This window comes from Callospermophilus lateralis, chromosome 2 (genome assembly GCF_048772815.1).
Source record: "Callospermophilus lateralis isolate mCalLat2 chromosome 2, mCalLat2.hap1, whole genome shotgun sequence".
Lineage (NCBI taxonomy): Eukaryota > Metazoa > Chordata > Mammalia > Rodentia > Sciuridae > Callospermophilus > Callospermophilus lateralis.
Window position 1 is genome coordinate 195,208,451 of NC_135306.1, and position 72,089 is coordinate 195,280,539.

The 72,089-nt window shown below is 36.0% G+C and overlaps 2 protein-coding genes, 1 non-coding gene and 3 pseudogenes across 3 annotated transcripts; 3 read left to right on the top strand and 3 right to left on the bottom strand.

The window, feature by feature from the left end:
- The first annotated feature begins 14,459 nt into the window (after positions 1-14,459).
- Positions 14,460-15,358, top strand: LOC143391710 (olfactory receptor 4C11-like). Its single transcript, XM_076844468.1, is given in 2 exon segments — positions 14,460-15,015; positions 15,018-15,358. Coding segments are annotated over 2 exon segments (897 nt in total).
- A 4,252-nt stretch (positions 15,359-19,610) lies between these two features.
- Trnav-cac (transfer RNA valine (anticodon CAC)) lies at positions 19,611-19,682 on the top strand. The gene has a single exon. It is a non-coding gene; the product is annotated as a tRNA-Val (tRNA).
- A 7,484-nt stretch (positions 19,683-27,166) lies between these two features.
- Positions 27,167-28,063, top strand: LOC143391711 (olfactory receptor 4C11-like). The gene has a single exon (XM_076844469.2). The coding sequence runs from the start codon at positions 27,167-27,169 to the stop codon at positions 28,061-28,063; it is 897 nt and encodes a 298-aa protein (XP_076700584.2).
- Positions 28,064-29,382: 1,319 nt separating this feature from the next.
- LOC143391712 (large ribosomal subunit protein uL18 pseudogene) lies at positions 29,383-30,274 on the bottom strand (annotated as a pseudogene).
- Positions 30,275-46,626: 16,352 nt separating this feature from the next.
- Positions 46,627-48,098, bottom strand: LOC143391713 (olfactory receptor 4C16-like; annotated as a pseudogene).
- An 8,618-nt stretch (positions 48,099-56,716) lies between these two features.
- Positions 56,717-57,651, bottom strand: LOC143391714 (olfactory receptor 4C11-like; annotated as a pseudogene).
- Positions 57,652-72,089: the final 14,438 nt, after the last annotated feature.

The following is a 72,089-nucleotide window of genomic DNA, read 5'->3' on the forward strand; positions in this document are numbered from 1 at the left end:
TGACCCTGCAGAGGGAATAGAACCCAGAAGAATGAGCTATAAAAGCAGACTGTTGCCATATATAACTTATTAGAATAAAAAATAAGTAAGTAAGTAAGTAAATAAATAAATTAATTAAAAAAATACTACTTAAACTACTTAAAGGTTAATGATAAGCCTAAGGAAATTACCACACATTATTTGTGAATGTTAGTTTAAAATTATTATGTCTGTTACACATAACTGTATATTTAGATATGTGACAGCATGTACCCTTTAAAAATAAAATGCAAAATATGTTAAAAAGAAGGCAGATTTTCAAAAAAATATTTAATTACAATTTACTTGGTGATTTTTATTTCCCTGATTTCATATAGCAAAGTGCAAGTAATTCATTTTAGCAATAATCAATAAGAATATCATTAAAATTTATAAACACATTTACTGTTGTTACTATATCTATTAGACTCAGATTGTCAAGTGCCACATGCAGTGAAGTTATTGAGAATTAAATATTTTATTTTTTCCCTAGCTAAAAAAAAAATCACTGATAACATTCCAGAGAGTATTGTCAGCAAAATAATAATAATAATGATAATAAATTGTCTTTATTTTACTCTATTTAATCTTATAGGCCATCACTAAAGTATAAGAGTATATGATGTTACTTTATTCCTCATGGTAGACATGCAAAAAATACATGTGATTTCATTTATCACTCATTGAAAAAAAATGTCCATGAAAGATTAAACTGTGAATCTGCAATCTCTCCTGGACAATGTGGGTGCCCTGCAGCAGACCAAGAGTGTGACAAGGCTCAGAAATGACAGCATGCTTCTCCTTTGCCTTTCCCTTTCTTCACATCTGCAAATCTTAAAAGAAGGGGTAGCTTCTTCATGTCCTCTCCCTTCCAAGGTCCTCATATTTCAGTTTATTTGTCTCTAAGAATTAGCTCAAGAAATGTGGATTTGCTAGATTAGTTCCATTGCCTTATGAATCTGTAAAGCCAAGATTTGAAATGTAGCTGTAGGGTAAAGCACTATTCTGGCCAATGGATCAGTACCAATTCATGTTTGCTCCATCATATGCTCAAATTCAAACAAGTTTTTTTATTATTATTATTCTAATGCCTAACATTTTATTGTGGACTCCGTAGATTTATACAAGGAGAAAAATCCACTAATATTCAGCAGGGGGATAAACAAATACTGAAAGACATCTACCAAACTCTTTTCATTTCCACTAGTTTATTGAACACCATAATTCAAAATTCTTCCCCAAACAATTGTTGCTTTGGCTTTCCATTTTGTTTTCGATATTGATTAGCTTAGGCATGGTGAAGCTCATTCCAATGCTAAAAAGCTTTTAGGCCATCTAACTGTATGCTAATTATAATTTAACCTGTTAAGGTTTCTGTAGTTATTCGAAGAGTTTTCAGAAACACATTATGTTAATGTAAATGATGTGAATTTAGAAAAAAATGTCTCTGGATATGTGAAAGCAGACAATACATGTAGAACTCGATCCTAATTTTTAAAAATTTGCTCTAATTAATTATATATGATAGTATGTGCACTTTGACACAACATACATAAATGGAGTATAATTTCTCTTTCTTCTGGTTGTCTATGATGTAGAATCACACTAGTTGTATGGTCATATATGTCCATAGGGTATTAAAGCCTGATTCATTTTACTATTCTTTCTTCAAAGATCCTAATTTTAAAATCTTTTCAGAAATGACATTTTGTGGGATGATTAGGCAGATACATTCTTGACTTTGTCCAATGTCTTGCAGTGGATTTCCCTCTTAAACTATTCTTTGCCTACTATGTGCATCATTACTCACTCTGGCACTTTTGAGTGTTACCCTGATTCCCTTATTCACTTTCTTCTCTGTCCTTTTGTAAAAATGTAATTCTTTTCCCTTTGGCTCTGACTCCTCCCCTTATAGTGTAATCATTTAAATTTTTTTATCACTATCATTTTTCAAATATGCATATAAACTTTACATTCTCTTTAAGCCATGCTGAAGATTGCGTCCATTAGTACAGTCAAAACATAAGTACAGACTAGCATTTTTGTTGTTGTTTTTGTTTGCTTTGTTTTTCTCCTCTGTTTCTGATTTCTTGATTTTATATTGGCTCTACCTAGATGGTTGGAGCATTGGGCTTTGTGTGGCATGTGGGATGGTGTATTAGAGAATCATTTCATGGAATTTGTATACACAGATTCTCATCCTGGATCTCTGATGTTCCCTACAAAACTCTACCAATTCAGTTTAGCCTTAGCTGTGCTCCATGGTTTTAATGTATTGTAAAACAGTTTAAATAAAAATTGTTAAAGTAAAAATGAGAGCATGATGTCTTCAAGATTATATGATTTGACAAATATGTGCATGTTTTAATAGTGGAGGACATTAGCAAGTAAGTTACCTGCCTGGTGCAATCTGTGAAGGCTTTTCTGAGGAAAAGGTATTTATACTGGTACTGTGTCCACAGTAGAAATGGACAGTGGAGGTGAGAGCAGAGGAAGAATTAATGGTGTGAGACAGGGAGTAATCAGGGAATATATTCAGGAGGTGAATGGCACATACATGAGCTCAAGCTCAGGAGGACAAATGGAAAGGCAGATGGTGGTACAGGGAACTTTGAAAGTCATGGTGAGAATCTCAACCACTGCGTGTAAGAACTGTAAGAGCTATTTCATTATGTTTTTTTTTTTTTTTTTTTGGCGGGGGTGGGTACCAGGGATTGAAATCAGAGGCACTCCATCACTGAGCCACATCCATATCCCTTTTTGTATTTTATTTAGAGACAGGGTCTCACTGAGTTGCTTAGTGACTCGCTGTTGCTGAGATTAGCTTTGAACTCGTGATTCTCCTGCCTCAGCCTTTCTAGCCTTCCTAGCCACTGGGATTACAGATGTAAACCATTATGCCTGGCCTGAATCACCATATTTTTAAATGTGTGTGTGTGTGTGTGTGTGTGTGTGTGTGTGTAGGTGCTTATCCACTGAGCCCTATGTTCCGCCTTTTTTTTTTTTTTTTTTTTTTTGAGACAGGAACTTTCTAAGTTGCTTAAGGCCTCACTAAGTTACTGAGGCTAGCTTTGAATCTGTGATTCTCCTGCCTTAGCCTCCCAAGCCCTTGGGATTACAGGCATGCACCACTATGCCCAGTTTACTTTTATTTTTTAAATGACAGAAATGAAGCAAAACATTAAGAGAGGTTGGAAAAAGTAATGAGAATACATAATACCTGAAGTTTTTACCTGTTTAGAGAAATAAAATAACTATCTCAATAATGCTCTGTGAGGATCTACTGAAAGTATTCTAAGATTGGCAACTATCATATTGGAATTTGTGACATTTTAACCTGAATATCTAGTCTTTATGGTCTATTGATTTTCACAATAAAATAACATGGATATTTCAGCTGAGGGAAAATGTTTAGTTTTCATATACCCCACAGAGAATACTTGAAAGAAAACTCTTTTGAGTCTTTGATAAGAAATAAATTGGCATTTAGGGATCATGTTTGGGATGCTCTGCACACCAGACTTTATTTCATGAGGACCATCATAAGTCTACTTGTATTTTGCACTGAATTACTAAGTGCAGGAAACAGAAAGATGGAAATCTTCAGTGGGCCTCTTTCTTATGAAAGTGAATAAGCTCTTTGTTAAAGATAACCTTCAAGTCCAATTGTGTGTAATTCAAGTTGTCAAGGACAATAAAATTCAATTAAATAATTCAGACTGCTGTTTGTTCTCAGATGACTTAATCAAAACTTTATCATGTTTCTATGCCTCCAAATTTTAATGAAAACATAAAAATTTCATAACTTTGCTTTCATGGACTATAGTTAAGAGGACAACTTATTTCCAAGTTTTCCATCTATAACCTTGGAGTCTGCCTAACTAGGTTTTCTTGTTTATCTATCTGTCCAAGAAAGCATTTTTATTTTTTTCTTTCTTCTCATTTCAATCTTTTAAATGCCACGTACTTTTAATTAATTTTTAAATATTTACTAAAGTTATTTGAAGCTGTATTTCATAGCTTCTGAACATTGTGAAAAATTAGGATGATCCATGATACCAATATAACTTATGTCACTCATCAAAGGAATTTCATGTTTTATAACCCTTTGTTTGTTTGTTTTGGTACCAAGGCTGTGGCACCCAACCACTGAGCCACATCCCCAGCCGATCTTGTATTTATTTATAGAGACAGAGTCTCACTGGGTTGCTTAGTGCCTCACTGCTGGTGAAGCTGGCTATGAATTCACAATCCTCTTGCCTCAGCCTCTGCCATTGGATTACAGGCATGTTCCACCAAACTCAGCTTAAAACATGTAACTGTATCATTGTTAAGTAAATTGTTGAAATTGACATTTTTGAAAAATAAAAATTAACCCTAAGAAAGCCAGTCCTAATAATCATAATAAATGTGTTACTCCAATGTACATAATGCACAGTCACATCCTCTGTATGCTTTGCACATATTGAATTATCCAGCCTTCCTAGCATACCTTACAGGTAGTTTCTAGAATCATTTATGTTCTGTAGGTAAAGATCAAGGGCCTGGTTGAATGTCAGATCCTTATTGGGCAGTGGGATGTGGTTTGACAGGAGGCAGCTTCAGACTACATACTGATCACTGAGATAACACACTTCTCAATCTAAGTTTATTTGTGTATCTTAGCATCTAGTTGGAAACGTGATTATCTAAATTCAAGTTTGCATGGTTCTAAATTATCTGACCCCTCTCTGTCTGCTTGTTGCAGTGTGTGGCTACAAGGCTGTGGACACATTCAATAAAAATTACATTATGGCATGCAGTGATTAAAGACTAAGGAATTCAAGGAATAATATGGTCAGAATGTGTAGTTTTATCCTTTAATTAAAACATTCTAAAAGTTCAATTTGGCATGAACAAGAAAGGAGTTATTGTTCACATTTTTTTCCATACTCTGGTCATTGTGTTTATGTCTGTGATCATTATCAAGAAAGTATATGTGAGAGAGTCCCTGGAAGACAGTAATCTTCGAAGCCCAATAAATGATGGGATGTGTAAAGATTCTGACTGTGGAAATATAGAGGGAAGCATTCTTCTGGTGAGCAAACTCCTGGGGGTAGCAGGCATTCTGTTTCCCACCCTTAGAATGCCCTGCAGTTTCTTCTAGGAGGTAGTAAGATAAATAATACATGTACAGTGTCTAGCTGTTGTGGCAAGGCCCTGCATGAGGGGGATCTGAGCTAAAGTCTTATCAGCCTTGAACTTGTATGAGGCACATAACTCCTGGGAATAAAGGAACTATCTTGGTAGACAACAGCAATGTTGTCTAAACCTGTCCATATAACAGTAACTTTGTACAATCCACTTTCTTGAGAGCTACACAAAGCTCCTAACATTGCAAGTTCCAACTTAGTATGTAACTGAGGAATAAGCTGCATAATGTTGCTGTCTGTAGTCTGCCTAGTGATACAATGAACAATATGTAATAATGATGCCAGTGACCTAAAGTAATCTATTGATATAAATAAAGCTTGGCAGCTTGGCCTCTCTGCCATTCTGTCATCTTTTCTGCCTCTACATCTTTTCTCTGTGTCTCTTTTTATTTTCCTTATAGGGATGTCTTGAGTGTGATGAAAAATGGAGTATAAGAATGGTAGTATAGGAGCTTCAGAGGCATTATTTCAACATAAACAGGTTCTGCAGAGAAAAAGAAGAGATGATTTCTGGACATGATGGAGACATGCCAGCTCAGTAGGAAGAATCTTCACATTCTCTGATTCATACCTCCTGTTTGCTCACTGTTCTAAATCTTTATCCAAATTTTCAAGAATTTCAAAAATACACTTTTTAGTCCAATTATTTATTATTTTTCATACCCTGCTGATTATACAAGGATTATTCTTGTAAGAACATTTGGTTTGTCCTGTACATCACAAAAGAGGTCCTGATTTTACCAACAATCATTTTGTAATGAATTTATAGCCAACCACTTATTTCCCTCATAATGACAAAACATCTTTCCACAGAAATTGATTAGAAAGTTTTAAAATATGTGTGGATATATGCCTGTGTTTGAAATGTGGCATTGGTAATTAAAAAAAAGTCCTAAGAAGTAGGGAACTGAGCCTACCCAATCTCAGAACATAGTTTATTACTTACATTTTGCTATAAAAATAAGTCATAAAAAATTCTTAAACAAACAAGAAATTGTCCAAAAATTAAATGATTTGTCTCTGGGAACATTTTGAAATTTTTAAATTTAATCTTGAAGATGTAATTTTAAAATGATAAATAAATAGAAGAAAGACCAGTAGAACATAGAAAGGGGTTCAGGGGGAAAGGAAGAGCAGAAGGAAAGGGGCAGTACTGGAGTTGAAAATGAGCAAACTAGATTATATGCATTTATTATTAAGTCAAAATTAACTCCACTATTACATCTGATTACAATGCACTAACAAAAACATAAACAAGAAAAAAGAATGACAAAATTATCTAATTAATAAATTATATTTACCATGAACATAAAATGTGTGGGAAATAAGAGAATATTGGCTAAACTGTGGAAAGGCAGATTGCTACCGCACACTTCATTTCATTCACATTCTTTATAATTGTGACTCCCTCTGTCTCTGTTTCTTTTCTGAGTCAAACTAAAAAAAAAGTCACCTTATTTTTCACAACTATGTAAATGATATTTATTATACCATCTGCACCATTCTATCTTTGTGATCTTGTTTCCATATTATCCAATTCTATTCTTCTAACAGAAACAAAGACTAAAAGATTAAGCAAAGCAGGATAAAGACTAAAGAGGAAGTTGTAGTATCCTTTGAAGTCCAGATGTGTTGGTAGCACCTTATTACTGACTGGCATTTTTGAAATATCATCCTGACCAGGAATGTGACCCATGTCAGGTAGTTCTTCTGCATAGTTACTCACAGGTAGAATTCCAATTTATAAAGAATAACACTTGTTTCTTAATAGTATGAACTATTGACACTGTTGCTTCTGAGCCCTAAATTTTTTTTTTTCATAAGTCATTTTGATTCTTTTTTTTTTTCCTTTGGGGAGGAACAGAAATAAAAACAGTAGCAAATGGTTTGCTGTGGGTCCTCCTAAAAGATCCTCAGAAGCAGCTTCTGAGTTTTCCCTCAAGCATTGGTCTCCATGCTGTATTCCCTTACATCTCACAGATCTAAAGATATGTACATAGGGCTGTGACTTCCTCCCCTTTCTGAAGAAATAGTAACCAGAGGCACCAGAGAGTAAAACATCAATTTTAAAAAAGAATAACATTTTAATTTTATGTTTTTAATTTTCTTGACTTTGACTACCAAGTGAAAATTATTCTATTGGTATAATTATCAATAAACAGATAATTTAAATGTAGATAAACAAAGTCATTTTTATTGCTAAAGTTTAGTAATCTCAGGTTACCGTGTAACTTCTGAAAAAAGACCCTATGTACTGACATATTTCAGTTTCTCCTAATAATAGTTATGGCTTTAGATCTCCATGGTGTCTTCTATGTAGATGTGCTTAGGCATGATGACACTCATCTCAGTGATCTTGTTGGGCTACCACTAAGTTGGCTCCTTATAGTTACCAGAATTAGTCAAAGAATTTTCAGGAATACACTGCCAATATAAAAAGTGAAAATTTAAGAAAATGTTTCTGGATATTTGAAAGAAGAAGAGTGGGTTTCTACCTTTCAACAGGAAATGATTCAGGAAAGATGCTGTATTAACTCATAGGTAATATGAAAACATGATTTTGCTCATAATCTCACAGTTGTTCTCCGTTTCCTTAGAGGAAAAGGTGGGGTCTTGCCAGTGACCTCCTAGACTCTACAGTTTGGGTCACTGTGACCTCCGTGACTGCTTCTTTCTCACACCCTCCCTCCCTATGGGCTCTTTTTCTTTCAATGAACACACAGGGTCATCGCCTAGCTCACAGCCTTTGCACATATTTCTTGATTTGGACCCTTCTTCCATAGGTGTGTTGGCTTATTCTATTCTCATTCTCTCTGCATCTCACATTTGCTACATCTTAAAAAGCAGAACTCTGCACTGTGGCTTTCCTTAAGCCCCCTCGTCACCACCTCTCTGTTCTTTGAGAGCTGTATCACTCTCTCACCCTCCATATAATTTGTATACTAGTATTTTTGTTTGTCTCCTTTCATAACTATAAGCTATGAGGTGAAGGATTTTTTTCTCTTAGATTCACTGAGGCACCTCTGTTTTACTAAACATACATTGACTGTATGAATGGATGATATATCTTTACTTAGTAAAGTTTAAATCCATCTCTAATATTAACCTAATGAAATGTTTGCAAAGTGAATATAGACATTGCTGGCATTATCACGCAGATGTTGATACAAGCTACAGTTCACTCTCTGACACAGTTTAGAAGGGGATATTTCAAATAAATTCTACTTTTAGTTATTTCCTCTATGTTAAATTATTTTCTATAATATTTTTTCATTCTCTATTCATCACTTGAAAAAAAAAGTTTTTCTCAGTGATCTTTAGCTATTTCATATCTCAGTAAAATAATATATTGCTTCAAATTTCCATTTTATTGATTAGGTTTGATCTGAATAATTTCTTTTTTATTCATTGGAACACTAACTTTAGTAAGATATAACTTTAAGTGAACAAATTTTAAAGTAAGGTCCTAATTCACTCTGAGATTTTACATGAGATACACATGGATCAAAAGACAAAAGCATGCTGGGCATGGTGGCACACACCTGCAATCTCAGTGGCTTAGGAGTCTGAGGAAGGAGACCAAGTTCAAGGCCAGTCTCAGCAATTTAGTGAGGTGTTGTTTAAAAATAAAACTTGCAATAAAAAAAAATGGCTAGGGGTGTGGCTCAGAGGTAGAGATACACACCTGCATTTAATCCCTAGTACCAAATAATAATAATAATAATAATAATAATAATAATAATACAAAAGAGTACAAGCATCAGTTGTCATCTATTCTGAATTGCATAGTTTTCATGACTGAATGACCAGAGTTCACTGCCCTCAGACAAACCTTGGATGCCCTGGTTTGGCTTTATGTGGAGTCCTTAGGTACCTCAACCTTTCTATCCACAAGAAATATTTAAAGAGTCTTCACAGAATTCACTCAGAGATTGAAGGGACTTGGTGAGATCATTGACCCAGGCTCTTGCCTAATTGACTGGTTTTGTTTTGCAGACAAGAAATCTTATGCCATTAATATAGATATGTTATTAAAATAATAATAATTTTAAAAAATGCTTTAGACTCATAGTTGTGAGATTTAGATTCTAAGCATGTTTTGTTATTAATGGGTTTTGTCACCTTGAGTGAATCTTCTCTCATTTTTTCACCTCAATTCCTCATGTTGAAGAAGGATTAATAAGAACAAAATAATTTATTCTGCCTTTTTTTCTGAGTCAGAGATTACTAGTTTTATGTTATATCTTTAAGTCTTTATAAAATTGTATAGTAGAAAATGATAAAATTATAAATTTGTCTTCAGACTCCCATTAAACTGGTGCAGAAGCTGTGTTCTAAAAGCTTTAAGTTACACAACAAAAAAATATTCTCAAAATTCTTCCAGCCTGTTTGTAATTAAAAAAAAAAAAAAAAAAGTCCAGGTTGGCAGCATCCTTTTCCCTAAGACGTTTCTCTCAGACGCTTGCTGGTTGGTGCTCAGACACACGAGCTAAAGTGCGAAGTGTTTTGCAATCTGTCTCCTGCTTCTTTCTACCACCTTCACTCTGGATTTCTGGTATAAACCTCATCATAGGAATCTCAAAGGCAATGGCATAACAAGGTAGCAAATCCTTGTCTCCATCCAAATTAGGAAAGTAATTTCATAATGTCCCAACTTTAATAGTTTATGATTACATTCAAATTAAAAGACCTGGTTTTCTTCATTGTGTAGAAGATAATATGTCTTTAGAAATAAGAGGAAAATGCATAAGAAAAGTATTCAATAATTCTCATCACTTTTTTCTCTCTACACTGGCTTAAAATATAGATGGGATGAGAAATGGGGAAAATAAATATTATTGTTACCTGACCTTTACAAAAGATAAAATTTGAAATTGAAACTATTAATGTAGTTAATTAAATTTAGATAGTGGATGTGTTGGGGCCAGGTCTTATACCCACCAACATCTAACTGGCTTCAATGAATTTCATGTTTCCAAAAGAGACTAACTTAAGCCAATCATAAAAAGTTGAGCATTGTTTTCTCAGTTGCAATTCATATCAAGTTGAAAATGAAATACTTTTCTACAGTGCCTGCCTTCTACAGTCAACGAGGTAACTCACTGACATCCTTTGGGACTTGCTGGGAGTAGGGCTTTCTTAGAGCTCCTGAGGATAAAAGCCTTACACATATAAAACCTTTGTGGAATTACTATAAATTTCCAGTGTAATAAAAAGAAATGTGTTTACTTACACTTTTACCAAAGACAAACTGGTTAAAAAAAAAAATAGCTGGTTTCAGATGGTTTCTCAGAGCACAAGGGTAGTTTCTTTCATATTGTTTTCAAGAGACAAATTAAGAAACTTCCTCTAAGTTTTACAACTTTCTTCAATGCTCCAGTGTAGAAATTGTTGTTTTCATCTGACACAGTGCTTTGGGAGGAACCATGTGTAATATGTCCACATGTAGAGTCCCCTCTCCACATACTCTCTCCACATCCCATAACCTCTCTGATAGAAAGCTGTACCCAGGCTTCATGTGATTCAGCTTCCTGTAAATGAGAAGTGAAGTTCTTTGGAAAGCATCTGTTTGCTTAACAGAAAAAAAGGTAAGGATTTTAATCTATCTGAAATGCTCTCTTCACATTGCCTTCTCAAGACTGTCAGGAATACTGTGTCTTCTATGAAAGGTAGAACTTCTAGGGAGTATTTTCCCAAACAAGAGTGACGGTGTTCCAGGGTTCTTAAAAACTTTCCTAGCTTCAGCAGGAACATATACTATTTCCTCAGCAACTCTCTGCTCACAGAGGGTGGAATTATATAGCACCATAACATTGAGTCCAGCATGGCAGAACTTTTGATCTTGGGATCATTTCACTTGAAGAGTTAAATGTCAGTGGTATGGTTTCTGGAACAAAGTATGTAATAGGACTCCACTCTCCACACACTTGGAGTTTCAGGACATTGGTCATCCTTGTTGAAAATGGACCACACCTTACCTCCCTGGTTTGGGGTCAAATGGGTTGGAGAGAAAGAGGCTGAGCTTTACGGTGAAATTTTGGGTCACAAACCCCTTTTACCTCCCCTCTCCAGATCTCCTTTCTCTTACCTCACAACTCTGCAGCTGTCTGTTCACTATCAGTCTCCTGTCTCCTACTCTAATTTATTGAGTCTCTGCCCTTTTCCCTTTCACTATCATTCATTAGCTATCTAATTTGTATTTTGATATTTTTTTCATCATGAATTTGCAGAACTTGACTTTGGGATCAAGTCAGAAAACTTTTTAAAAATCAACTGGAATCTTCTAACAGCTCAACTTTTCTCTTTTTTGAGGATACAATGACATGAATGCTTGGGATTTGCTGTTTTATATGACAGGTAAGGTGGATGGGAAAGAGAATAGCTATTTAGTAGCAGCATTTCATTCTTGTTTTGCTTCAATAAAACTCTATGGGTTACAGGTCAAATTTCATACCCAGAAAATAACAAGGCTAATGGACATACTTTTCTTGCAAGAAAATGTTCATGTCAAAGGAAATAACATAAGTGAACCTCTGTTTAAGCTATAAGGTAATGAAACAAGGAAAATAGGTAATATGAGGTATTTTATTCACATCAACACAAAGTTAATAGTAATATCAACGCAAAGGGAATAGAGATAGGTGTATATTTCTAGACAAAAATAAAGAAGGGTCTTGGGTCTAGATATGATTTAAACTTGTTAAAATTTTAATGGGTAGAAATAAAATTTAAAATTAAAGAAGAGTAAATGGTATGCTCCACTACTGTAGTAATACCCCAAAGGTATTATCAGAGAGGAAGAATAGTTCAGGAGTTTTATGAAATAATTACTGGTTTCAATAAAAAACCTGAGGCAGTATTGATCTGAGCTTATGCACATAGCCTGTCAAGTGCTGCCTTCCAAATCTTTTTTTTTTTTTTTCCTCTTATTTAAAATAAACCAAAATAGCATGGCCTGGACAGCGTGGTTGTCTATCATTTCCCCAGGACTTTCTAACAGCCTTTGTGTTGAATGAGAACATAGATTTTTAAGACAAAGCTTTACCACTATTTCTAATGTTTGAAATTTTACTAACCAATTAACTCATTCTCTAAGGCTACTTAGACTTGGGGAAGGGATATTTGATAGAATTGAATAAAGCTGTGTGTAATTTTTATGTAATTATTTATCTTATCTGGAAGTGTGTAATCCCTCCATCATGAGGGCAAAGTGCTTGAGAACATCTTTCCATGCCCTATTATAGTGGCTGCAGATCTGAGGGGGTCTGGAGACAGATGTGATAGTTCTCTTTAATTCATTGATGGACTGACAATTAATCAGACACAGGTAGACTGTCTCAGAATTTATACTAAAATAAGTGCTAGGAATATTATGAGACAGAATAAAGATGATAACTCCCAAAGTGAGATAACTTGTTAAATCATAAAGGGGAAAATTCATAGATTCAATGGTATAACATTCAAAACAGGAAAGAGCTCAAAGCAAGATATCAAAAACAATTTTAAAAGACATACATAATTCAGACATATGAAATATAAGAAATGAAAATATACAAAAATATCATACTGTCCTCAGTAAACAAATACATGTTTATTATAATTTTTATTCTATTAGTCAACCAAATAAGATAATGCTTAATTTTAGAATTTTATTTTTAAAAAATGCTATTTTGCTACAGTTTTAGAAACTATAGTAAAAAATGACCCAATGTGTTCATAAAAGGGATATTTAGCCAATATATATATATATATATATATATATATATATATATATATATATATACACACAAACACACACACACACACACATACATATATACATATACACATATAGCTATAAAAAATCTAGGAGAATACATAAGGAATGGTATGTTACCTCTGGAGAGTGAGATGGAAAATTATGAATTTTGTAATTCAATGTAAACTTTGGATATTTTATTGTGAAAAATACTCCAATACCATGATGAAAATATTTCTAATAAATATTAATAGGAAAACATTAGACAATGATTATCAGTAGTTATAAAAATTTATACATTTTGTGCCTCAGAAGTTTGTAATATATATTGATGAAATTATTAAAAATAAAGTATATAAATAAGAAGAGATTTGGGCAAATGTTTATATATGAGAGTTAAAATATAAAAACAATGTTAAAATTAAATAGTAAAATTTATGTTGTGAAATTTCAAATGTTAATTTATAATCAAAAAAAGGGATAATTGTATTGTGAATACTCTGTGAAACTAGAAAATAAAGTATTATAGGATGATTTAAATTGTATAAATATGTGTGCATATAAAGGAGGATAGAACAAAATAATGGGGATTATTCATATAGTGAAATTTTGCAATATAATTTTAAATTATGATTTGGAAGAAACAAAATTGGTCAAATGCAAAAAAATTCTGATAATTATGTTAGGAAAAGTCATTTATAAGTAAAGTCCTTATTCAGGTTCTAGGCAGAGTGGCACATCAAATTTACAGTGTGAGACTCAATATCATATATCCAACATGTGTAGTGGATTGCTTTAAATATATAGTAACTTTCCTTAATAATTTCAACCTTAATGATTTATTCATATATCATATTCTCATATGTGTGCTGACTGAAAACGAAACTAAAATTAGGACTGGGGTAACACAAAAGTTGAAGAAATAATTTCATATGAAAACATAATTTGGTCAAGATATTGAAGAGGAAAAATGGGCAAAAACTGAGGTCCATATCAAAAAACATGTTTTCTCAAGAGGACATCTCCAATGTACACTTTGATATTATATATCGATAACAGTTTCAGTAATTGAGATGCATTCCCAATATTTACATATATATATCATATGCATTTGTGTACAAATATGTGTCCATTAAAATCTTTACTTTTTATAGAAATGAACATTTCAAGACATTAAGATGACACAAGTAAGGTGCTACTACATAGGCATTAGCTCTCAGACACTGGCAGAGAGCGCAATCACTTGCAGGTTTTCTTCTTTCCCCCCAAATATTCTTTGTCCCACCTAAGAAGAGCTTGCATCAATGCCTATGGTTAAAGTAAGGGATTCAATTAAAAAAAAAATTCCTACTCTTTTTAATACATGAAAAAATGGGAGAATATCACTGTATTATGTTGTTTGAAACGACAAAGTTCTCATTGAGTACAGTTCACATCTACTGCCAAATTATCATTTTATCAATTTTATTTGCAGATTTATCAGCTGTGTCCTTTCTCTACTCACTCTACCCATGGAGCTGAATCACAGTGTGAATGAGTTCATTCTATTTGGGTTAACACAGGATATTCTAAAGGAGAAAATAGTGTTTGTGGTCTTCTTGTTTCTCTATCTTGCAACTCTGTTGGCAAACTCACTCATTTTGATGACCATTCGGTTCAGCCGGACACTTGGGAGTCCCATGTACTTCTTCCTTTTCTACTTATCCTTGGCTGATTCCTGCTTTTCAACAAGCACAGCCCCCAGATTGATGATCAATGCTATATGTGGGAACAAAGTCACCTCTTACAATGAGTGCATGACACAGATCTTTGTTGTTCACTTTTTTGGCTTCATGGCAAACTTGGTTCTCATCCTCATGGCCTTTGATCGCTATGTGGCCATTTGTAAGCCCCTGCAATACACAATCATCATGAACCAACAGGTCTGTGGTGCATTGGTGATTCTGACCTGGGTTGGTTCTTGTATTCATTCTTCAGCACAGCTTTTCCTGGCTTTGAAGTTACCCTTTTGTGGCCCCAATGTGATTGATCACTATTTCTGTGATTTGCAACCTTTGTTGAAACTTGCCTATATGGCACTTAAGTCATCAATCTACTCATAGTGTTTAATAGTGGGGCCATATGCATGGTGAGTTTCCTAATCCTTCTTATCTCCTACACTTTCATTTTACACTCTCTGAGCAATAAGAGTGCTGAAGGAAGAAGGAAAGCCCTCTCTACGTGCATCTCCCACATCATTGTGATCATCTTATTTTTTGTTCCATGTATATTCACATACACTCGCCCTCCAATCCCATTTCCAATGGACAAGATGGTGGCTGTCTTTTATACAATTGGGACACCCTTTCTCAATCCTCTGATTTACACTCTGAGGAACGCAGAAGTCAAAAATGCCACCAGAAAGTTATGATTCAACTGATTCTGACTTGAGGCAGCAAAAAATGGAAGACTCTTTTCTAATTCTACGATAACTTATGTAAAATTGCAGCAATAGAGAAGAATAAAATCCTCATCCCAATGTTATTGTATAATTCTATTCCAGTAGGATTTTTGGCAAAATAGGCAGAATGAGCATGTATCCATTTTATTTTAGGACAATATTACTTAAAATGACAGACTACCAAGTATAGCCATATTTGAGGTGCACCAGCCCTCTGACTTTTGCTCTCTGAATTGATTCCCCTGCCCTTTTGAAGCTCTATAAGCCAGTTCTTGTTGTTTCTATAATTTTATTTCTTTAATGCACTATTGTAATTGGGATTTTTGTTTTTTATTTTCTTTCTGAACATCTATTTTTAACATTCATTTTTTGGGGGAAATCAGATCTGGTACTCTTAAATCTGTGTCATATATTATCTGGCTTAACAATCAATAACCAAAGTTACTCCAAGAAATGTATGTTCCCCAAGGATCATAGTATTGTGTAGTTAATATCTATTTGATACTTCATTATTTTTGTAATAAACTTTTAAAAATGGTCTTTTATTCCTCCCATGAAGATACATAGAGTGACAACTTGTTATATTCAAATAAGATTAAAACTGGTTATAAGGCACATTGAGTATTGAACCATGATTTCTATGTATTTATGGTGAATTTTTTATTACTAATCTTCATTGCCCATATTTTTTGGTTGACAAATTGAGAATCCTTTGTAAAATTTTGAGTCATAAAAACTACCACTATCACAAATTGAGTATAATTATAAAAAGATTTACAGTAAAGAAAAAGAGCTGGTGTCATTATTATTAATCCAAAGAGTAAAGATGTCCCCTTTAAAATACCACACAAAGTACATCGTGGGAACACAATTTGGATCAGTTCTGAGGTACAGTCCTAGTGCAAGAAAAATGTTTCCTTTTGGTCAGTCTGACTGGCAGACATGTCATTTCAGACTGAACATTTCAGACTGTTTACTGAAGCCCATATCCAATAATGCCTGTTGGTCAAATTCTGCTGGTATGAAGTCAGTTTCATATAGTATTTGTGTTTCCTATGGACATTCATCTAGAGAGAGAAGGATAGTTACCAATGGCCAGAATAAACATTTGGTGCATTAATTTACATATTTTGTAGTTTCTCATTCAATAAACATTTTGGTTCAGATACTTTCAACTGGGTTTAGACAAAAAGAATCAGTTCAATCAGGTCTGGACAATAAAAGGCCATTTTGGGGAGCCAGAATGAAAATAAGTGCTTTCCTATAAATCTGAGAACTGTCCCCTATACTGCAGCAGATGAACCTACACAGTACTCTTTTGGGATTCTTCCCATGAATCATGACATGCTTCCTCGTGAATATTCAAACTCCATTAATAGAAGTTTGGAAGATTTACATATTATTTGCTGGAAAACCTCAAAGTCCAAATTTTATAGACAGCAGGCAGCAATTTTCTGTATTATGACATTGACTGTCAGCAAACCGCTTGCCTTGCCAAGGTTTAGTTTTATGATATAAATAGAAGGGAAGCTTAGGAGTTGAAAACAGGAGAAAGAAGACATAGTAATTGAAATGACACAACAGAGGAGGTTTCCTGATACTTGGATAAGCTGCTTTTAGCACAAACATTTGTGGGAAGATTGGGAAGCTCCTCCTTCCTGGATTAATTAAGATTAGCTGAGATTCTTCTGAACCTGTGTTGAAGGCAACAACAGCTCAGAGAAGCATTTTCATCCCATATATTAAAGTTCCCACATTTAAAATGAGGGTTCTTCAGGCTTCATGCTCTATCTCTGTGTTGATGGCTCTCATCTGAATGTCACATTTCTGTGACATCTTCCTCCGTAGAATTATTAGTGCCTTCAGAGCTGCTGGCTAACTTTTCCTGCCTCACTCTTGCTCCATCTGCAGTCTTTCCCAGGAAATCTGTTCTTTCTGTTGCCAAAGCATTGAAGTAAAAAATAAATAGATGAAAGGAAGTTCTAGAAAATGTCTTAGAAAGAAATAGTTGACCTTCAATATATATCCAGGGTGTGGTATATTTTCTTACCAACTCTTCTACACCCTGATAAAAGTAAGCTCCCATCTGCTCTACCTAGATTTCTGCTAATTTCCATAAGGATTTTTAAATTCTGATTTTATGTTTTGAGTTGATTGAGTTGATAATTTCAAAATATATAAAAGCATGATTTAGGTCATCTGATGAATACCGCATACCCAGGTTTAATCGCATAATTTGAGTGCCTGAACGTGATCATTGTTAAAAGGTGTCAAACACTGTTACTTTGTGATTGGAGGGCAAATGATGAGCAGGGTTTACAAAAAAAAATTATATTAACTTAGCATTACTTAATTTAAATAATATGCGTTTTCTTAATTTTAAACAATTTAACTGTTGTAGTTATTTTTAATTTTTACATTTTTAAGAGTTATAAGCATATAGCACTTATAATTATTTTCATGTTTCCACATGTATTATTGCAATCATTTGTGTGAATCACTTAAGTTAGACCTGGGGTTTATAAGAAGTTCTTTTTTCCCTAGAATTCTACATGTTACTCAAAAGGAAGAAAATATGATCCCTACAAAATAAAAGTATATGCAATAGAAAAATAATTTGATTAATAAAAATGTGTACACAGATAGAAAAATATAAATGATAGGTAAGACTTATGTCTTCATGTGATGACCTGAGCTCTGGCCTAGTGTGTAGTGATTATCTATAGCCCCATAATCACTGGGTAGAAATAAGATCATCTTTATTAACTGTTCTTTTTAGTATGTATTGTTATATGTTATGTATGTAACAACACAAATATGTGTACATATTTATGAGATACAATGTGATAATTTATTTATGTATTATGTATACATTGGGTAGTGATCAAGTTTGTATAATTAGCATATTTATCACTTTTATCATTTCTCTGTGGTGAGTACATTCAAATTAAACTCTTCTAAGTATTTTGAAATACATGGTGTTTTATTGTTAATTATGTTTACCTGCTATGCCATAGAACACCAAAACTTATTCTTATCAAACAATAACATTTCCCAATGATCCACCTCTGCCTGTCTCCAGGCACTCCCCATTCTCTGGGAACCCCTATTCTCTCAATTTCTAGGGTTCTCTTTCCACCCATAAATATTTAGATGGTAATTTACTTTTCTGTTATTATTGCAAGAAATTTCCATTCTTCTCATGATTCTCCACCTTGATGGCTTCAATAAAGTAAGCTGCTAGGTAGTAAACTATTATTCAATGTATCACACAGCAGGGAACTAAGACCTGTCTCTGGGTCAATATCCACTGAGAAAATGGGGCCTTCATGTCAGTCTCCAGAGAGGAACCGAGTTCTGCAAACAGGCACACACAGGATTTGGAATAGACCTTGTCCAGCTGAATCTTAAGATGAGACCACAGCATTGTTTGAATCTTGGTTATATTGTTGTGAAAGACCCCTGACAGATCCAGATAAGTCGTGCTCAACTCCTGACCTATAGAAACTGAAAAAATAAATGTGAATTATTTTCAGCTGCTAAATTTGTGGTCATTTTTTGCACAATATTAAGTAACTAACACTGTGAGCATTTAGTCCTGTTCTCCAATTGAATTTTCCCTGGAAAGTATTAAATACGTGTTCTGTCTTTTAATGGTGGGCCCTTTTTATCTGGTTACAGTGAGCAAGAGCATGAGAGATTGTTCACAACTGGGCTATTTATTTATTTACTTACTTATTTGCCCATCCCTCCTGAATCCCCATTAATCCCCTTCCTCTACTCCACTGATACAACTAGGTATTTACTTAAAAGATCTGATTTTTGCCGTCCAATTCTGAAGACCAGAGTTACTTTACACTAGTGCAACAAGAATGAATCTCTGAATTCTGAAGATTAAGCAATGTCTTATATTGCCTTAACTTTTCTCTCCATATATCCTTTTTGAAGAGTTTTAAACTCTAACATTTTGAATTCTCATTGTTAATACAAATCCATGTTCTTAAGGGAAAAGTAATTTAAAAATGTCACAGAAGGAATGCCATCTCTGCATGAGAAAGACCATATCAGTAACCCAGGTACCCTCCCAGGAGTAGAGTTATTATATAAAGAGGAAAAAGCCCTCCTGTATATTTTTGAGATCCATAAATACTTAGAGTAAGGATAAACTTCTATCAAAGAGACATACAATGATATCATGCTTTAAAAAATAAGAAGTTGGGCTGGTGTTGTAGCTCAGTGGTAGAGCGCTTGCCTCACATGCATGAGGCCCTGGGTTCAATCCTCAGCACCACATAAACATAAATAAATAAAAATAAAGATAATGTGTCCATCTATAACTAAATTTTTTTTAAATAGGAAATTATTCTTTTTATGTAACAGTTCCATATAAATAATCCAACTTGGCAGAGCATTTCCTCTTCTTAACTTACAGATCCAGCTATCTCTCAGTCTGTTGCTTGACCACCTGTGAAGCTGTACCTTCATGTTCAAAATGTGATCATAGCTGGAACCACTAACATTTCCTGGGAGCTCATTAAAAATGCAGAATCCCAAGCTTCAGCCTTGAACTGATGAAGTATTTGAGTTTAACATGAAGTGTTTCAGGTATATGCTGCAGATTAAGAAGCACTGCCACAGAGCACTGCATTTGTGACACCATCTGTCCAGAAGGGGAGATAAATCCAAGAACACAAGTCTAACATTTTAGATTTCAGCCTGGAAGTTACATGTATCTCTTCTGCTTATGTCCAATTGACAAAACCTCAGCCACAGAGCTACCCCTATGTGTAAAGCAGGGCTGGTGAATGTAGACTCTCCTTTGGTGGCCATGAATGCTGCTACTCTACTGTTACTGCAAAGGGGAAAATTTTATTTTAGTGGACAGTCTTTCATAGGCACCTGGCACCAGGAGCATCCATAAACCTTTCTGTTCAAAAATCAAATTCAATTTGGTTGACTCATTATTTTTAAGTGTTATTCTAAGAAGCATTGAAAAAAATCCCATATTCATGGTTAACATTCTAGTGGATTATGCTTTTTGTAAAAGCCTAATAGCAAGTCCGCAAATTTTATGAGTTCCCAGGATTTGAAGAAATTATATTAATATTTCTCCAACAAGAGAGAAATGTTAATTAAACTATCATTTTTAGAAGGATATATTAAATTCATGTTTTAAGTCTCCTACAGAACTACAGATTCCTCCTTTTAAAATAATAGCTCTCATTTCTTAAGAGCCCCTTTCATTACAACTCCTAGATCTCAGGTCAGCAATGGACAGAATCCCCTGACTTTCCAATCTCCTTGTGAACATTTGCTTTCTTGCCTCCCTGGTTCTCCTGGCCTTCTGCCTCTCCTTAAGTGAGCGGTGTTTCCTCTCCACAGGTCTCATGCCAACATCTTAGAGGTGAGACTTTGTGAGTGCTTTTAATCACCACTTCTAGCTCACACCTCTTCTCTAGTTACTTTTTCATCTCACTCTGATTATCCCAAACTCCACTCTCCCTTAGAAAAGTCATCAAGTGCTTCTAGGGCCATTGCACCTTGAAGGTGCTGGTCTCTGCTCACCATCGCTCAACATGATCCTGCTATGTATCATGGTGATTTTAATATCATAGAGAAGATCCTTCCCACGTATTGGCTCCTAAGTTGACCAATTGATCATGTTCCTTTCAAGAATCTTGTCCTTTGACCTATCTCAGCTCCTTACTTTCAGAGTCATAACAAAGACCCTCAGCCATTCTCTGCTCCTTTGTACTAGTGCCTCTAACTGCATTCTTTAAGCTCATCCCAACACACAAGTCATTATTGCTGCCACTGCCAACTTTTTATGTTTCTGCCTGAGTGACCTTGAATGGTCGTTTTCTGCTCAGTTATTCCCCCTACAGATGTCTGCATAGTTTGCTTCCTTTTTTTGGTTGATCAAACAAATTTGTTTCCCTAATTATAAATATTTTATCTTAAATAAATGCAAATTCTCCAGGTGTGGTGGCACACACCTGAAATTCCAGTGGCTAGGGAGGCTGAGGCAGGAGGATTGTAAGTTTTAAACCAGCCTCAACAACAATGAGGCAATAAGCAACTCAGTGAGACCCTGTCTCTAAATAAAATACAAAAAAAGTTTGGGAATATGGCTCATGGTTAAGTGCTCCTGAGTTCAATCCCTGGTACCAAAAAAGAAAAAGAAAGAAAAAAAGAAAGAAAGAAATGCAAATTCATCCATTTTGTGTCTCCTGTATCTCCTATTTTATTATTTATTTCAATTATTTTGTTATGTATTTACATAACACATCACCATATATCATCATGTTACACAATTTATTTATTGTATTTATTATGTAGAAAATGGAATATAATTTATTAAAGAAGTAGGGATTTCTTTCTTTTTTTCTTTCTTTCTTTCTTTTTTAATTTTTATTATTAAATTCCCAGTCCCTAAAATATTGCCTGGCACACAGTAAATGATTGACAAGTACTTGTTAAATTGTTAATAATATATGAGTGAGCTTTTGCAATTGATAGAGAAATAATCTGTGGCCAAGTTGTGAACAACTGGAAAATCTACCCACAATGGGTAAATCACCTGTATGGGGTACTGGCAATCTGCTAAATAAAGCAGAACTGAAGGGAAAGGCTCTAGAGAGACAATGACTTTCAATAAAGTGAGTTTAATTTTGCAACAAAAAACAAGTGAGTTCTTTTACCCTTGGGAGCAGTTGCTGATTCTGGGCCTAAACAAAAGGTGAAGAATCTGGGATCTGCACTGGTGCAGGGCGACTTCCAGAGGAAAGGTATGGGACAGGGACTATAGGAGCTTGGGGAGGGAATTTGGAGAGAGTGAAATTTTCTTGCCTCCCATTGGGTCCAGGTTTTAGGGCAGTTGCTGTTTTCTGGTTCTGTCTCCCAAGAAGAGAAAAGTTCCAGGGAGATATTTTCTCCAATGATGAAAAGATCCAATATTTCCAGATGAAATAGTGTCTCAAGCTCAGTTGCAATTTAAAAAGGAGACACAATGAAGGGAGCAGTGGTGTATTAACCAATACTTGCGAACTACTTTATTTGCAGAGTCTGACATCAGGATAAGGATAGGTTTGTACACAAATCATATGCAGTCAGTTTGCATTGATACTAATGACACTAAGTGTCCTGATGAGAGGATACTAGTGTTGGCTATTTTATTTATCATCATCTCCCTTTATTAATGCATTCTTTTAGAGGGAGTGGGGTGCAAAATAGTGTGATGAGAGGAGGAGAGGGAAGCAAGACTCTTCAGTGAAATCCTAGGAGAAAATATTCTTTATCTTTACCATGCTTCTTTGCTTATCCTTGCATATAGGATTTCCCCTATTGCATCCTCTGAAAATTCTTTCTTTATTTATTGTTCACATTACCTTTCCCCCCTTTGGATTGACTCCTCATATCCTTTGCTTAACTTTCTATCTCTTCCTCACTATTATTTTTCAAATGCACGTTCAAAATGCTGATTTCTGAAGATTGAGTCCATTGGAAAGGACATATCCAGAGTATATGGGTGGTTTCCTTCATTTCCTGTGTATGGTTTTGGGGGTTTATTTTGGCTCCACCTGGGTGGTTGAAGTATGATACTTTGCAACGAAATGGCAATGCGGTATTAAGGACAGATTCCAAGGAGCACAAAGTCTTGGATTCTGGATCCGGATTTTCTCTGCCTGAAAATTTTCCTCAATTCTATCTCTAGCATAGACCAAAGTACACACAGCACAATGAGGCAACTCATCTTACAAGATATCAGATAAAATGAACAAAGGATACTGAGGTAAAAATACAAAAGTGTATATTTAGGAAATATACATCTCAATTAACACAGACACACACACACACACACACAGATGGGAATGGAGAATGGAGGTTAGAGCAGAGGAAATGTCATCTGACTGTAAGGTATGGAATATTCAGGGAATGAGGCTATTTAGGTTTACACATGAAGGTCAGAAAGTGTCAGGTGTGCCTGGATCTTGGATGAGCAGAACACTGGGAGGACAAGTGGACAGTAAGATGGGAGCACTGGGAAAGGGTATTGAAAGCCAAGGTGAGTATATCAACCATTACATTGGAAACTATAGTAATGCTTTTATTTGTATTTATCAATCATTGTATTTCTAAAGTACCCACTCTTTATTTCCAAGTAATAGAAAGGAAGCTAAAAGAGAAAGAGATGGGTGAAATGAAGAGAGGAAGGAATACCAAATTTGGGTCCTTCTTCCCGTTTAAAGACATAGAATAGGATCTCAATGAATTCCTGGAAGACCTGCTTAAAGGATTCTAGAATTGGCCATTGATAATATTGACATGAATGTAGTCTAGGACTAAAGTTCTAGAATATAATAATTCTTGCAATGGAAACTTACATATCTATGTTACCCAAAGCTTGATATTATTTTTATTCTACTAAATTATGTGAAACATTTTATTTAGAATTTAATGAGTGCTAAATATTGTGCAAAAGGAATTATGTTCTATGTTTTGGAAGCATAAAAATTGTTCTGTTAAAGCTGAAGAGGATGTTTAATGTTGTTATTCTTCACAGGCAATGGTTGAAAGTGGGCACCTCTGATCTGCCTCTAGAAAAGCAATCAAAAAGTCTTAAGACTCTGGCATGTTGTATTTGAAATGCCTTCCGGCTGTCTTTAGATTATGGGGACCATGATAAATAAACTTGTATTTTGCCCTGAGTTTCTAAATGCAGGGAATAGAAAACCAGATGTCTTCAGTGAACCTGTAACATCTTGAAGGAGGTAGAGACTTTAGGACAGATGAGCTCTATGTCCCAATTGTACAGACTTTAGCAATAACAACTAATGGTTGAATCCAGGTAAATTACTTGGAGTAATTTTTATTCTTAAGTGATGAATTCATCTTACAAAAATCTGATCTTACATATTTTATGCCTCCAAGTTTTATACTTTGCCAATGAAAAGATGTCCAAACATTACAATCTGGCTTTCAGGGTACTTTGCTGGGGGAAAAGTTACTTTTCCAAGCTTTTCTGTGATGTATTTGGAGTCAGACTAACTAGAAATTCTACATCGATCTATTTGCTATAGGAAGTATTTTCCTTCTCATTTCCATTAAAATGTGGCTTCATCCTAAATGTTCTCTCTCCTCTGATTTTTGTATCTTTGGATCCCAACTCTTTTTACAACTAAAGCCTTATTTTATTTTCTCTCTCTCATCCAAGGCCCTGTACATTAAAAAATATGAAGTACTTTTATTCATTTTATTTTTATATTTATTGAAGATATTTGGAACAGTCATTCCTACCTTCTGACCACAGCAAGAAAACAGTTATGATCCCTTATATAGGCATAATTTCAGACACTCAATAAAAGAACTTCATGGTTTTTTAAAATATTTATTTTTTAGTTATAGTTGAACACAATACCTTTATTTTATTTATTTTTATGTGGTGCTGAGGATAGAACCCAGGGCCTTGCAGGTGCTAGGTGAGTGCTCTACCGCTGAGCCACAACTCCAGCCCCAACAAATTCATGTTTTTAAACTGTTGTACAGCTGTATTGTGAGTAAATGAACAGTTGGGATTGCTTATGAACATTGGGCAATATATCCTGGAAAACCAGGAGTAATGGTCATAATGAGACTACTCCAATGGAACTTAGTCCATAGCACATCTCCGGTATGGTGGCAGAAGCTATCTAAGTAATGCTAAAAGGTAGATTATCATATTATGTATGTTTTAAATGTCTATATCAAGGGATTTTCTAAGTGTGTCACATCACTGTTGGGCAGTGGCTGGGGCTTCAAATTAGGCAGTGTGGATTCAGATCAAGCCAGGCCTCTGAACTAAAACACATCTAATTCTGGTTTTCAATGGTTTCATCTCAGAGAATCAGGTTGGGAATTTGATTTTTTCAATGAAAGTTACAGATCATGTTCTTCCATAATTTTAAATTCTATACTAATGAATCCATTCTATAGGAGTTAGTAATCTCTAAAGATGGTTTGTACTGTTTTAAAAATCAATTACATACAGTCACCCAAAATTAATGATCCTATCGATATTTGTCTTAAAGCTCAGATAAGTTGTTAAAAAAGTGACCATTTTTTTCTGATAATTTTTCAGTATTTGAAATAAAATAGAATTATGAAATCATAGTAGAAAATAAATATAATTTTTTAAATGTTTTTAAACACTGGAATAATTTAGATTGAAGAAATTGACAGATTGAATAAAAAGGAAGCAAAGTCACAGAAAGAATGAAATATGAATAAAAAGGAAGAAAAGTCACAGAAAAAAAGAAATATACATAGAAGAAAAGCCAAACCTTGTTTTTCATCTAAAAATATAGTGATGATTGGAGAGATTAACATGCATCCTACTTAGATTTGACCCCCCAAAAATGATGTATGATGAGAAGGGCAGTATTTTCAGGAAAAAATCTACAAAAAATGTAACCATGGTTGATAATATGTGAATATCATGGGATTCAATTTTATAAACATGATATAATTTATATATTAAAAGACAATTTTGGCATAATAATAAAGTAACATCATAACTTTTCTTTTGCAAATGCCTCAATTATTCTAGAAAAATTATCAAGACTGATATACTGGTCATACTTGTATATGAGAAAAAAATAGAGAGATAAACATACATACAACAATGTCTATAGTGCTTCAGGATTTACTTATAGGAAATAAGGGTGATTATTTCTAGAGATTAGAAAAGCAGACTCAAATAATCTAAAGAGCGGTCTTAATTTTTCTCTTACATTATGAATGTTACATCATGATCATGAATTATTCTATAACAACTATACAGTTAATAATGGCGCACAAAATATTGAAAATAATTTTGAATAGTTGTTAATAACATTGGTAACCTTTTAAATTTGAGTAATAATATTGCACTTGGGAAATAATTCTAAAGTTAATTGTAAAATCATTATGAGAGTAAAACTTGGAAATGGCATAAATAACTCAATGAGCAAATGATCAAATACATGTAAAGATTGATATGCTATCCCACTATTAAATTAGCAAATAATCTATGAAAAATAAATCGAGATGGGTTATTAAACAATTACAAGTCAAAATAATAATATAAAATGGCATGATATTATTTCAATCATATAAACTATACCTATAGAGTGAGAGATCACAGACACCAAAATGAGTGAACTAAACTGAGAGCATTCTTATCAAGTGGGATTTTCCAACAATATTAATGCCTTGTTGTATTGGAATAGTGTTGTTGATTTTTTTTTCAAATGTCACAATATAGAGGTAAAGTGCATTAATATACTATATATATATATATATGTGATTATGTGTGCAGATGTGTAGGCATAGCACTATTAAACTCTTCTGAAAGCTCAGAATTCATAGAGCAACTGCTTATAATTCATTTTGATGTACAAGAACTAGGTTTCAAAGAATTTAAGTAACTTACCCAAGGAAAGAATAAGTTCTGCAATTGTCAATCTAGGTAAGAATAAAATATTTGAAGGATATATAAACTTTTTTATTCCACAAAACCAAAAGCTTTGGTTCAATCCAGTGGGTTTCTGAGTCAACAGATAAATGTTAGAGAGATCTGGGCATCAGCTTACAAAAAGTCATAGGGGATTTTGTTTCACAGAAAGGCCATTGCAGATAGCACAATATTAAACAGAACTCAGAATTCAGAAGTAAGACCACAGTCTCCTCAAGATGTAATTTCTTTCATCTGTAGATTAAACATTTGTCAACTGCATGCTGCCCACAGCCACTGACAGGGTGATGCATAACGGCAGCGTGACTGAATTCATTCTATTTGGCCTGACACAAGACCCTGGAAAACAGAAGACAATATTTGGGATCTTCTTGATTCTTTACCTCATGACCCTGTTGGGGAACTTTCTCATTGTGGTGACCATTAAAACAAGCCAGACCCTTGGGAGTCCCATGTACTATTTCCTCTTCTACCTATCTTTTGCAGATGCTTGCTTCTCTACAACCACAGCCCCCCGACTGATTGTGGATGCCCTTTCTCAGAAGAAGACCATTTCCTACAATGAGTGCATGACTCAAGTTTTTGCAGCCCATTTCTTTGGCTGCATGGAGATATTTGTGCTCATCATCATGGCCTTTGATCGCTATGTGGCCATTTGTAAGCCCCTACGATACACAACCATCATGAGCCAGCGGGTCTGTCATGCATTAGTGATTCTGGCCTGGGTAGGATCTTGCATGCATTCTTCAGCACAGATTTCTCTGGCTTTGAGATTGCCCTTCTGTGGCCCCAATGTGATTGACCACTATTTCTGTGATATGCAACCTTTGTTGAAACTTGCCTGCATGGACACATATGTCATCAATCTGCTCATAGTGTTTAATAGTGGGGCCATATGCATGGTGAGTTTCTCCTATATTGTCATCCTGTACTCTCTGAGAAACCACAGTGCAGAAGGAAGGCGGAAAGCTCTTTCCACATGCACCTCCCACTTTATTGTTGTGGTCATATTTTTTGGTCCATGTATATTTATATACACTCGTCCACCAACCACATTTCCAGTGGACAAGATGGTGGCTGCATTTTATACAATTGGGACACCTTTACTGAATCCTTTGATCTATACACTAAGGAATGCAGAAGTGAAAAATGCCATGAAAAAGTTATGGTGTAGCAAAGTATGACTTAAATTGATAAATATTATGTGTATTATAATGCATACGTCCTCTCAGTTTAGTTTTTGTTGCATGGCCTGAAAAGATGATCTAGTGTTTCCTAACTTTGGATTTTAGTTTTATGGGGAATGTTTAACACCACTATTTTCCTTTGAAAATAATTCTATCTATACATAGAATGTATGCTAACCACTCCCCACTTCATAATTTCACAGACACTTGAGCTATCAGTACCTGAACTTATGAGTTTACTTACACTAGCACCAAGTAATACCTGGAATTGATACTGGTTAATAGAAGAAAATGTGATGTACTTTGTTATGTGCATGAGCTCCATCCACCGAACACAAAATGTCACAACACTGTACCAACAATTCCAAATATTTGTTTACAGAAGAGGTGGAGTAAGTATCAACATTCAAAGAGGATATCATCAAAGCTGTCAGAGCTATTCACAAGTGACACATTTGTTTACACTCACTTCAGATGTGTACTCACAATTCTCCTTATTTGGTGGCTTATGATTATTTTTAAAGCATTGGAATTTCGTCCTATGGAGTTTAAAGTGTAATTGGATCTTATGTAAGCAAGGCATAATGGAAATAAAAATTTGATTCTTGTCTCTTCTTGCTTTTTCAAACTCACTACAGTGGAGAGATTTTTTTTAATCTGTCTGAATGAAAACTCACAAAAATTTCTCCTTACTTTTTTCTTCTCACTGTTGTATAACACAGAACCCAATTTCCCCTCAATGTGAGGCAAAGCCAAAAAGTAAAATCCCCAGTGCATGACATTAACCAAACTGTCAAAAATTCCTCCCCTCTTCACCTTCAGCTGAAGTCAGGGAGCCTAAAACAGAAAAGGCAGACAGCACAGTCTGGGGACAAGGAAGAAAAATCCTACTTGACTTTGTATCTTAACAAACTGGCTCATTGTCTCTGAAACTGGCAGATATTGAAAGATTTATATTTTTCTTCCCTTTGGGACCTTTTCACAAGCTTCTTCAAGAATATCTCTGACTTTTCTAATTGTAGAATCCTTGATGTAGGAGGAAAATGTTCATTTCTTAGGATCATCAATGATGTCTTTTCTGCTCTTCAAACATCTAGTGGCTATCTTCAAAATGCTCTGCCCCTCCAAGTGACCCTACTGGAATGGTGACCTTACTGAAAGTCCTCATTACATCTCCCCTTAGCCATACCTTGGGAGATGTCCAAATTGCATTGTTTTTCTTCTTCTATTTTTTTTTTTTGGGGGGGGGGTGGGGGTTGTTGTTAAATAAGTGTATTATCTCTATCTGAAAAAATACAGGAAAAAAATTGTTTGGTTTAGCTCTCAGCAGCCTGTTCCTGAGCTCTGAGGAAGCTTGCCTTCTTTTGAGCTATGTACATAATTTTTCTTCTGGGCAAGGGACATTTTAGGACAGTTCCACTTCTTCTTTTAAACTTCTTTTGGGCTTCTTCTCATAGACTAGATTCTCTCATATAGCAGAATGAGCTTTCTTATACATCTCCTCCATCATGCTGGGGGTAACATTGTTCTTTATATATAGAGAGAATTTTTTTTCATTAGCATCTTCATCTTCTTCCATTAGATAACACATATAATCTGCAAAGTTCTGAACCATGATGCACTTCTGATGTACTTCAGTATTGAACTCCTACCTTTCAGAATCATAACCAGGGAATCATTTGGTACTATGAGGGATAGAAAGCCCCCATCCACATCTCCCTTCAGGGCACTAAAAACTTTATTGCCAGTTGTAGTTCTATCAAGGCCTGCATCCAAATAGCAGGTGAAGGCACCAAGTTGACCATTAATGTTTTCCACATTATATTCATCTCCAGTCACCTCCACTGACCTTCATAGATCTGGTCCATGCCAAACTTATTGAGAAGCCTGCAGCCAGCAGCAGGCCAGTTCAATATGCTGCAGCATAATTTGTTAGGCCAACTTACACACCATATTTCAGAAGTTCATGTGCATATGCTGCCTGGGCTATCAAATCCCCTTCTATATGGGCATAAACAATCTGGAAAATGATATCTCTGCTAGTTAAACAAATTATCCTTCTGTATTTTGTGTATTGTACTTATTTTTGTCCTGGATCAACAAGCATTTCAGAGCATGGCAATCAGTTTTGCCCTCTCTTCTTCTTCTAAATTTAACTTGGTATTTCTTAAAGTAGCCCTTATTCTTGACAACTTTAACAAGCCCCATCCTGCAAAACAGAGACTCAGGTCCACACTCCATACAGACCTCCAGCTTTCAATTCTTAAAAACTGATTTCTTTAATTTAAAAAAAAATTTGCAGAATAGTGCAAACATAAATCAACCAAAATTTGATTTATCTCATGTCACAACTCAAGCATAGACTTTGGTTCATAATGCGAAGTCATTTATTTGGAGAATAATTGTTCCTTGTAGATAATGTTCACAAGTATTGAAGGCAAACAATTGGTATGGTTTAATACCAATCAATATGTATGTACTCAGGCAATTAATATAATTAATCCAATTAATAATTGCCATTTTTTTCTGAAGGTAATTTTCTATGGTATAATTCTATTCAACAACTGAAGTCTATGCATTAAGGATTTCACCAAATATAAAGATAATTCTGAGCGGTTAGTTTTCACAGCCATTTAAACGTGAAGAACGTTTGAAGATTCTCAGGTCATCTGCAGTACAACCTAAGATCTTATGACACACATGATTCGTTCACATGAAGTAAACTTATTCAGAGAGTCCATGAACTCCATGATATTATTGACACATCTTGCTCCTAACTGTGGAAACAAGCTTCTTGGGATATAAATGGGGGAAGAGTCACCCAATTATGTAATCTTGATTAAATTTGTAGAATTAGAGTTTCTACTGTTTTCATACAAAGGTTTAAAGTAGAAGATTTAAGAACCTAGGAGCCTCATAAAGAAGTAACCTTTCTGGTTTACCAAGGGATTTACATTGTCTCTAATAAGGACAATCACTAAAGAGGTAGCCAAGTTGGGGGTTTACAGATCACTTCAGGATTCAAAAAATCCTGTTTGGTTATTCTCCTCCTTTCTTTCCTTTCTTCTCTCTTCCTTTTTTTTTTTAATTTTTAAATTTAAGCTTATCAACACAGTAGTACACTATGTGTCTCTCCCTGTCCAGGTCTCACCCAGTATAGATCTCTTCCTCTTCCTCCCCCTATAGCTAGCAGTTCAGTGAAAACGAATAGGGTTGGCTACTCTCTATACCTGTTCCACCTGCAGGCCATGTACAGCAGAATCTCAGGCACTACCTAGACCTGTTACAGAGGAAGGGCAAGTAGTCATCTCTGTACCCAGCCTACCTGGGTATGTTATGCTCGAATTCGGGACCCCCAAAGACCACCAGAGACCCAAGATCGATGTAAGCAGCAAACAGGTGTTTATTGCGAGCTAGCTCGGTCCTCACACACACAGCAACTGGTGATGCTGAGAGGCCCGGAGCCCAGGGTTTGCAGCATTTTTATACATTCTTTGGAGAGGGCAGGGACTTCACATACATCATAGCCTCTTTTAGCAAATCATCACAGACCGTGGGAAAATCAAATAACAACTCTAAAACATGATTAGCACATTCACTGGCGGGAACAAGTTGGGTAGGGGGGATTCATTTAAACTGATTGGTTTAAACCATGAGGATGTCGCAAGGGGAGTACGTGCCAAACTGCAGGGCTTCTAGTTTAGATACTGGTCACCACACCTAGGAGGAAGCCATCTGGAATTTCAGATATGTGGTTATCTTGGCCTATCTGCGGGTTTTCCAGCTTTTCAGAGAACTGTTTCCACAGAGCTTTTCTGTAGTTTTTTTTTTTCCTGACGTTAGGACTACAATAAGTCAGAGGTTAACTTTCAAAGCAAAATAAGATCCCAAGCAGAATGAAATTGCTTAGGTCTTTCAGGTACAGTCTCTAAGAATAGGTCCCCTCCACCATCCCTGACCCTGAGTTTCTATTCCTCCTCTACTCTGTTCTGTGTGATTATAGCAAGGAATCTTCACTACTTAAGTCAGGAGCTAGGAGCAGGTACTTTTAATGAGGATTTTATAATTAGAATTTGATTAGTGTTTTTAAAGATGTGGGTGCCCTGTGATGCCCTAGTGGTGGAGTAAACTTCAGTGTTCTTATGCAAAATGTACAAATATCATGCAGATGAAGTCAGTTGGTTCAAATGCCAGGAGAACACTAGTTAGTAAAGGAGAAGGAACCAGACTATTTTGACACCAACTAGTTAATTCCTTCCCTTGAGAGATGAAGACCTTGAGTTTCAGGGTGACATCCTTAAAGGGAGTTGGACTTATGTTCTCTCACTTGAACTATGTAATGTTGGAAGAGTTAATCACCTTTTTGAACTCTAGTCTACTTATGTGCCTATATGTACATCTGTGCCTCTGTGTAAACATAGCTAAAAGGCCTATTTAAGCTAGAGGCTGCTCAAAAAAATTCTATTTCTTTCCCCTATTCCATCTCATTTAATGATTTGAAAAGGTCACTGGATATTCTAGGTTATAGGACTAGCAAAGATTCTCTAGATCAGATTGCAAAGTTTAGACATTCTAAGGGTTTGTGGTGCTTCACCTCTTATCACTTTAGTGATGGGAATGAAAGTAAAAAATGTTTCTAAACCATAAAATAGACATGAGGGAGTCTGACAAAATAAAGCATTTCTCACCAACTATTAGAGTGTAACATAGATAATGAAGTCCTCCTATGAAGTATCTGTACCTCTCCTTAATCTCTTTTTGGCCTTTGCATTTGCTTAGTTTTTTCAAATAGATGACCTATTGGAAACATTGCTAGGGAGCCGGTGTACTTACTCTGTGCCAGGGGTGCAACACATTCCCCCAGCCATAGGTAATCTATCAGTAGCCTCAAGTACCTTTGAGTCATCCTGCCTTCCCTTCCAAACCTTGGCAAACACTCATTGCACTAAAGTCCTTAAGAGCCTCTCTTCTTTCTTTCCTTCCCTCCTTTCTTCATCAGTAATCTGGGTGAAGTACTAAGGAGTGAGCAAGAATCCCAAAAGCAAAACAGCAGGGCAAGAACAACTTTTGCATTTGAACAAGCTCTTCCATGTGTGGCTTTTGAACACAGAGGTCTGTCAATGTCAAGGGCATTGGTTGCAGATGGGAGCCAACCCATCTGGAGCTGGAGAGGAGATGAGGGACTAAACCTGGGGGGGTCTGAGCTCAATCTCCACTTCTAAGAATCCTGCTACTGCTTTCCACTAGCAGGAGATTCCTGTCCACTTTAGCCCTTTCTCCTCCTTGGTCAATAAAGCAGGAGGGATGCACCTCACCCCTGCTGTGAGGGACAGTTCTAATAGAAGGAGGCTGAGGAGGAGGCAGATGGGAATTCTGTTCTAGGACAGAAAGAACACTTCTTCAGAGCCAAGGCTGAGTCTAAAACCACAAACATTAAGCAGATTATGGATAGGAATCAAGGGACCAAAGGCTTTATTTTTACCCAAAGCATGGGAGTCACCAGGGAAGCCAGGTAGTTCCTTGTGTTATGATGAACTCTGTCCTCACAGCAGATCAATGCAGGAAATTCATCTCTTTATACAGAAAGCCTGTGTTCAGAGTTACATTGCCAATTTATGTGCTAGGCCCTATAGAAAACATATATAGATAAATGTAACCTGTGGCTTCGAAGAGCCAACAGCTTAGTAGGTCACTGGAAATATAGAAAAAAAACTTTGAAATGTTATTTTATATATAAATCTATATTAAATATATAGAGAAGAAGCAGTGTAGTGGGGGCAGGGGAAGCAAAGGAACAAAACCAGATTATTATAATGCAGTATCTTAAAGTCAAGGTTAGAGGTAGAAAAACAGCAGGATGACATGATCAATGGAGAGGATTAGATAATCTATCTAGATATCAGGGTAAGCTTGTTGGAGAAGATGTAGTCTAGGAGCCCTTAGAACAGTACCTGGCTTACAATGCTCTCTCAAATGTTTTTTGAATCAGCATGTTAGCTTTCCATTCCTATGACAAAATACCTGAGAAAATAAAAATTAGGAAAGATTTATTTGGCTCACAGTTTTAGAGGTTTCAGTCCATGGCCACTTGGCTCTGCTGCTTTGAGCCTGTGGCAGCACAGTACATTATGGTAGGAGAATGTGCTCATAGAAAAAAATAAAGAGAGGGACAATAAGGGGCCAAGGTCTCACTATCCCTTTCCAGGTTGATATCTCCAATGACCTAACCTCCTTTGACCATGCCCTTCTTTCTGAAGGTCTACCACCTCCCATAGTGCCACAGGCTGGTGACCAAGCCATTAAGACACAGACCTTCAGGAGACAATCAAGATTCAAATTCTAACAGCATATTCCAGCAACTCAGAGAGAAATATGAGTCAGTCCTTTAGGAGAGTGAGGGAATAAGTCGATTATGGGCCTAGAGTGTGTTGCTTGGGGAGCTTCTAGAGTTCACTCTGAGATCCAGGTCATGAATTTAAAGTGAGATCCCAAAGGACACTGGGAGAGCGAAGCACAAGTTGATAAAGCTTTCCCACAATCCATTATCGTTTTCTGAGGACAGGGGGAAATCTATGAAATCTTCTGTGATTAGGTTAAAAAAAAGCTGCATTAGTTGGAAGGAACAGTGACCAGGCCGCCGACTGTTTGCCTTTTATGCCACCCTGTGGGCAAATCGCATCATGGCAAACTGATCAAAGGATGGTAGAGCAAAAGAACCCATCAGGGAATGGGGCATGTGTCTATTCCTGTAACTATTCATGAAATCGAATTGTTCTCAAGGCCGATCTGTACCTGAACCTTCATCATCACATTGGAATAGCTTCAGTGTCTCTTAAAAACAGCTTTTCCTTTTTATTGCAGGTTGAGAGTCTTTGTCTCCTTGTTTTTCTCTGGGAGATCAGAACACTATTGGGCTTTGGTCAAGAGGTCTGCAGATGATCTATTTTTCACTATTTCCATGTGGATTTTAAAACATCTTAAATTTGGAGGTGATCTAGATATGGGGGGGGGCTGTTGCTGCTCTGGTAATAGACTTGAATATCATTTGTTCTTAGTTTTATCCAAAATATTTGTATTTAACTGTTTTTACAACTAGTAGAAATCTACTGAATCTTCTCTGTTATTCCAAATGTGGGTCCGGTCAGTTTTCATGGAGCAGATTGCTGGAGTCACTTACACTCTGGGACCCCAGCAGGCCCATTAGCTTCTGCTCTGTGAGGGACAGTTTCTAGTCTCAGAGAACAGAGTAGTTACCTAAGCCGATAGAGATCTGCCAAAGCAAATTTCTATAGTATGATGCTAATCTTTAAAACCAACTACCTTTTTTTTTTTCTGATGTTTCTTTTTGATAAATTTCTGATATTTCTCATATCCCATGAGGCCTTAAAATTTATAACAAAGTGAGTTTTCTAGCTTATTTATTATATTTACACATCCATTTACTGCTGGTTTCTTTTATTCCATCCAGTAGATTCTGTTTTTCTTCTGGAATGATTTTTCTTCTCACTAAAGGAACTTGTTGATATTTTTGTGGCAAAATCTGGCATTGATACATTCCTGGACCTTTGCATATGGCAAAGTCTTTTTACTTCACCTTTGTTTTGAAAGATAGTTTTGCTGTTAATTCTAGGTTGATGATTTTTAATACTTTTATAAAATATTTACTCAGGCTGGGGATGTGGCTCAAGTGGTAGCACTCTCACCTGGCATGCATGCCGCGCTGGGTTCGATCCTCAGCACCACATAAAAATAAAATAAAGATGTTGTGTCCACCGAAAACTAAAATAAATATTTTTAAAAAATATTTACTTTCCACATTTGAGATGTACAACAGGATGCTTTGTTAATCATTGTAAAATGGTTAGTATGATCAAGCAAATTTACATTCATAACTTTACATAATTACCCGTCCCCTTTTTTATCCAAAACACCTAAAATTTCTTCTCTTTACAAAATTCCTGAATATAATGAGATATTATGAAATCTGGTCCTCATGTCACAGTAGCTCTCTGGACTTGTTCTTCTTACATCTCTGCAGCTTTGTGTCCTTTCTCCTTCAGGACACAATTTGCTCCAGGCACAGTCTCACACCTGGTACATTTTATTCTCTATCTTTGAACATTCAACATTTTTTCCTCTTAATTTCCACACATGAGATCATGTAGTAGTAGTAGTAGTAGTTGTGTGTGTGTGTGTGTGTGTGTGAGAGAGAGAGAGAGAGAGAGAGAGAGAGAGAGAGAGAGAGAGAGAGATGTTATTCCACTGTATTCTCATGTATTTTTTTTTTTTTTAAGAAGTCTGCTTAATTCTTATCTTTCTTCCTTGGTACATATGTTGTCTTTATTTTTTAATGCTTTTCAAATTTTGTCTTTATCATCACGTTTGGCCAATTTATTTCACTATCTCTTTTAATGTAGTTCTCATTATTGGTCTTTTTTTTTTTTTTTTTTTTTTTTTTTGGCCTGGGATTTGTTAGATTCTTGGATACATAGATTGATAGTTGTCATCAAATTTGGGATAAAAAAATTAACCATTCTTTCTTTTTTTGTTTTTAGGTATGCAATATATGGAACTTTACTCTTCTATCATTCAACTTACCTTCTATATTGAATCTCTCCCATCCACCAAAACTTAAATCTTAGTTAATTTGGTGGCCCTTCTCTTTCTCCTAGATTATGTCAAAGTTTTTATTTATTGGTTCTTTTCAGTTACATAGGACAATATAATCCATTTTGAACATGAATACATCTGATTCTAGTTTAGACCTGTTCCTGTAGACGTAGATGATAGCAGGATTCACTGTGCTGTTTTCAAAAGTTCTTTATGGCTGAGAAATACTCCATTGTGTACATCTACCACCTTTCCTTTATCCATTCATCTGTTGAAGGACATCTAGGTTGGTTCCATAGTTTAGTAATTCTGAATTGAGCTGCTATAAACATGAGATTCCATCTCTAGTTAAAATGGCAATTATCAAGAATACAAGTAGCCGTTGTTTCTTTAAATATATTCTTTATCCCTTCTCTCATCCTATTCTTGAGAACTCCACTATTCATGTGTTAGAATATTCAAAGTTTTCCCACAGCCTTCTCTTCTAACCTCTTTGTTCTTCAGTTTAGAGGGTTCCTACTGCTGTCTTCATGGTCACCATTTTTTTTCTGCTGCAGTGATCAACCTTTGCAGTGTCTGATTGTCTCTCTGTGCTCCGGCTCGTTTTTCTTCTCAGCTGTATTTTTAATCATTAGTATTTCAACTTTAGTCCATTTTGCATTTTCTGTATCTCCACATACTATCCTCAGGGAAAATGCAAAATTTAACAGTTTTAACAACCCCTTTAATGTTCCTGTTTGCCAGTTCTGTAATCCTTATCACTGTTTGGTTTGCTTGGTTGATTTTTAGATTGTATATTTTTGCTTCTTTACCTACTTGTTAGTTTTTTTAGGATCTCAGGTATGATGAATATTGCCCTGTTTGCTTGCTGGGGATTTTTCATTCCTATAAGTGTTCTTAAGCTCTGTTAAGCAGTGCTAGAGCAGTATTTATTTTAGGACAACTATTTGTCCTGCAGCTAAGGCAGGCATGTCTCAGTGCTCTACTGCCGCAGCAAAATAACCAGGGGGTGATGAGCAACTTGTGCACATTGATACAGCAGGAGTGGGAGCCGTTTATTGTAGCACAGGAGGGGTATATATACATTCCACACAGCTTATCTTAATTAGCATAAACTAGATACAGCAGTCAGCCAATAAGGAATATCCACACTTAATGGCTCATTGGCATTACTTCACAAACCACTCCCTCTGGCAGAATGCCAGGCGCCATCTTGACTTGTTTACAGACCTTAACACTCTACCTGCTGCACTGTGAATTACAAGGTTTTCTATCCTGGTGGGTTGGAAACCCAGGCTGGTCCAGGTTCTTTGTGAGCTCCAGCATTGTTCCATTTCATGTCACTAATCCTGCCTTGTGTTCAAAGACATCAACACCCAACTCTCCACAAGTCAACTTATGCATTAAAATTTCTCCAGTAAAATGACCAAACATATGCTTTTTAGCTAGATAAAATTTGTCAAAATGAAAAATAAACTTGCAAAACATGATCAGGCAACTTTGGACAAAAAAAATGTGGACAGGTCTTTCTGTTATATTAAAAAAAGCTACAATGATTACCACGGGTATTAGCCCTCCGATAGACATAACAGTGAAACTGAACACAAATCACTAAAACAGAAAAAGTAGATATTGTATTTTGGAATAAATTTCAGATGATATCTCAAATTGCTGTAAGAATATATTATTCAAAAAGTTTGTTAGAATGGTGTATTGTTATCCAGGAAAATATTCTTCATACTATGGCAAATAAAAAATAGATACAAATATAAATGGAAAATATGTACAAATGTAGTAGAGGAGATCATAGCAAATTCAGTTTACAACCTTGCAGTAGAGAAGATTTTACTGATGACTTCTAGGAGTGAATATTTCATTACAGGAAAGGGAAAATTAAAGACTGAGGACAGATACAAAGAAAAAGAACATAGCAAAGTGAAAATTTCTTTAAATTGTGATGAAAGGAAGGATCTTAGCTTTATATTTTAGCACTTTATTTTCGTCATAGGAGTTTTTATAGGAAGACATGAAGGATCAAGTTAGTAGTCCTCATGTTTTCAGAGGAGCTCAGCCTCCTATGATGCAATGTGTTTAATAATTTCATTGTTCAGAGGTAACTTTTCCTCCTTGAAACTTTAGGATAGAATGTATCTTATTTTAGGATGGGTTGCAAAATTGAAGTGCAGAAGTGGTCATTTGTGCCAGCTGTTGGTCCCAGCAGGGATTCCAATAATTTTATTTAGTTTAAAAGGGAAAGAAAACTGTTTTTAAATATTTTTAATCAAGGGGAATAATAGTGACTAGAACAAGTAAAAAAATAATTATATAAGTTTTATTTGTAGCAGTTATAAAATCAACAAAATTGACCCTTAATAATGTTATTTTATCTATTTAATTCACTTGGGTTCGGAATCCTTCAAGCACAATTTGGAAGTTTCCATCATTGGGAAGTGATGAATTTTAAAAACAGAATATCCACTCTTTCACATAAAAATATCAGCAACAAGAAAATACTCAAAGTATATATGAAAAAATACATGGTGAATTGTATTTTTTTAGTAAATTCAACAAAATAAATAATATGACGACTCTGAAGACAAAGTGGTTTTGGTTTATGTCTAGATAACCAGTCAAATTTATTTCCTTTGACATCTTTGATGATGAAGGAGTGTCCATCCAAAGTCCTCTTCAGACTGACAGTGTATTTTACCATATGTCCCCACAACCTAACGAGGGACACTGATCCCATGTTCTCAGAGGGTAAGTGTCCACACAATGTGCTCCACAGACTGACTCCAGACACACTGTGTTGGGTCACCATATACCTTTGATTTATAGTTATCTCCCTATGTACTCAAGCACCTATCCCACCTGCTACCCAGCAAGAACAGAACTCTCTTGAAGACTTTTAGTTTCTCAATAGCTGAAAAGCCTAGATCAATTTATATTGCACATTCTCTGCTGCAAAATAATCCAAAGAGATAACTCTGAAAATGTTACTATGTAAGAACTGGTACTTCAAGCATCCACAAATCCCAGGAATGAAGAGCTTATTTTCTACCTTCCCAGTGACAGTGCATTTTTATGTTGATCTAGTGCATGGTTTGAGTTTGTCCCTCAAAGGTGCATCTGCTAGAAACTAGGTCCTCACTGTGGAGGTATTGGAAGGTGGTGAAGCCTTGAAGAGATAATGCCTGGAGCAAGGTAATTTGGTAATGATGATGCCACCATTACAAAGTATAATGTTGATCTTGAAGAGTGAGTTAGATCACGTGAGAATGAGTTACTAGGAAGAGAACAAGCCTGATACATAAATTGATATATTTTCTTGTTTCATTACATAATCTCTTCTGCATAGGCTTCTGCCATTGTGATGCCATCTATCATAAGGCCTTTACCAAAGGCCAAAGAAATAAAGCCACTCAATCTTGGACTTTTGACTTCCAAAAATAGGAGCTAAATAAACCTCTTTATGGTATAAAATACCCAGTATCAGGTATATTGTTATAACATCAAGTATCATATTTCTAACTTTTTTTTCTCCTCTTCCTCTTCCCTGTTCTATTCTGGAAACATTTCTTCAACATGTCATTAGAATAATTTTTCTAGATTCCTTCTGATGGTCAGCATTCTTTATATATGTTCAAACCAAGAAAAAAAATGAAATATTATTCCAATTAAAAAAAATCTGTAAACTTTAGGGGATTGGTGTGTGTATATGTGTGTGTGTGTGTGTGTGTGTGTGTGTGCGCGCGCGCACACACGCACACATATGAGTATATGTGCATGCTTTTTGTCTCTCTGTTTTGCATTACTTTGATGAAATACCTGAGATAATCAACTTAAAAGGAGAGTTTTATTTTGGTTTACAGTTTTGGAGGTTTCAGTCAATGTTTTCTTGGTTCTGTTGCTTTGGGCCTGTGGTGACATGGTAAGTCATGGTGGGAACATGTGCTGGAGGAGCACATGAGGCATTTTGTGGCATCTGGAAAAACAAAAGGAAAGAAAGAGAGAGAGGAATTCGCTTAAGTCCCAACACTCCATTGAAGGGTGCATCTCCATTGACCTAATTTATTTCCACAAGGCTCCTCCTCCAAAAGTTCCAACACCTCCCAATAATGCCACAGACTTGCCAGCAAATCTTAAAACCTGACTTTGAGGGAGTCACAAGCTCCAACTTGCAGCACACTCAGAGATACAACAGAACTATGAAGCCTTATTAAATAATCTTATTAGTTTATTACAGAAAGATAAAACAGGCTTCCATTCTGTAGCAATCAGTGTTAACTCAAAAAAAAAAAAAAAAGGTGAGGGGAGGAAGAAAAGATTGCACAATTTCTTTTTGTGTGTGAAACTATTAATATTTGTACCATCAGTTGTGGCTGTGGCTGTCCTATCCTGCCTGGTTTTGCATTGCAAGAAAGAGGTTCATGTTGTAACTATTCACATTATAAGACTGTCCCTTTGGTTAATGTTTTAGAACCAAAAGAAAATTGAAGCAGAGAAAATAAGACAAAAAGGGAAATATTCTCTGTTAGTTACATCTTGAATGTTCACCAGTATTTGAAAGTGAATATTGCCAATGAATCTTATGTACAGGACTAGTAGTAACAGTGATATTATGTACTTTGGATATGACGGTGACCTATATAGTTGTATTATTGCAGAGCAGCGATAACAATAATAACTCTCATGTAGGCGTTTATCTCTTTGGCCTGTCAAATATTAAGGTCAAAGTGATTCATTGGAAAAAAAAAAAAAAAAAAAAAAAACAGATGAACTTGAACTTCAGAGCATCCCTATTTAAAATCCTTCATCGAATACTTAAATTTGAGAAAAAATGTTTACTTGTTACAAAGGTGCTCTCTGAGGTCATGTATATAAACAATGGAAAAATGGGAGTTCATCCCCTTGAATCAAAGTGTGAAATATGATATATCAAGAACTATGTAATGTTTTGAACAACCTACAATAAAAATTAATTTAAAAAAAAAAAAAACAATGGAAAATCCCAAGGGACATGTAAGTCTTAAGTGAGGATAAAGGTGTGAGAAGATAAAAGTCATCTCAAGAGGACACTTTTGCAAAGACAGAGAATCGACATGAATTTATGGTCGGGGAGAATGGAAAGCAACGTCCTAGTGACAGTTCTTGAAGAGACCAGACACTGGAGGCAGAAACGTTGTGCTAGACATCACTGAGGTAATGACTTCAGAGAATCTTTTCCTGGGTTGAGGGAATTGGAGTCTGCTAGTAGGAGCCATTTTCAGTAGTTCAGTAGTCGGATTCAGCTCCAAAGCTTCTTGCCAAAAACTGTTGGCTGCTAGAAGTTATCACTGGGGAATTGATAAACAACAATGCCCATTAGTGTAGGAATGGTTCTGGCAGCAAATATTCTGAATAATTAGAGCATTGCATCAGCCTTGGAGACCAAGGGACTGTGTTGGAAGGAGCTATTGACCACAGCTTCCCATATCCCTCAGGGAATGCTCCTTTCCCTTCCCAGCTTCTCAAGCCAGCAGCCACAGCTGGAGTTTCAAGGGATCTGTAAGGAGGTCTGATCTAAAGAATGGATCATTGTCATGCCCTCAGAATAGCTCATATCCCTAAGAAATTACGCCCTAGAGAAACTCTTGGCATCTGCCTGCAAGCCTCTATATCTCAGCAAATTAATCATTTTGGTCTTTTAAATTATGAAACGGGATAAAGATAATCTTTGATTAGAAAACCACTTTGAATATTCACTTTAAGTCATTTCTTATGTGCAAAAATATCTGCATACAGGGTCCTCCATTAGAAGGTAGCAGGTAAGACTCAAGGTTCTGAAAGTTCATCTATTTTTTTTAGTTGTATAACAAATCAATAAAAGAATAAAGAAAATACATTGCCGGGGGGGTGACAAATAACTTGTGTACCTTGATACAGCAGGAGTGAGAGCCGTTTATTGTAGGACAACCGAGGTATTTATACATTTTACACAGCTTATCTTAATTAGCATAAACTAGATACAGCAGTCAACCAATAAGGAATCTCCACACTTAATGGCTCGCTTTTGTTACTTCATAAACCACTCCCTCTGGCATTTGGCCAGGCGCCATCCAGACTTGTTTACAGACTCTAACATTTCTCTGGCAAAATAACAGGTGCCAATCTGACTTGTTTACAGACCTTAACAGTAGTGTACTTTCTGACCTCATCTCTCCTATGGATCCAAGAAGAGCTGACTTTTAAAATTATTCATATATTTACCTTTGATTGGATACAAAGGGGACTCCCAGATGGTTTCAAGCTGAGCTAGATACCAGAACATTTTTGGCTATAAAATGGCACCTGCTCTTACTGTTGTTATTAGTTTTTTTTTTTTTTAAGTCTCTGAGATTATAATAAAATATTATTGTGACTGCTTAATAAATAAAATAATAAATAGAAATTAAGTACATTTTGTTTAAAATATATTGTAGGTAGAATTATTAAACTTTATTTTGAATTAAAGTAAAATTACTCAATATATAAGAACATTAAGAGGTGTAATTTTATTTATACTTATGATTTTTTATTTAATTTCCATATATTTTTCTACCCTGTGTGCTTTAAAATTTGCAAAGCATTCTTTACTTTTGGGATTTAAGGAGTCAATTATATTTCAACAGTTTTGAATGAAAAATATTACGTGATTACAAATTCTAGTGTTCTCCATTTATTCCTGGAGTTTAGAATTTCCATATAATGTGTTTTTTCTTGAGCACGATGTAGTTCTCTGGTCATGTGTCTCTGCTTTTGATTAGCAGGAAAGGTCATTGTTTAGCTGGTTTTGCAGGGTGTCTTCACTTAATACAGGATTCTGTATTGACACTGCTTTTCCTTACTTTCAATATTCTTTTCTTTTGCTCATCAGCTCCACAGTTTTTGATAGAAGTTAGCCATCATTATCATCCTTGTTCATTTGTATATAATGGTACAACATGACTTTTTGTCTCTAATTTTAACATTGGTCCTTTATACTTTTTTCAATGTGATGTACCGATGTATGACTTACTTTTATATTACTTCTTGGAGACCACTGATTCTTATAATCAAATGGAAATATTTCACATATTCCTCAAATACATTTTCTCCTTTTTAGGAGAAAATGATAAGGTTAGGTCATTTGCCATTGACCTACTACTTGTCACTCATCAAGTCACAGTTCATGTGTTAAAAAACATTTTGCTCTGCAATTTTAAAATATAATTTATTTCTGTGTATATTCTTTTGATGAATCTTTGACTGATCCTTTCTTCTGAATTTCCAAGTCTTGCTGGTTATACCTTTTGATTATTACTTATTTCAGATTTTTTTCTTCTTTCTAATATATGTATTTAAAGTATAAATTCCCTTCTTGGGACTGTGGTTGTAGCTCAGTGGTAGAGAGCTTGCCTAGAATGTGTGAAGCCTTGGGTTCAATCCCTAGGGTGTGTGTGTGTGTGTGTGTGTGTGCGCACACACACACACAAATCCTTCCTAATCCTACTTTAGCTCTGTTCAACAAGTTTTGATATGCTGCATTTTCATTTTCATTCACTGTATTCTTTTTTAATTTGAGTTTCTTTTTGATCTGAGGGGTATTTCTGAGTATCTTTAATACCCAGCCTTTGGAGACTCCCTACTATCATTCTGTCATTGATTTTTAGTTTATTTACACTTCAATTAGAAAGCATATTGTGTATGATTTTAAATTCTTTAAAACTGATCAACTAACATTATGTCTCACTACATAATCTATGTTGATTTGTATTTTGTAGACAGATGAAAATAATGTTATTCTGCTTGTTAAATTGAGTGTTCTATAGGTGACAAATAGTAAATGATGTTGCCTTCTGTACATTTGACGTTTTGACATTTTGCAGTTTCTATATAGGTTCATAAACATCAGGTTCTTATGTCACATTTTATTATTGCAGTTTTCAAGTACTTACAAAATTTATCCTCATCTACATTTATCACAATAAAATATCCATAAAAAGTTGTGTTTTTGAAGAGAAAAGCAAAATAGAAGGCAAACATAGTAAAGGCACTTTTTAGATATCTAAATTTGTACATACTTAAATATTCCTATGGAATATAAATTACTTTAATGCAAATTATTCATGATTCGTGTCAAGTATCAAATTAATGTTTGTGAATATTTAATACTTCTCAATACTTAAAATAATAGCACACAGAAATTATAGCATTGTGCATTTAATAATGGTACTAGTGTCATCTGTGTTGCACGATAGGGAAAATGTTGGGTGATTTGGGGACATAAATATGTTAATGAAAGATGTACTTATACTAAAATCTTATTAAAAATTCCCATAAAACACCTTAAAATTTTATATTGGAAAGTTAGTTTTTCTGTTGTAAGCACAACTTAAAAATATACTTTATTTCAGAGCAGTTTTGGGGTCACATGAAAGTTACATAGAAAGTACAAGAGAATCCCTTAATACTGTTCTCTGCCACTTTCAGTTCCTGTTGTGGCCTCTTGAATTGTTATAATTTTAAACCAGTATTCATAAATTTTTAATGAAATGTACAGATTATGTGATTGCTTATTCTTTGTAGAGTTTTATGATAATTGTGTTGTCATCTATCTACCATTATAGCACCATAAAGAAGAGTTTCACTTTTCTGAAAATGTTATGTGATCCACTTATTTCTCACTCTTCTTTTCTTCCTTAACACCTGGCAACCACTTACTGTTGTGTTATTGTCTTCATTTCTGCCATTTTCAGAAGGAAATTTCATAATTCATATACTTATAGTAAATAATTACTACAAAGCTTGAAATTCTCTTTTCTGGTATTTCATACTTTGTTAAAATACATTCATATTTTAAAGCTCATTAACATCAACTGGTTGTATATATATATTTTTATTTTGTAGTAATGAGGACTGAATCACGGGTGCTCTACCACTGAGCTACATTCATAGTCCTTTTTAAAAGTTTGAGACAGAGACTCGCTAAGTTGAGGAGGCTGGTCTTGAACTTGTAATCTTCCTGTTTCAGCCTCAGCCTCCTGCATCATTGGGATTACAGAGGTATGCCACTACATCTGACTCAACTGCTTATATTCCTAGCTTCTAGTCCATGTAAGAATATCATTTTTCATTTGAGTGGTCTGTGCCACTATCATAACAACTGTATACTATGAGCAAATTTCCACAACCGAAATAATTTAAAGAAACTTGATGTCAATCCCTCAAACTAGAAGGAATCAAATTAGTAACATAAAGTATATTTTAGAAAATAAATGATTTTATTAGCAAAAGAAAACAAAACAACAAAGTCTTTATAAGATCTAAGCAATCTTCCGGAAGGGTAAAATTCCTGCCCATATTCTGTCACTGTTCTGTAAGGTTCTATGTAAACATATGGTACCAGTGCAAAGTATATACCTTCAAGTATTGGTTTGGGAATTACCTAGATTATCTCTAATGTCCATGGTAAGAAGAAACTTTTACAATTTTTTTTGCATATGATACATTCTCCTGAGTCAGAAAGAAGAAATAACTTGAGGTACATAATCAGATAAAATTAAGTTTAAATTTTTTAATAAATAAGGCTATTTGGAAGAGTGAGAAACTGGCAGTTTGTGGATTTGAGCATGTGGAACAGTAATGAGACACAGAGCAAACCAAGCACTAATGTTAAAAAAGGCAAGAAAATACTAGATAAATTCCAAAGATATATAAGGGTAAAGCAGATAGAAACACAGAAGCAAACAATATTTAAGGCAGTAACTCTGACATCTCTGTTTGCACCTCATCCTGTCTCCTTTTCTGCATAGAGCCAATTCAAACAATACAGTGTACATGTACACGTCTTTTCCTAGGGACTATTCTATTAAATCTGTTATTAGAAGTTAAATATTCCTATTTACTTTTTTCTAGTTTAATCCAAATTAAAAAGGATTCAAAACCTCCATTCATCTTATGTCATCTGAGACCAATTTCTTGCTCCACAACTTCCTCATGGTATGTTTTACTTCTGCATTCCTCAGTGTGTAAATCAGAGGGTTGAGCAAAGGTGTTTCGATGGTGTAAAACACAGCTATCACCTTATCCACGGGGAAGGTGGTCGCAGGCCGTGTGTATATAAATATGCAAGGTCCAAAATACAAGATGACCATGATGATGTGGGAGATGCAGGTTGTTAAGGTCTGTAAACAAGTCAGATTGGCACCTGTTATTTTGCCAGAGAAATGTTAGAGTCTGTAAACAAGTCTGGATGGCGCCTGGCAATGCCAGAGGGAATGGTTTGTGAAGTAACAAAAGCGAGCCATTAATTGTGGAGAATCCTTATTGGTTGACTGCTGTATCTATTTTATGCTAATTAGATAAGCTGTGTAAAATGTATAAATATCGCTTAGATCCTACAATAAACGGCTTCCACTCCTGCTGTATCAACGTACACAAGTCATTCGTCACCCCAGCCGCAAAATAACCGGTGCCAATCTGACTTGTTTACAGACCTTAACAGCAGATGGACAGGGCCTTTCTCCTCCCTTCTGCACTGTGGTTTCTCAGTGAATGCAAGATGATAACATAGGAGAACATCAGCACAACAAAATTCACTGTACAAATGGCCCCACTGTTGGACACCGGGAGTAGGTTAGTCACATATGTGTCTGCAGAGGCGAGTTTCAACAAGGGTTCCAAATCACAGAAATAGTGGTCAATCACATTGGGACCACAGAAAGGCAAACTCAAGGCAAGAAAAATCTGAACTAAAGAATGCACACAGGACCCCACCCAGGCCACAGCCACCGAAACACTACAGATCTGGTGGCTCCTGATGATCATGTAGTGCAGGGGCTTACAGATGGCCACATAGCGGTCAATGGCCATGAGGATGAGAATTAAGACTTCCAGGCAGCCAAAGAAATGGAATGTAAAGACTTGGATTATGCACTCACTGAAATAAATAGTGGTTGGTCTTCTCTGAAAGGGCATCCACAAGTGTTCTAGGAGCTATGGATGTAGAGAAGCAGGTGTCAGATAAGGATAAATAGAAAAGGAAGAAGTACATTGGACTGCCAAGTGCCCGACTGGTCTTGATGGTGGTGATAATCAGCAAGTTACCCATCAATGTACCCAAATAGAAAAACAGAAATATGACAAAAACTATTTTCTGGGATGGGGATGTGGCTCAAGCGGTAGCGCGCTCGCCTGGCATGCATGCGGCCCAGGTTCGATCCTCAGCACCACATACAGACAAAGATGTTGTGACCGCCAAATACTAAAAAATAAATATTAAAATTCTCTCTCTCTCTCTCTCCCTCTCTCTCTCACTCTCTCTTTGAAAAACAAACAAACAAAAAAAACCTATTTTCTTCCTAAATAGATCCTGTGTCAATCCAAGTAGGATGAACTCAGTCACATTGTTGTTAAGCTGCATTATTTCATGAATGAGGAGAAGGGGTGAGTGTGAGATGGTTTATCTGCAAAAGAGAATGGATTTCATTTATTTTGTGTTCTGTTAAGTTATGGACTACTTTGAGAAAAATAGTTTATGGTATTGCTTGTGATTATGAGGTATTTAAAGCAAATACAACATTACATTCTAGTTACTTTCCAGATATGATATCTTAATGAGTCATCTCAACACTTGATTTCTCAATTTTAGTGAACAATTAGTAGGATATTATTTTTAAATAAAAATATGAATATGATACTTTCCTATAAAATTCTTCAAATACAACTTTCTTATCTCTGACATGATTCTGATTGATTTGCTCCTTAGATATTACTCCATGTTGTTATTTATGTCATTTTTTTCATATTAAAAAATCCTGAAAGCATATTTGTATGGTACTACACTTAAGTTTAGGAATCATTTGATTGCCTTCCATGAAAAAACCTAAAGTCACATACTACTCTCAAACTAATATAATTATCTATATGTGTAATAGATCACATATTTGCCAACCTTAGTTACAAAAAAAATGAGTGTGATTTATAGCTACATAATATGTGCCACTTCTCTGCATATTCCCCAATATACCAGCTTGAGGAGTAAGAACTACTTGAACTTATGAATGATTTTGTTCAACCTTCAAGAATCTTTATGACATTTACTGTTTGAAATATAAAAGAAACCATAATGAATTTTTTTTATGGTTCGCTATAGCTTAAAAATCCCAACTCTGTTTTTATTTCTCTCATTTCTAAAAAACAATCTTAGAGCCCTCAGAGTCCCAAAAGATATTTCTAACAAAAAGGTTGTGTTATCCTACTTGATAGTTAAGTGTTTTCATGGTTCAGATTTTTAACTAAATTTAGATATAAATTGTTTATTTGTGGTGGTTACTACCAGTTATTTGGTTAGGATCAGATCATGATCTTCACATCCCAAATCTCACATTCCTGGAGCAGACCACAGAAGCAGAAATGACAGGGGATGTGTCTTCAAAAAAGAGACACAGTAGTCAGTAACGGATTTCATTCAATTTCTTTCCATTCTTGTCATACTCACCTTTAAATGTTTACTCACCTTTAAATGGTACTTTAAGAGAAAGTTTTCACTCGTACATTATAGTTGTGCATGATAATGAAGTTCATTTTGATCCTATCATACATGCATAGGATGTAATTTGGTCTATTTCAGTCCTCAGTATATTTCCTTTCCTCCTCTCCTCCCTCCCCCACCCCTTCCTCCATTCTATTGATCTTCCTTCTATTTATTTACTATTTTTTTAAGTTAGTGCTTTCTACATATACAGAAAGGTGAAATTCACTGTGGCATATTCAAATATGTATGTACATTTCTTTTAACAAAGATTTATTTTTCTGAATTTAGAAAAATAATATTATCGTGAACTATCTATTCAAAAATGTTTAAAGAAATGTTCTGTAAAGACATAAGCTGAAATGCTGTGTATTTAAATAACATATAGAAGACACACTTAATCTATTGTATTCCCCATATCTCATTTATAGTACTGATAAATTACTTCGAAAGATATGAGTTGATCAAAACACATAGCATAATGGACAAAATGGAACCAAAATTTCACTTCTGTTTATTTTTTTCTCTCCCCTGATAAATTTTAATTTCAACAGACTTAAATACATCTTTCTCTAAATTAAAAACACAATTGGAAAGGTGTCTGATGTAGTGATTTTTAGATGAAACCAAAACCCTTTGTACTATATAATATTGGGTAAGGATCTTAACTACAAAGCGCCTGAATCCTGACACGGTAACAGTTACAATATGCTTATTTTCCCTTTTATCCATTCACAAAAGGATTCATCCCAAATATTGGCATTTGAAAAGTAAGTAGGCACTGGAAGCAAGATAATGTGAAAGTGCCTGTCACTCCATGATTTTAGCCACCTCTGTCAGTGTGTGAATATATGTGTGTGTGCATAAATATATAAAACTATTTTATATATTTAATATATATTTTTAAATATATAACATCATTCAAATTTAGTCTATCCATTTTCAGGAAGAGCTTATTTCTATTTTACATGTGTACATATATTTTAAGATAAATTATGTATCATAAATACACATGATTTATTTAACTTTTTAATAATTTTTGGTCCTCTTCAAAAATGTAATCAATAGTATCAGAATGACATTAAGTTTCTAGCAAAATCTGTGGCCTTGAAGCCCATTTCAATTATTTTATGTTCCACATAAACCACAGTACATCCAACATGTATTTCTTAATATCTTTGCAAACGTTTTTCTGTGACTCCAAGTACATTTCAAGGATTCTTTTTGAATCTTAAACACAGCTTATTTTGTAATCTATAATACTCTTCAATCAAAATAATAGGGAACATAGTTCTCAAATTGCCAAATATTTACTGAAGTGTGTTATCATTGTGTTAGGTTCTCTGCCTTGGAAGCATTCTGAAGGTTAATATGTACCTCTCCTGAGATGTTTATGATGCTACTTGGGAGGCTGAGACAAGAAAATTGCAAGTGCGAGGTCAGCTTGGGTAACTTTGGGGGACCCTATGTCAAGATTTTGTTTAAAAAAATGACTTGGGATGTAGTTCAGATGTAGAATGCTCCTGCCTTCAATCCCTAGTATAATAAAAAACAAGCATCAAAACAAAACAAACAAACAAAAAAATCATCTAAGAACCAATGTACTCACCTCAAATCCTCAGACAAAACCAGGCAAATTCAGAATGGAAAAATTTGTCAAAATGACATTAATAAACAGATAACCTGTTGGCATGGTGGATACCAGAATTGCTGAAAGCAAGGGATGCAGCCTTGTGTGGACAACAGAGGCAGGTGGAATACAGCACCAGGGGTCTCCTATGAATCAATGCTCCAGAGGGGAGACTGCAGTGAGGAGCTCTGCTGCTCCTTCAGGCCTCTCTCTAGAACTCCCCAACCTTCCCAGATTTAGTCCAATACATCTAGATAATCTCTACACCCACTTTATTTCTATTCAGAATTTCCCATTCTTTGTTGGAAAGCTGACATGTTCCCATGATGGTTTATCCCCTTAACCCAAATTTGAGAGTAAAATAATCTACCTTCCTTGAGCTCCTTACTTTATGTAATTGCATACCATGATTCCTGCTCACTGACCAAGAGATGCCCTGGAGAACAGCTTGGCATGTGGTCCAGAGCTCATCATAAAATTCAGGACCATTGCCCATGCATTGTGTATCTGGCTGTCCCAAATATAATCAAACCAATATACAGTTACTTCTCTTTCTAAGCATTATGAGACAGCAGGAGCATTGTGGGGAAGCAAGGATAGAATGAACAACCCATGGAACAAGTGTGGCCATGAGTAAATATTGAGAAAAAGGAAAGGCTCTTAATCCAAATTATTTTCAGGCACTCTCTCCCATGCTTGATCTATCTATCTATCTATTTATCTGTCTATCTATCTATCTATCTATCATCTATCTATCTATCTATCTATCTATCATCTTTCACTTTCATTATCCAGTGTAGAGCCTATAAAGCATCATCATGTTTACTCTGAACAATAATGATTTTACTTGTAAGTATCAGAAATATGTCAAGTACAAGCTACACTCTTATAATATCATTTACAAAACATGCAAGGAATACTAATCTTGTACTGTGATAAACCATATGTATTTAAGACTCTCACTCAGAGATGGAAAAGCAGGCATTCTTTAGTAGCTTGTTATAGTCATTATTTCCAATAGCCAGTTCTCTGAGTTCTGATCATGCATAATCTCTTCTTATTTTCTTGTACCCTCATAACTTCTGAGAATGTATTCTGCCTAGAAACTTAAACATTAACAGACTTTTTTGTTTTTCCATTGGAATGAATTGTGGTAAATCTTAATGACAGCATCTCTTTCCCCCACAGAATGATGGTTTTCACATGTGGTGCTCATAAATTATTGGTTGAGTTTAAAAAATAATTTTCTTCCAATAATTATTTTCATTAATTTTTCCTATATTAACATTAATCTAAAAGAAGCCACTTTGTGTTGTTCTGTTTTTAAAAATATCTTTCTTTCCATAGTACATGTCAATAGTATAGTCAATAGTATAGTATAGGAGACCTATAGAATTAAATTTGAAAGTTATATTGGATTAGTTAATTGTAATGTCTGTCTGTCCACAAAGATAATAATCTCTCACCTGTGAGAGGAATCTATGAGTTAATGTCAGGTATGCTCATCTGTTTTTGATAGTGCCCTTTTCCTAGAATGCTGGAAAGAAAAGCTCCTCTCTATATTTTGGGAGGGGTATTTTAAAATACAGTGATGTAAGTTATTAGTATGCAAGTGAGTATTATCCCCCAAGGCTTCTTTGCTATGCTACCCATCAGCATTTCAACTGCAATACACATTCAAGTTTTGGGCTTCTATTTTGACTACAAGAATAGCAAGCAGCCGGGCACGGTGACACATGTCTGTAATCCCAGCAACTCAGGAAGCTGAGATAGGAGGATTGAGAGTTCAATGCCAACCTCAGCAAAAGCAAGGCACTAAGAAACTCAATGACACCCTGTCTCTAAATAAAATACAAAATAGGTCTGGGGATGAGGCTCAGTGGCCAAGTTCCCCTGAGTTCAATCCATAGTACCCAATAAAGAATAGTAAACAAAACTTCCTTACAATAAGTCAGATAGAAACAAGGGTTTTGACATGGTAAGTACTTCAGGCTGAACAAAGGTACAGGATAAGAGAAAAATCACCAATGGATAATGAAGTAGAAAAAGGAGATGGGGAAGAAGGAGAAGGAGGAGGAGGAGGAGGAGGAGGAGGAAAACTGTGTCATTAGCAAAAAAGAAAGTGGATAATCAAGACAGGACTCTACTCCTATCCAATGCCCTATGTTGCCTCATCTTGCTCTACAAGACAAATTTTACATTTGCAAGTATAATCTAAGGTCTGTGTTGCATTCTGAAATCATAGGTTCCATGCTTTAGACTCCAGATATCCCCTACTACAAAACAACAAATTTATAAAAAGTATTCTAAGGATTAATTAATAAGTACCTTGAGCATGGACTGCAAAATAATTTTCAAATTAATTTCCACTTGTTTTGTTAACTCCTATGAGTAAAAAGACACCCCATGACAAAAGGGTTCAATTGTGTTGAAAAGATTTTATTTCACCGAAAACTTATTGACTACTTTTTTGTATGCTAGATTATGTTTTTGTCACTTTGTATAAGTTGTATTTTCAATTCACATAAGCATTCCATAAGGTATAGATCTACAATAGTTCATGAGAAAAACAAGAAGCTCATAGATGTTAAGCTGCTTGCTCAGCTTATATGCTTAGTAAATTCAGTAACAAGATTTGCACTAATGATAGTCTCATTCCATGGTTTTTAATATTTCCACATATTTGTCTTTTTTAATATTTTTAGTTGCATATGGAACACAATATCTTTATTTATTTTTATGTGGTGCTGAGGAGCAAACCCAGGGTCTCACACCTGCAAGATAAGCACTCTACCACTGAGCTACAGCCCCAGCCCCTCCACGTATTTTTCTATACTAGTTAAAGAATACAACAACAACAATAACAAATAAACAAACAACAACAAATAAAGAATCCTAGAAAGCTGTAGAACACATTTCTATTGGCTGAGTGATGTGGCCTCAGGTTGTGGAGCTTAAAATCAATAGTAAGTTATTGAGGTCATGTTGAAATTCAGGTATCCAGGGGGTATGCAAATAGAAAAGTTTCAGTTGACAGATGAAGACCAATGAAGATTTTTTTAAAGTTTGAATTCCCAGACAGGGCTGTAGAATTCGTTTTAGTAATAATTATTTCAAAATACTAATTTAAATTATGATATTGAGTGAGTTCATCTGAGAAACCATTTGAGATATTGGAAATGTTAATCATCTTTAAAATGTAAATTGACACCAATCTCCAGCCAAAGCTTAATTTTAGAGTAGCTATTCACACTTCAACATGACTGATCTAAAGAGAAATTATGAATTCTAATTGTCCTTGCATTTTAGGAACTTAATTTGTTTGAAAATTATCTTTGATAGGAGACATGGTTGAAAAATCCTATGTTGGGGTACTGGAGTGTGTGTGCTTGTGCATGTGTGTGTGTGTGTGTGTGTATGTGTGTGTGTGTGTGTGTGTGTGTGTGTGTGTGTGAGCAAGTGTCTTGGTATTATGCAGGGAGAAGATTAAACAAATCTATGATGGACACATATTCCCATGATCTATTGAATATGAGACCCTCATTGTGCCGGGTGTGTCAATTGTGGGACACCAATGTGAGCACTGGGCTTTATTATGCTTCAGGAAAAAAACAAACAAAAATGGACACACAAACAGAATAAGAAGAAGCTACATAGGGAAAGAAAAAAAATAGAAGATGTTTTTGAATATCAAAAGCAGTAGTAGTCAAATTAAAGCTGAGAAAACAAGCTAGGCATGGTGGCATACGCCCATAGGACATGGTCATCTGAAGGTTGAAATGAAATAACTACCATGACCAGGTAGTTATTTGTTGCTTGGGCAACAAAGACCCTGTCTTGAGAAACAAACAGCATACTACAGTGACATAGCCACATCAATGTTTTTAGCATCTCAACACACAATAGCTAAACAAGGGAATCAACCTAGGTGCCCTTCAACAGATGAATGGATAAAAAAAATGTGGTATGTACCCAATGGAATACTACTCTTTCTTAAAGAAGAATAAAATGATGGCCTTCGCTGATAAATGGATGGAGCTGGAGAATGTCATGATAAGCGAAATAAGCCAATTCCAAAAAACCAAAACCTGAATGTTTTCTCTGATATGTGCATTCATAAAAAGGGGGCAGGGCCTAGGGAATAATAGAGTTATTCTAGATTAGGCAGAAGGGAGTCGGGGGCAATATAAGGTTAGAAAGGATAGTGGAATGAATCGACATTATTACCTTATGTGCATATATGATTACATGACCAGTGTGATTCTACATCACGTACAACCAGATGATTGATAAGTTTTACTCTATTTATGAACAATGTGTCAAAGTGCATTCTACTGTCAAGTATAACTAATTAGAACAAATAAAAACAAACACGCCAAAACTGTGAAAGTGAAGAAAAAAAAATTTTTTTTGTAAAGTTCTGTGACACCATATCCATCCAAATCACAATTTTGAAGTGACTACCCATTCTTAAACATGATTGACCTAAAGAGAAAGTATGAATTATAATTATCTTTGCATTTTAGGAAGTGAATGGGTTAAAAATTATCTCTGACAGAAGACATGGTCTGAATTGGCCATATTTTCCCATTTAATAAAGCTGAGGCTGGGTGCATTATGATACATCAAAACTAAGGAGTATTGACTTATGATACAGCCCAGGGCTTGCGAAACTACCATGGAACTGTTAATTTGCTCCTCGTACTTGGGCATGACAGTTCCATTAACAATTGTAAGTTATGAATAATATATACAAACCCTTTTTAGACAGCACAAACAAACTGGTGGTGCATGCTTATAATCCCAGCATCTTGAGAGTTCCAGGAAAGAAGATTGCTAGTTTACAGACAGCCTCAGAAAATTAGAAAGGCCCTAAGCAACTTAGTGAGACCCTGTCTTTAAATAATACAGATTAACTTTAAATAATACAGATCATACCATTTTTGTTTTCAAACTGGATTATACATCTTTTCTTTTCAGTCTCTAAAACTATGTTGTATCTTCAGTATAGTTAAAACAAACAAAAAACTTTCAGTTTAGTTTGCAACATATATTGTTATAGCTTCCTATTTTTTTGAGTCACACAGTTTTGTTATTATAACTTCAATGTTCTAATTGTACCAGAATATTTCAAGATTTTTCACTATCACATTTAGGAATCTCATATAGTGTTTTATCTTAATAGCCAAAGGAAACAATAAATAATAACAAATTTAGAATGTAATAAGTAAAGCATCTGATTAAAAAAGAATGTAACTTTTCAAACAGAAACTAGTCATGAGATGGAATGTGAAGTCTTGATACACTGAATCCATTCCTTTGCCAGAAAATGTTCATGAAGAAGCCCAGTACTTTGTTGGAAATCTGTTATATAGAAGAAACTAAATACAAAGCATCGCACATTATTGTAGATGCTCACAAGTTTGAACAGGTTTGAATTTTATAAATGTCTTCCTTCTTACCAAACTTGTATGCAGACAGTGTCATGAGATGTAGCTCACAAGCACCGAGGCTAGAACTGAGCTCTCAGAAACACTATGAGCCAGAATTAATATTTTGGGTAAGCTTCTGTCTATGAGTCAAGACAACAACTCATAAGTAAGGAAATCAAATGTAATGATATTACAATTCAAAGGGGTAGTCAGGATGGTAGAAAACAAAAGTCTCTAAAAATTCTATTGCAACAAGATTATTTGAATACTCTAGCTCTGACACACAAATAAACAGGAACTAATATGGTATATTAACTTAAAAGATTAAGAACCTTAAAACTTATGCAATAAGAGTAAGATACTTCCACAATATTCAGACATGATTGCATTCAATATTTGTACTTATCACCAACATAACTGAATAAGTATGAGATGTGGCCCTCAGTTCATCCCATATTTTCTGATGCAGTTTTAACATGCCACCAGCTTTCTTATGGCACTTTTCACCTCTGCATTCCTCATTGTGTAGATGAGTGAGTTGAGGAAGGGTGTGACAATGGTGTAAAAAACTGACACCATTTTGTCCATGGTGAACATCATTGGGGGGCGTGTATATATGAATATACAGGGACCAAAGGACAAGATAACAACCATGATGTGAGACGTGCAAGTGGACAGTGCTTTTTTCCTTCCTTCTGCACTGTGGTTTCTCAATGAATGCAAGATAACAATGTATGAGATCATCAAAATCACGAAACTGCTGGAACAAATTGCCCCACTGTTAGACACCACCAGTAGATTGGTCATATATGTGTCCATGCAGGCGAGTTTTAACAAGGGCTGCAGATCACAGCAGTAATAGTCAATCAAGTTGGGTCCACAGAAGGGCAATCTCAAGGCCAGGATAATCTGAGCAATGGAATGTACAAAGGACCCTATCCAGGCAAGGACAATCAAGATGTGACAGACCTGCCTCCTCATGATCCTTGGGAAATGCTAAGGCTTACAAATGGCCACATAGTGATCAGCAGCCATGAGGATGAGGACAAAGATCTCCATGCAGCCAAACAAATGCAGTGCAAAGACCTGTGTCATGCACTCATTGTAGGATATGACTTTCTTTGCAGACAGAGCATCCACAATTAATCTAGGAGCTATGGAAGTGGAAAAGCAGGAATCAACAAAGGACAGATAAAATAAGAAGAAGTACATGGGGCTTCCAAGTATCCGGCTGCACTTGATAGGCACAATAATGAGCATATTCCCCACTACAGGTCCCCATATAGAAAATTAAGAAGATTAAAAACACCATTTTCTGACTCAGAGGATCCTGTGTCAATCCTAGTAATACAAACTCAGTCACATTGTTCTTTTGCTGCATCATCTCAATTGATGTGTGGGTGTCATGGATTGGAAACCCTCAATCTGCATAGGAGAAAAGAAGAAAACATAAAATAAATACTAAACATGTACTTTGAATGTAAATTATCAAACTTGAAACTTTCCAAGGGATTATCATTTATGATTTTATTTTTTTCTGAATAAAATTGAATTTCTGAAATTTATTTAATCCATTTACTAATTATATGTGAAAATAAGGAAATAACAAACTAATAAAAAGCAATGGCTTCCTCAAGAAAAGTAAATATGACTCTATGGATTTGGTATCAGAAGATAAATATCCAAATTAATGTGTTTCATTGGTTTTCAGTAAGGACTTATCAATATCAGGATGGTTCATTGCAAAACTACAGAAAACTTAGACAGTTTCCTTCAGTAACCTTTCACATTATTTGAATCTAGAGATGCCATTAAAATATATAGTGTTTTAAGCATTCCAGTGATTTTTTAAAAATATTTAATATTACTTAACCCATTATATTCCTTTGTCCTTTATGTAGGACACAATTCAAGGCCGAAAAAACAGCAGGCAAGCAATGATTGAGGATGTTTGCTCGCAATGTTTGACTTGCTTTCCTGAAAAGTGTCAAAGTCATTGAAAACAAAGACAGTGTCAATTTGTCCCTGTCAATTTGTACTGTCAAAACCATAATAACTAAATCACTGTGTCATCCTGGACAGGATTCTGGGGAAAAAAGGGCAGGATGTAAAAATAAGGATATCTGAATAAAATATGGATCTCAGTTAATAATCATGTACTAATATTTATTCATTTGTTTTGAAAAAATGCAATCAATAAATTAGTAAAAGACCTAAACAGATACTTCTCAACAGAAGAAATACAAATGGAAAATAAATACATGAAAAAATGTTCAATATCTTTAGCAAGCAGGAAAAAGCAAATCAAAACTCTTTTGAGATATCATCTCATTCCAGTCCAAATGAAATTATCAAGAATACAAATAATAATAGATGCTGACAAGGGTGTAGGGGAAAATGTACATTCACACAGTGAATTTGACTGCAAATTAGTACAGTCACTTTGGAAAGCAGAATGGAGATTTCTTTACAGACTAGAAGTGGAATCACCATCCATCTAGCTTTCCCACTCTTTGGTATTTATTTAAAAGAACTAAATCAGCATATTGTAGGGAAATAGGCATGAAAATGTGTATGGAAGTGCAATTCACAATAGCCAAGTTATAGAACCAGCCCAGGCGTCCATTAGAAGATGAATAGATAAGGAAAATATGGTACATATATACAGTGAAGTTTTACTCAGCCCTAAAGAAGAATGAAATTATGTTATTGAGTGGCAAATGGATGGAAATGCAGAAGTTCATGCTAAGTTAAATAAACCATATCAAGAGTTAAAGTTAAGGGTTGACTTTCTCTCTAATGTAAAAGCTAAGGCAAAATAAGGGGGAAAGTGGGGGAAAGAAATGTGAAAATAGAAGGGAGATCAAAGGAAGGAGAGATTGAATCTCAGATAATTACCATGCCTCATCCTAATAGGCTATTGCTACTCTGCTGCTTTCAAGTTTTTGACACCATAGATGAGTTTTGCCTCTCCTAGAAACTTATATAAATGAAACCATAAGTAATGCACTCTTTTATACATGGGTTCTTTCACTCAGGAAAAAATTTTGCTATTCATTGCAGGTATTGTGCAGATCAGTGCTTCTCTCCTTTTTCTTGCTGAGGTGTATTTCATTATATATATATATATATATATATATATATATATATATATATATATATATATATGAGAGTCTTCATTTTTTTCTATTGATAGACATTGGAGTCTCTTCTTGTTCTTGCCTATTATTCACAAACCTGTCTAAATTGTACACTACAGTCATAAACATACTGTATGTCTTGTATAAAGAGCTGGGAATTGTATTGTTGGGATGCATTTTAAGTGCATATTTACTTACTTGATGAGCAGTCAGAACTTTATTGGAAGTTGTGCACAGTGGTGCATGTCTATAATCCCGGAGGCTCAGGAAGCTGAGATAGGAGGATTGTGAGTTGAAAGTCAGCCTCAGGAACTTAGTGAGGCCCTAAGCATCTCAGTGAAACCCTATCTCTAAATACAATATAAAAAAGGGCTGGGAATGTGGCACAGTGTTTGAGAGCCACTGCGTTCAATCCCCAGTACAAAAAATAAAACAAAACAAAAAAACCCAGAACTTTATTCAATATATCATTTTACATTATCATCAACCATGGAAACCATATTTACAAGTGGAATTTTTCTCACCATATGCAGTGATTTTCACCTGGCCCTTGCTATCCCATTCTCTCTTCTAGATTATTGCAGCATCCTCCTGATTACTATCTCAGATTCTGCTCTTGATATTCAGTAAGACAGAGGAATCCTTTAAAATCACAAGCCACAAATTCACAAATGACTTTCTCTGCATATTTCTGACCTCACTTGTCATCATTCTCTTTCTTTTTCACAAAGGACTTCTTGATTTTCTTCCCACAGAGTAAGTGTATCCCATGTGCACTTGCTGTTTCATCTGATTAAAACTGAATGTATACAGTTTGTTATTGTGGGTCAAGTTTTCCCAACCTAGGGACTATGGATATTTAGGGTCAGTTCAGAAGTTTGTTTATGTAAGGAGCTTTCTCATACGTCCGATACTGTTGAGCTTTCAACCAAGCCATCTTAGATGTATGACACACATTGAGGTGGACCAGAAGAAACACAGACACAATTCACATTCATGTGACTTCTCAACTAGAAACTAATCCCATTCCAGGAGGATGTGTACCATTCTCACCCCAGTGAGGGTGACACACAATTTCAGTAGCACTTCTCTGGAACAGAGAAGCAGTGTTCCAAATGTTTAATAGACCATGCATTTACAGACTTTAATATGCAATATATTGACTCTAATTTACATTAAGCTACACTGTTCAGTATGACTATGAATACATGTTATGAATCTCTATGAATCCCAAGTAAAGGGATTAATGTTCTATTCATTCATCACATTTTAGATGAGGAGAGGAAGGAGAAGAAGAAGGAGGAGAAGAAGGAGGAGAAGGGGACAAAGAAGAAGAAGGAGGAGAAGAAGGAGGAGAAAGGAGAGGGTAAAGGAGGAGGAGGAGAAGGAGGAGGAAAATGAGTAGACAAAGGAGAAGAAGAATGAGGACAAGGATGAGAAGGAAGAAAATAATTCTTCCATGTTAATCCAGCACATGTATTTCCTTTTGGTTACAGACCACCATTTGGAGTTTTTTATACTCCCACTATGACTTGAATATCAAGGCATTTACTCAGTAATGAATGTACTCTCCTATTTTGATTGGTAATATCCATGAACAGAAGGTGTTTCAAAACTATGTTGTTTAATCTCTTCAGTTGAGAATCAGTGAGCAAACTGTCCATGCTACTCAGTGGTCATTAGATATAACTTCTTGCATGTAGGTAGCATGTTGTTGCAGCCCTTGACCTTCACCCCTTAGCTTTCTATTTCACATGTATACCCACAGCATCACACATCTATATACTGTGTCCATCATTTTAATTTTTTTTCTAATTTCCTGTATCCCAACAGTACTTTGAAAGAGTAAATTGTGTAAATCTTAATGAAAAATATAAAAGAAAGAGGCAGAAAAGTGAAGGAAAAAATTGTCCTGGGTATCCTTGAACTTGTGATCCTCCTGCCTCAGCCTCCTAAGTAGCTATTATAATAGTTCAGCAACACCATGCCTAAGTGTTTGCACTTTCTTACATTCCTTTCTAAACATGTCCTTTGAATCCCAATGAAGAATCTGTATTTAGTTGAAGTTGTGGTTATCTCTGTAATACCTGGTTTTGTATTGGATTTTCTTCTATCTCTACCTCATTTACATTTCCTTCGTACCTTTTTGCCTGTAATTGCATTACTTTATAAAGTATTGGCACATAAATGTTGCTCCAGGCTTTGTTTTCTAGGAAATACAGTTTAAAATATGAATCATTCAAGATGAAAATATTCTTGCAAAAATTAGGAGGACTATTTTAACAGTGGATTAAGCTTTAAAATAGCAAAATTATCCTCCACTAGGAGGTTTTAGGTTAAACTTCCTATTTAAATCTACAAATGTAAACAAAGTACACATATTTGTAGTAGTATCAATAGTTGATTCCATCTTGATTCTGTAGATAGTATGATAGATTCACTTATTTTGGATGCAAAATAATTGTTTATTTCAATACTGGGTGATTTTTTTCTTTCTGCCAGGATAATTGCATAAACAAGGGTTTTGTCTTTGACTGTGCAATATATACTTTACATAAAGACAAATTTCACTTAATTTAGTTTTCTATGTTCATTCTAGAAGGATGCAGACTGCCTTTATCCCTTAAAGAATGCTTTCAGACCCTCAGTAGAGGTCACTGAGTCCTAGCCTGAAAGACAGTCAAAGAGTTTATATGGTCAAGGGCAAACGGAGATATTTAACACATTGAAAGTCCTGGGAGGAAGAATGACCAGCAAGCACAGACAGATAAACTTAAAGGAGATAAGCCAGATTTCCTTACTTGATGGCAAAGTATGAAAGGCACCAATCCAGAAAAAAACAGGCCTGAGAAAAGATAATCACAGCACAGCAAGCAGTGACCAGAGCATTACACCTCTGCCTGCTCATGATGCTGGTGTAGTGCAAGGGTTTGCAGATGGCCACATAGCGGTCATAGGCCATCACCGTGAGGATGAAGACCTCAATGTACCCAAAGAAGTGCATGGTAAAGAGCTGGGCCATGCAGTTGTTATATGAAATGATGTTCCTTTCTGCCAGCAAGTCAGTGATTAGCTTGGGAGTCACTGTAGAGGTATAGCAAAGGTCTGAGAGAGCAAGATAATTAAGGAAGAAATACATGGGTTGGTCCCTCAGCTGACTGCATGTGATTGAAATCATTATTAGTATATTTCCCATCCAAATAGCCATGTAACAAAATATGAATAATAGAAAGCACAAGTTTTTAATTTTCTTGTTCTGGGAAAGTCCCAACAATATAAATTCTGTGACATTATTGATATTTTCCATGGTCCAATGCAGTTCAGGTTCAATAGTTTTAGCTGAAAAAAAAAGATAAGTCAAAATGGGAAATATTGACTTAGTACAATATGAATTTTAGTACTCATTTATTTAACTCTATCCCTTATTATAAAGTAATTAATTCATCTGGCTAGGCAAGCTATATAATTTACCATCCCATTCAGGTTGTATTTTGTACTGAAAGGAAATGATTTTAATGTTTATATTTGCTCAAGGCATAAACAAAGATGTTCAGTCTCTTTCCACATGCTATTCAAAGGTCAGCTCATGAGGACATATGTCCTGTCTTAAAGCTTGCTTACTCACTATTTCAGAACAGTGCAGTCAGTGAGGGGCATTGTGCAACCTAAGGTGGAATCCCATCTTTATTTAAGATTTTAATATTTTTACTGTAAATTTTATTCTTTAAATATCATATTAAAATAGTGTATCTTGCTTATTAAATTGTTTGCACCCAAGTGAGTATTGCATTTGCCTCCTCTGAGCCCTGGTCTTAGGCTAGAAAATATTTACATTTATCAACAGTATGGTAAGGACTGAAAATATGACACAATTTGAGGTCCAAGTAGCTATGACACTTCTTTTGACTTACACAGATAGATTTAAAAAGTAGTACTCATTAAATACTTAGAAATATGTGCTGCCTTCTACAGGCAGGAAAAATAATAATATAAAGTCATAGCATACACAGGACTTCAATCATTATTTAAGGTACATAAGTGATTACCTGAATTGATAAATTATTTTAGTTTTATTTTATAAATATGAATAGATTATTTATTTTAGAAATGATGATTTTGTAAATATTGCATCCCCTGGAACATTTTTTAAGATATCACATTTATTTTAGAATTCTAAAATCAGAAAGAAATCTTTTAAAAAATAGCTTCAGTTCAGATTATTGAGACATTCATTTCCCATTTCTTTGGCAATATGCTTTTATAGTTCTAAGTATAACTAGGGTCCTTTCTTTCCATGGGTTTATGACAGCTTTAATATTTTTTCATATAACTTTGAAGCATAACATCATTCATGTATGGATAAGAATGACAAAATATATGCTAAGAAAAATTTTATTACTTAATAAGCAGGATGATTTGAAAATCTCTCTCCTTCTCTCTCTCTCTCTCTCTCTCTCTCTCTCTCTCTCTCTCTCTCTCTCAACTGGATTCTGCACCCACACAACAGGAAAATAATAAAATGACTCACTGTTTTCCCTGTTTCTCCTATGTTAGTGTTGAAAACAAACTGTGCTATATGAATTCATATGCTTTGGAATCCAGTTCTTTTCTAGACCCTAGACAGTCCTATTTCTTAAAAGATAAGAATTGCATAATTTTTCCAGAACTCTATAAGTTCCATTAATGTTTGATAATCATATGTCCAGAATATAATTGAAGGATGCATCAGGTAACAGACTGCTTTTCCCATGCCTTTTTTGCACAAACAGGTAATTTAAGTCATCTGTTAGGGGTTGTGCATCAGAATCCTCCTGCTCTCAGTTCTTTCTCGTTCTATTAATAAGGCATCATAGAACAGCTCTCAGGACATTCTACTCAAGTGTCACCGAGACATTCCATCTCTATTAAAATAGCCCTCTGCCCACTTATAATTCATTCAACATTCCATGCTTTTGAAACTATAAAAAATGGGTTCCATTCTTTATATTCATAATCAAAAGACATCATTTTCTCCTCCACCTCCAGGAAGTTTTACTGGGCTCTTCAAACTATGCAGATCTTTATGTCCTTAATCCTGCTTAAAATACTCCATTTATATCATTATTGACATTTAATTTTAAGTAGCAGGTTGGTAGTCCTTGTTTAATTCTTTCAAGGATGTTCTTCAGACAGGTGACCAGAGGGCCTTTTGGTATTTAGTCCTTGATGATTTGGAATCCTAGGCAGTGTATTTTGAATTTTGGACTCAGAGGAGAGACCAGGTAAGAGATTTTGCCATTTGATCTATAGCATGAAATTTCCTGACACTCATCTCCTCCTTTTTGACATGAACATTTCTACTATGACTCTCCCATGACTGCGTAGACTAGATTACCTGGTGCTTACTAGGTTATAGACACTAAATTTTTCTTTTAATTTACTTTTCCTTATATTATTATGCAATGATTAGACAACCAGTATACAATGGAGACAGGAATCAACAAAAATACACTCAAATTTAAAAGACAAAAATGAAGGCAATTACCATTCATATCAAAGGGATTATTATTTAGATCTTGCACATATTTAGAAAAGAAAAATAATAATAATTAATAGTTTAGTTGGTGTTGACTATGTTCAACATAGAGTTTTAACCATTTCATATGTATTGGGTCAATGATTCCAACAAATACCCAGTGATGGTTTTACTATCTCTATTTTATAAGAAAGGAAGCAAGTATTAGGTACACCTTGGGTAAATACTGATATGAAGGGTTATTTTTTAACATATTTTAATTTTTCTTTCTGTCTGGATATCAGGTGCAAACTGTTCTATTACTTCTTTCTTTCAACCAAATTTTCTTATTCAAAAAGTCAAGGTCAAACTGACATTTTCCCCAAAGCACAGGGGTTTTAAGGAAAGTAAAAAAATCAGCTGAATTAATTATATTTCTTTTCTTTTTATATTTATTTTCTTTTCTCACTTATTATTTATTTTATCATCATCTGTACACATCTAATTTGCTTCACATTGATGTCTAGGATTCCCTGATATTTTGATGTAATACAATATAATATTTTACACAATATACTTACAGTATATTCATCACAAGTAATAAAGCCAGCAGGAAAACAAAAACAAATTTTCACTCCATTGCATTCTCTTAACTTGTTTTTCAACTAAATTGCTTTTTCTTTATGTGTTTTCTGCATAAAGTTGAAGTTACTTAGTTATCTGTCAATTCCTTTTTCTTCTCTTTAAGAAACCCTATATGGGACATTGGATACTATTGTGTTTTTCCTTCATGTTCCCAAACCACAAGAAATAAGGGCCACGTAATTTGTACATGTGCTGAGGAAATATGACAACTGTTATTTAATGCATTTGACTTAAATATTGGATGGTGTATAAAATGTTTGTAAATGCTTAAAGAGAAAATGTACATATAGCATACTTATAAATAAAAGTGCAATTATACATCATATGTGTATGGACTTTTAATTTTCTCTCTCCATAGTAGCATTTATCTCCTATCATCTGATTTTAGTTTTACTTACCAGGTGATTAATCAGCCCACATGAGGAGTCCTGGTTATAGGACTTTCCAGTTTTCCTTCAAGAGAAAATATTCTCTGACTTTTTAAACAAAAGGAAACAAAATCATCCTTAGCATTTATACTTAAAAAATACTATGTTTCTTTTCTAAATTTGCAAATCCATTGTGATTTCAGGAGTAGAAATGCACATGTAAGTTTTCTGTTTAATTTCCAAGTATCATTTAAAGTGGATTTCCAGGGCAAGAATAACCAAAAACCTCTCTTATTTTTCTACATCATGAGACATCTCCCAGAAGAAAATCTGGGCAATGTGCAGCTAAAAATAATCTAATTTCTTGGAGTTCCTTAAAAACAGTTATTCCATGTCGCGACCCCTTGCCCGCAAGGAAGACGCAACTCAGGAATCTTCTTTCAGCAGTTTATTCAGGCCTTGATTAAAGTATCTTTTAGTGACCTTCCTTCTCTCTCTACCCCCGAGCGCCCAAGCACAGCCTAATAAAGCCTCCCACGTACCAATCTTAAGCCGCCGCGTGGATCTTTCTTATAGGGTGGCAAGGGATAGCGTGCCAACTCTCCACAAAAGAATTTGTTTATCACAGGCCACAGTGGAAGCCGGCGCCATCTTCTAATGGCGGCCACAATCTACAACAATGGCTTACCACAGTTCCCCCTTCTATTTTATAAAACAATGCAGGCGAAAGTAGAGGTCCTATCCCACTGTGCAGAAGTGGCTGCAATGTATGGTTCAGTCCTAAGGAGGCGCCTTCCCCAGACCTGACCCCATATCAGCCGACGCCTTTTTTCGTAGGGCGGGGGTGTGGACGTCAAACCCGCATGCAATAGGACATGCTTTCCTTGAGGTCCGTTGGCGGATCACTCAAGTGCAGTGCTTTGCCTCGCATCCTGCATCGTGACGACGGCGAGAAGTAGGGCAACACAGGTAGCCTGGTAACATAACAAATTTTTAGTTGGCAACACAATCCCTAAGCCCCAGAGGAAAGTAAAGAGTCTGTAGCCGAGAAGAAAGACCAGTCCTAAAACCCATCTGCGTGCAATGGTAACAAGACCTGCAGAGTGCAAGGGCTATTCAGTACTGGGGGAAAATGAGAAAGAGGACATGCCAATCCCAGTGCAATGTGAAATTAACTTGGGGTGCAATGGCCATGTCAAAGATTTACTGTTTAAGCTGCGCAAGCCAGACTTGAGGTGAATTGCCATTTTCTAAAGCTGCAAGAGCTTGGATGATCATAGCCTTATCGTGAGCATTGCGGGCCTTGAGGCGACAGAGAAACCACAAACAGAGAAACATACCGAAGCAACACATTGCACCAAAAATGCCTACCCCCACCCACTCTTTAAAAAAGGAAAAGGCAGAAGATATCCAATCGGTGAATTGACCCAAAGTCACGGGATCAACACGGGTGTTATTCAAGACAGCTATTTGGGTTAGTTGAGACTGGAGCATGTCTTCTGCTTCCATGGACCAATTTCCAGCCAAATATTCGCCAATGGTGCGGGAAGCATTCCTGGAATCATTAAATCTGACAGAGGTTATGCATAAATGTGCACGTTGGTCAACACAACCCAAAAGCACTAAGTCAGCCAATTCTTCTACCTGAGCTTGGAGTAAATCTATTCTTTGGTTGGCAGCTAAAATCCCTGACAAAATATGTTGATTAATTGTATTTTGGGATTCAAGTATGGTGGAAGTTTGTTGGACAACTTGATTAATAGTGGCAGCAGTTTGTACTTGATTGGCCATAGCCACTCCGGCCGTAACCGCTGCAGCAGCAGATACCGCCACGGCTGTCACTATAGCCGCTGTGATTCCAAAATCTCTGCGGACTCTAAGTAGCTCAACAATAGGGAATTTATCAGGATCCGCAGTGACCGGGATTGGGACAAAAGTTGGAATTTTCATAATCACTGCTACAGTCCAGGAACCATTCCAACACTCAGATAAGAGACAGGTAATATGAGAACAATCCAGCATCCCCGATGAGGTGGCCTTAGCCAAAAGGAATAAGAAGGGGGATTGGACACAGACCATTGCAGGAGGCAATGTGGCATTATACAACAGAGAGTTGAATAAAACAGATGTAAGTCTATTACCTTGTTCACTTTCCCTAACAGTACCAGAAATATTAGCCAGCCAACTTTTGGCTCCTAGCAACTGAGCCAGTGCAGAGATATCGGCTGAAGCCCCCTTTTCATTGGAAATCAGCCATTGAAACCAGGACCAACCTACTCCTGTCGAGGAGCTGGCACTATTGTTAAAGTTATAAACATACCTATTAAGAGAGGGGGAAAGGGAGAAACATTTAGCAACTTGATGTTTCTCCCAAGAATGATCCTGACAAGGCGTAAATGTTGGGGGGAAACCAAGATTAGGGGAACAGTAAGGAGAGGCCTTGAAATGAGTGGCATTATAAATACTACTAGAAGAAGGAGGCACTGGGATTAGTACCTCGGAGATAATAGCCAAGGTAGTTATGTTAAGAGCAGAGCTGCTGTTTGCGGGGGTCCCTGAGCCTGATTGCTTCCCCGAAGCTACCTTGCTCAATACATCACTGATAATGCTTCCTGAGGCCTGATTGGACCGCAATGGGTCCTCCCAGTTAGTCAAATTTTTGGTCTTAAGGCTAATGCAATTAGCGTTTCTAAGGCTGAAACAAAAAACTCCTGTGAGATTAACTTGAGATTGATTAAAAATTCTCTCCATGTCCCCTCTAGGAGAGGCACAGGGAGTAGACATCTCACATGAGGTAGAAAAAAGAGTGGGGAGGACACTAGAATTACCATGAACCGGCATCGGCATTGGCCATGCCCGTGCCACTGCCCACCACCGCATTGGTGTCGCCTGTGCCATCGGCACCAGCACCAGAGCCAGAGCACTTAGCAGAATGAAGATCCTCATCACAGGATTGTTGTGGTATCTCTTGTTGCTGGTCAGTTGATGTCGAGACTCTTCTTGTCAAGCGTTCAGGGACCCACAATGGTTCCGTACGATCCTGGGGAAAAACACATACAGATCCTCGTGCCCATGTCAGCACGGGGTCAGGGCCGTTCCATTGGCCCGTAAGAACATCCTTCCACTTAACATAGCCAATCACAGAGGGCTGAGGGGACACATGTGTATCGGCCGCAGAGCGACCATGAATATCCAAATTCAAAAAATTAATGGTAAAGAGAGCTAAGGACAGGCGTTCTTTAGGAGTGTGTTCAGCTCCTATTCCCCCTTTCTGTTTTTGTAAAGTTTTCTTTAAGGTGCGATGAGCACGCTCAACAATGCCTTGTCCTTGAGGATTATAAGGCAAACCATGAGTAAGTTGCACTCCCATAGTAGAACAAAAAGCTGTAAATTGTCTGCCAGTATAAGCAGGTCCATTATCAGTCTTAAGGGATGCAGGTGCACCCCATGCTGCCCATGCCTCTAAACAGTGAGTAATGACATTACGTGCCTTTTCTCCCGATAAAGCAGAAGCATGGATAATTCCAGAGCACGTATCAACGGAAACATGCACATACTTAAGGTTACCAAAGTCAGGTATATGTGTCACATCCATTTGCCAAACAATCAATGGCTTTAATCCCCGTGGGTTTACTCCATAATTAGGGGGATGAAGAAATGTGACACAATGGGGACATTGCAATACTATCTGCCGAGCATCCGCTCTTGAAATGGAAAAACGCCTGCGCAGCGTTAATGCATTAACATGGAAGTTTTGGTGAAACAACTTAGCCCCCTCTAAGGAGGAAGCCAAGCATATCAATTGACCTCTAGTGGCTAAGTCCGCAAAGGCATTACCTTGGGATAACGGACCAGGAAGAGAGGTGTGAGCCCTGATGTGCATTGGATAAAAGGAAGCAGTGCGGTTAGAGATAAGCTGTTGAAGCTGAGTAAAGTAAACAGACACATAATGGGCATCACTAATAGTTCCCACGGCCTCCAGGACTTTTAGTGCTTGTACCACATAGCTGGAGTCCGAAATAAGATTAAAAGGAAAAGAACACTGTTTAAAAACTTCAATAACAATTTGTAGTTCTACCCATTGTGGATTTCCAGGAGCAAATTGATGCTGGATAGGGGGAGAGTCATTAATTACGTAGGCTCCCATTCCAGACTTGGAACCATCAGTAAAAATGTTAACAGCCCCCTCTATGTTTGGGCATGGAAAGCTCTCCTCGAAATACCCCCACCGTACGGCGGCGGGTCCGGAGGATCATTTTTTTTTTTTTTCTTCTTCTTCTGAGCTTCTGTTTATTTTTGTTCACTTCTCCCATAGTTAAACTCCCTAGCTGCCGAGACAGTCTCCCGAGCTCCTCCTCCTCATCGTCCTCCTCTTCTGACCCACTTTTGCATGGGAGTGTGCGCAGTGTACTGAGATCTGGATACAAGCGTTTCCTCCCCCGTTTCTCGCTCTGCACATTCCCTTCCTCCTGAAATATTTCACTCCGTGCCAGAGACAATCGCCTCCTCCCCTGTTTCTCGCTCCGCACACTGCCATCCTCCTGAAATACGTCACTGCCTGCCGGAGATAATCGCCTCCTCCCCTGTTTCTCGCTCCGCACACTCCCACCCTCCTGAAATACCTCACTGCCTGCCATTTCTGATCTTTCTTCATGTAATTGCTCTAAAACTTCTTGTCCTTTAGTAAGTGCTTCCTGACATCTGCCATCTGCAAGGCAACTACGGATCATCTTCCAAAGGGGTATCACCCCACCCTCTAATATGCCCTGCTCAGAAGCAAAGTCAAGATCTGTGCCTAACTTATCCCAGCTAGGTAGAGTAAAGCTGCCCCAGAACGGAAACCACGGTGCAGCAATATCTGTCTTCTGTAAAAATCTCTGTAAAGTACTACGTTTCACTTTTAGGCCCTTGGAACGTAACAGGTTATCTAGGGCCAGGAGAAGCGGACTTGAAGATACGGCACCCATGACACAACAAAAGACACACAAAAAACAAGAGTGAAAGTAAGAGCGAAAGTACACAGTGCAGCTGCAATAAGATATAATGCTCTCTCTGGCTTTACAGAGGAGCTGCCACTTTGATAGCGGGTCCCAATTACCTAGGACTAATCTCCGCTTTGATAGCGGGTCCCAATTATCTAGGACTGATCTCCACTTTGACCGCGGGTCCCACTTACCTAGGACTAACCGGTGCACCACCCCTGACTGCTGAAAGTTCTGGTTCCCGGGTTTTCAGCACCACTTGTCGCGACCCCTTGCCCGCAAGGAAGACGCAACTCAGGAATCTTCTTTCAGCAGTTTATTCAGGCCTTGATTAAAGTATCTTTTAGTGACCTTCCTTCTCTCTCTACCCCCGAGCGCCCAAGCACAGCCTAATAAAGCCTCCCACGTACCAATCTTAAGCCGCCGCGTGGATCTTTCTTATAGGGTGGCAAGGGATAGCGTGCCAACTCTCCACAAAAGAATTTGTTTATCACAGGCCACAGTGGAAGCCGGCGCCATCTTCTAATGGCGGCCACAATCTACAACAATGGCTTACCACAATTCCACGGTTAGCAATCCTTTATGCTAGGAGAAGTCTGACAACCCAAGGGTCCACTTTCATTCAATATTAAGCCCTAAAGCCTGAGTTCTCTGTGGAAACCAATTCTGAGTAAACAGTAGGAAACAAAGATCTGAGCAGAGGCAAATAAAAAAGCACCAAATAAACCTACAGCCAAGGGAATGAGAACCAAATTTTGCAGCACTGTTTATCCTAGAAAAAAAAAAAAGTTGTTGAAAAAATGTGTTGATTATTTCTAAATTGTTATCTCAAATCTGAATGAACACACCTCTTGCTTCATTCCTTCAGTGACAAAAAATTTCAGAAATTTAATCCTCTGTCCTAGCACCCAAGTCTTAAAGGTGATCCTGGAACTTATATGTGTGGAAGGTAGCCCAGCACTAGGGTCTCTGGGCTGGGCCCTGAATCAAATTGAAGCCTGGAGTTCCAGGGACTAGACTGTAGGGTGCAGTTTCATATATACCTAGAATGTGTGTATTTGCACAGAAAACATAAACTAATTTTCACTCCATTACATTCTCTTAATTTTTACATTTCTGCTCAAAAGAATGTGTATATACACACACACACACACACAGGACCTGAAAAAATGTATTGTCTGATTTTGCCA

Bases quoted from the DNA above. Each gene is read 5' to 3' on its own strand.
- LOC143391711 (XM_076844469.2), top strand. From the start codon at position 27,167: ATGCATAACGGCAGCGTGACTGAATTCATTCTATTTGGCCTGACACAA.